This window comes from Nicrophorus vespilloides, unplaced genomic scaffold, assembly GCF_001412225.1.
Source record: "Nicrophorus vespilloides isolate i.1.1-1 unplaced genomic scaffold, Nicve_v1.0, whole genome shotgun sequence".
Lineage (NCBI taxonomy): Eukaryota > Metazoa > Arthropoda > Insecta > Coleoptera > Silphidae > Nicrophorus > Nicrophorus vespilloides.
Genome location: NW_017099976.1, coordinates 137,360 through 207,451, shown reverse-complemented (window position 1 = coordinate 207,451; position 70,092 = coordinate 137,360). Strand labels below are relative to the sequence as shown.

The following is a 70,092-nucleotide window of genomic DNA, read 5'->3' as shown; positions in this document are numbered from 1 at the left end:
TTGTTTTCGTAATAAGTATATATACTTAAACAAAAAACTGTTCTTCGTTCGAATGAACGTACATTGCTATTTCTTACCTTAAGATTTATACCCATACAAACAATTTTTTTTCATTCTTACGTACGTACGAAATATTCATACATTATTACAATTTAATTACGGTGGCAATCGCAAGCCCGACAACCGAAATACTGTCAGTCAAAATCCCGACGTTCGATCTTAAACTATTACACTATTGTCGATTTTCTTTTATAGATAGAAAATGTACGTTCGAATGAATATTGTGTACGTTCGTGCGGATGAATACTTTTTTCAATAGAAATAGAATAGAATTGAATAAAAAAACTGCTAAGCAAACCATTTATATTTAAATTAAATTGTTGATAAGAACAATAAATTCCATAAGGAATTGGGTTCTGCAGAAGTTGCGTAACCCGAAAGTTATCCGGGCCGATGAGCAATAATTGGAGTGATTTAAAGGTGGCAAGATTTATGGATCCGGATGGGCGCAGCACCAGAAGCGTTTATTTTTAAATCCGTTTGTGTGTGTATCCACGATCCACGGTTCCGGCGCCTCGCGCGCAACTTTCCATCGGGAGCGAAGAAACACCACGACACAAAAAAAAACTGACGAAGAAAAAAGGTAAAGAAAAACCAGGACCGAAACGAAGACGGGGGGAAAAAAATATACAGCACTCCGAAGAAATTGCTTCCTAATAAGGAAGGCCAGACTGGATGCGCTTCTTGCCCTCTTTTGTCTCACCATCTGATCCCTACCATATTAAGATTACACAAGACAATAATAAGTAATAAATTCATTTCGTCTTGTTGGCGCGGTCCGATTTATATGAAGAAGAAATAAATAATTGAACGTTCCCACGCTCGGGAAATTAAAAATTTATTTTATTTTTTTTGTTTGTTGCAAAATGAAACTGGGGAAAGCAAAAAAAGTTGCAAAAAGCAGAAACGTATATGGCAAAGTTGGAAATACCGCATCGAGAGGCTTGTGTCATTTCGCTTGTAGGCGATGTCTTCCTGTTAAATTAATGCTTAGAATCCGCCCTCGAGTGCGCAGCATTTGCATGCAAATTAGCACAAGCCTCCACAACTTCTCTCCTTCGCCAACAAACAAAAAAAATACGAAACGTAGGAGAATAATATTAAACAAAATTGCTCATCTCTATTAACTTGCTCATCTCTTATTATGGCTCATTAACTGATGCATGACTGACTATTTTTGTTACATGTAACGTCAACGTTCCTTCACATTCTGGCATCGTTACGTCAATAAGTACCAACTTAAAGTATACCCTTTCATCAATGTATCATAAATTAACAGTGTTATGTCAAAATATTATATAAGTAATTTTACTTCTTTGACACTTTTCAAGCAACATACACTTGCTATTTAAGGCTTAAATGAGTCAGGAGTAACGTCAAGTTTATATAAAGTCTACTTGTCATGTAAAATACATGTACTTAGATAATTGTGTGATGTGTACCATTAATGAAGTCACGGAAATTGAGTTAAAGTGAATTTTAGAAAGGCTTTTAGAAAGGTTGGTAATCACTGTTATAGACAGTAGAAAATAAATCGATTGTCGTCAATAAGTAACAAAAAACAAAAGTAAGCAGACTTTTAGCAAACGATTGATCCAATATTGGTAATATTCGTTACCACGATGCCATTAAGCGTCCGGCGTCCGGAATGAATCATGCAGCTCTCTTTCTTCGTGTTACAACTATATGCATTGCACTAAAAACACCATATAAGCAAGCGGCAAGTTATAAAGTGCAAAGCCTAAATCACCATTAAGGCACGTACTTTATGAGAGTTTATGTGTTTACGCAACGTCGAGCGTACTCGTGCAGCAGTCTCTTTTATATGCCAAAAACCATAACAGACGGTTATCATTTTCTTTGCAAACTTATGATTAATTCCGACGCTGAAAGCGGAAATGTGAGTGCAAACACATAGAGTACATGGAAATCAATCTTTATCGAGTTACGATAAATAAAAATGTGTTATGCCTTTATATGCTTAATTACAATGTTTGCTTAATAAAGATATTGGAAACTGGAAATTTATATTTACATAAATTAATAAGACTAGTAAAGAAATAAAATCTACATTAATAACTAAATACATCTAGCCAAATGGCCATAGACATTGATTTTTCTGTCTATATAATTTTTTAGTTATGATCATCTTTGACATCAATTTACGTTTCTCCAAGTTTTAAAATAAGAAAAATTATTTCTTATATTTAAAATATTTTTTTGAATTAATAACTAACAAGTTTTCTCCACAAACCTACTTGTTTCATGTAATGTCAATTATAGAATTAATCATTATAGCTATTTCTATTTCATGATACGTATTCAAATTATAGATATTTCTGTTACATATATAACCAGTTGCGCATTTCAATTAATAAAGTATATTTTTAGTAACTTTAGAATTACGGAATTTCTTTGTAGTCACTTTATAGTGACTATTTAGTATATTATTGCAAAAAATAACATAAAAAAAGGAAATGGAAGAATTTATCAGGTATATTTCAAATTTTATAAAATATAATGAAATTTTTGATAAAAATTGCAATTTGTATTCTCGTATAATTGAGATTTGCAATAATAGAAAATAATTAATTATTTTGGTCACACTTTTTAATTGTAATAATTTCAAACAATGAATTATGAAATATGTATTATACGCAATAATTAGAAAAAATATTGTTTTGCGACAGTTTCTACAGAACAATAGAGATTAGTCGAAACCATCCTGATAAGAAAGTTTAAATGTGAGGTTTGGTGATAAAGAAAATCTCAGAATTTCAAAGTAAATTTCGAAGAACGAATTTGCAAACAATATAAATAAATAGAAGATGAATCAAATTTTGTCTATTTTTTTTTTATTGCATCAATTATACAAGTACATAAATATTTATAGGCAATAGTTTTTCTTAATTAAAACTCATTATAGCTATATGTAATTTACTTTCCTCCTGAAATTTCATTACTATACATTTTGAAGAAAATTGTACTTTGCTAAGTATGTTCTTTTAGACCAGTGTTTCCCAATATGGGTCTCAACCCTCACAAAGGGGCAATTCCAAAATGGACAAAGGAGGCATAAGAATTTTAGAATGGCTTTAATGGGGCATGGCACAAAAAATGTTGAGGTACACTGAAAAATGTTGATTTGAAAATGGAATAACTTTTAGTTAATTCATAATTTATACAATAATTTTACTTGTATGCTACTGAAAAAACTGCCTCCAGCTCTATAACTTCAAATAATATTTAGCTATAGAATTCCAAAAGTTTGAATAGGTCATAGGTGCTCTAGTGTTCAAAATTGCAACAACTTGTTAGTTATTTCATAATTTATACAATTACTTGCACGGTTCTGCAAAAACTCTCTAAAGCTCTATAACTTCAAATACTATTTCAGTATCGAATTTCAAAAGTTAAACAACGAATACAGATGATTGTAAATAAATAGGTCATGGGTGCTCTAGTCTAGATTTTGGGGGACCACGAAAAATAGTTGAATTAGAATTTACTTACCCGGTCATAGTCTTTAAAGTTTCAAAATTGCAACAACTTATTAGTTACTTCATATTCTATAGAATTACTTCCATGATTCTGCAAAAATTCTCTCAAACTGTCTTCAAATACTATTTCGGTATAGAATTTCAAAAGTTAAGCAAAGTTTATAGATGGTTGTACATCGATAAATCATAGGTTTTCTAAGCATTTAAATTAAAAAATACATATTTTGTTGTTAGAAATTCGTCATCGCGATCTACTTAACTGGTGTCTAGGACCCACTACAACCTTAATGCATCCCTGTCTCTAGTAGAATGAATATGTTACATTTGTAACAAGCCTAAATACTGAGGATATGCACAGGTTAAAAGACCTAGTGTTCTAATAACTGCATGTACTAATTGAATTAATATAAACATAAAAATAATGCAAATCTGGTCATGTCCGTGATGACCTTTTCGGGTGGCCGTTACTCGTGCATTTTTCGCTTCGTGTTGTATTGTTGTCGAGGCCGACGATGCACTTAATTGTCGGTTTACCCGTTTTGTGATTTCATTAATTATCGTTCCTTCCTTTACGGAATTTACTGGGAAATTATGCGTCCTGCAATTACCCTGCCCCCAAAAAAATACGACGATCATCGATAATGTCCACCGATTTACACAAGAACAAAATCCTGTCTACCTCCAACCACATATTATTTATTTTTTCGTATATATTTTTTTTAAATTTCGAACGGTACATTTCGTACGCACGTAAACGCTTTGTTTATCATTATTATTTCGTTATGTTGATAATAATTTATGCCTTTGCCTCCGGTGAAATTTCGTTCTGTTTTTTTATAAATTCGTTTTGCTTCTGTTCACTTTTTTTTGAAATGATTCGATTGATTGGAAGCTGTAACTCCAACGATCACTTAATTGAAGTGTTATTAATTGTGTTTCTCGATTATTTTAATTAATGACTGTTATCGAAGTAACGGTGAGAGTATTTGTTATGTGCGCACGCGGTGAAATAAAAAAAATAAATGTGTCCATTAAATCACGCGTAAAACTTGTTTGCACGAATATGGTTAGTTAGTTCAATTTAATATGCGAAATCTACTCTTTTCTTGCTTGTATTTTTGTTTTATTGGTGGTTGTAATTTCTTTGATGGGTTTACTCGTGGTCACCAAGTTCAGCTCTTAAAACTAATGTAATTACAACGAAAGGAAAACATCCTGTCATTAGGGATTAACACTTAGAAGAAATTCGTTTTTTTATCGTTTCCATGTAGTAATTATTGTAATTAATTTATTTGAGGTACAAAAAATTACAAACGTAACATTTGCAAAATTGAATAAAGGCCCTAATTTCAATAAACAAATATGGATAATTAAATCTTAAATTTAAAATAATTTGATCAAAAACTTTAGATATTAATATAGATCAAAACATATTTTACATATGCTTTTCGTTAACTTTCATATAATTATTATTTTCGACTTCACTTGTCTTTTAAGTAATAGAAAATAAGTGTATACACTTATATATTTATGTTACTTGTAACATTTCCTTCATTTATGTTCAAGTTCTTGAGTTTTTTTTCTTTCTGTTTTGAAATATTCATGCTTTCATATTTATTCATTAATTTTATGTTTTCAGTCATTATGTTTTATTATATATTGATTTTTGAGATAAATTTATCTACAGAATAAACAAAACAAAATAAACAAAACAATATTAAGTAATTTAAAACTATAATTAAATTAAGAAAATACCCGTGTTTTCAAATATAGGAAAACATGTTTTGTGTTGAAATCCAATATAATTATTAAAATTTGAACTAGTATAGATATTTTTAGTAATTCAAATTTTGTTCTATTTATTTTTTTGCTTTATGTTCAATTATCTTCAACTAACACAAAGGGTTATTGACCATAGGTATTTCTGTCCGGGGAATATATTGTAGAAAAAAACATGGGAAAAAAATAAACCAAAATTATAACGGAATCCTTCAAATTGATAAAATGTGTTCACAAAGAGTAACCTCAATGACCTCAATGCACTCATACAGTAGCTCGTTGGTAGGATTATGTATTGGATTGTCCGGGTGTCTAAGCTTGGTGATTGTTCTGATGGCCACTCTTTTTCAAATAATTAATAGCATTTTATTCTATACGTAACACTTTTTTAAATTTGCTTTCTTACTTTTTACTTTTCGTTCATTTCAAAACATTTTTTTTTACAAAAGTAAATTAATTTAGGTCAATGTATAATAACAATTATGAACAAAACAGCTTAACAGATTTTCTAATATGATCTATATAAAAACAAACAAAATTTGAGTGGAACCTCTTTTGTGCGGTCCTTTTTTTATGCGGTAAATGAATTTCAACCAATTTCTATGGCGTTGGCACCATTGTAATGTTTTCTATCAGTGTACATATGTACAGCCTGCTCAAACGATTCTGTTAGTCGATTTTCAACCAATTCATCACAAGAAGATGCGCGTTTAGGAGTAACACGAATAGCTATGAATTATGTATGTGCATTTTGAACATTTCTCCATATGTACAATGAGAAATTAAATGCACTTTCTCGTGTATTTCGTAAATCGTAAATGCGATTTTTTTTTATCCCTATCCACCGCATAAAAAAGTTTCTGTAATACAAAGTTATTTGTTATATGTATGAATTTATAAAAATTTCGAATATTTTTTTTGTGCGATTTATTTTATACGGTCCCTCTCTACCGCACAAAAATAGGTTTTACTATATAAAGAAAAAGTCGATTTTATAAAATACTTAACAACAAAAGAAAATGTCCATTAGATTTATTGTTAAATTGAATATTAAATTCATGATGATTTTCTTATATGGTATAATAAATAAAGTTATAAACATTGTTTGAGATGACAATAATATTTACTGGATTTTCTATTCATATTATAACAAATATATTTATAAATAAAACAATATAAAAGAAACAATTATATTCTTAATTAATTAAAATTATTGTCTTTCTTCTTGGAGTTGTGATAATGATACAAAGAATTATCGCTCCTTCGACCGTCGAATGCATTTCATCAGGTTCCAATTTATGCACTCGAGCAGTCGTCCAAACATTTTTTTCCCTTCCTCTTCGACATCAGAGTGTGTATTCCGGGGTAGGCAATTAACAGATTGCTCGGTTGAAGTGCATGAGACCAATTAATGGAAGCAATTAAGGCGCACATTGCGCGCATCAATTGATTAATTTGCATCCTTCTGGCTCCCTGGCAAATTGACGTACGCGCCAATTAATCTGACAGCCGTCAAATTCAATAGAGTTTCGTCCGCATAGTGGCCGGAGAACGAGAGTCCTTTGAGGACGAAAGAAAACGGAAGAAAGAAATCGAAGTAAATCCCGAGTGAGAAATGGGCTACTCCTTCATACTGCCGAGCTTCGGAGTGCTGGAGGCGCTTCCTGATTACATGCGCTTCGCGCTCGCCTTCCTCCTTATAGCGAGTCTCCTCCTGAGGACCAACTGCTTCAGAAAGAGCCGCCAGGACGAACTCCTACGCCGCAGCATGCAGTGCGCCTACGGCGACAAGGATGAAGGGCAATGATCCAATGCAAAAAGAAGAAGGAGAGTCGAGTCCCGTTGTTGTTTGTTTGTTGTTGTAATCGATTGTGGTGTCACGGAACGAAATAAATTTGTTGTTGATTGAAATTGCGTGTGTCTTTGTGGTTGGGACACGCGATGGTCGTTCCTTTGGCATTGTTTCCAGAGAGTGGTGCTTCCTTTCTTGAGGCCTCTAGAACGGTTATACGTGCGTACCTCATGCTAATTAAGGCCTTTCGGGCGATGCCGCACGTATTCGCAACGATCCGCGTATGGTCCTCGACGAGTAATTAAAATCGGTAAAATTGAAGTCGTAACGAGAGGTGAGATGGACATGACCGTCGTGGTTCGAGGTCTTCATGATACTCTTGTCAGCGGAGTATCGATTCCGGTGTGGATTACCGCAATTGCGGTTTCGCTGTCGGCTACCAAAAGCGCGCATTGCAACATTTGCAAGGAATCTAACCTCTGACCCGGCAGACGGACGGGAATTCTCCGCAATTGTTAATGTTCTTAATGCATTCGACGCATTCCAACTAAATACCATCGATGTTAATTCGTTTGATCTGAGTATAGTTTTGTAAAAAACCAAAAATGACATAAGGCTTACTAGAACACATGTTTTATACAAAATACACAACCCACGATCATGTCTTCCCATCTTACTTTAAAATAATACTGAAAACTTGTAACTTAGTCTATAATACCAACAAATATATACACAATGTGTAAACATGGATAAACTAATGACTTTCATTATGGTCACCAAAGCCAGCTCAAAAAATTGAAAATCAAATATAATCTAGTCTTAATATAGTCTTATAATTTAACATATTTGTTTGAAGTTGTACTGCAACCTAATTATTTGTAAAATAAAATTTAATGAAAAACTGCAAAGAACAGCTGTTATTTTGAGCCTCATAGGTTGACACACGCACAAATACAATCAACATTGCAGGAAATACAATGAAAGTACTGGTCTTGTGTGATTTATGAATAATTTCAGAGGTTTTAGTAGGTAACAATCCCACAGTATGAGGACTTCACCCGTCCCTATGCAAAGTTTTACAAAAAAAAAAGTTTGTATCATAGGGTTATGTTTTAGCAACAACTTTTTGTGTAATGACACTTTTAACGTTGGTACCATTTCTCATATGTCCCAAGAAAAAAACAACAAATTGAATATCCTTTAGCATCATACAATAAACTCTAATAAATATATTTGTAATTCGAATAATTGATTAATCTTCGAACAAACTAAATTATTAACATGTTTGCAACAGATTAAAAGTTCTCTCTGTACGCGAGTCGAACAAATTAACAACCTTTCCGCAAACTAAATAGTGTAGAATCATTGACCGGACTGCCGCTGATTATACAAAGAAGATATTAGTAGCTTTGCTGTTTGCGTTTCGAATAGTTCTGATTGTATAAATCAAAGGCCTTTCGTTACAATGCATCATGATTTAATGCATTACGTGAGTATTGGTTATTTTACATAACGTAACACACGTATGTACATAATTTAGTTTAACGTTGATTCATTTGTTCGAACCTATTCATTTATATTCGCATTAGACTCATTGCATTTTCATATTGTTCCCATTATGAATTAATAATTACTACTTTACTTTGTAGTTACCGAAATTTTATTTTGAATATTTATATTATAACTTATATAACGTTAGATGCAAACTTACATTTTTTTAATAATAATTTGAAACAATGCAAATAATATAAATATTTAATATATTTTTTTTTTTATCTACTTTTGCACATTTCATGTTGCAATATATTTATAGAGAAAATATTAATTATAGTCAAGGAATTTGAAAATATATTTACAGTTATACCGAATAATTGGAGCACTTGTTAATTATCACTTAGTAGTAATAACAAGATTTACTTATTACTTTTTAATTAATACATCTATAAACTTTCCTTTTTCTTCACTTCAGAATTCAACAAAGTGCTTCGTTTAAACAAAACAAAAATAAAATAATATAGGTCATGTTTCATGTCAAGTTTTACTTCTTTTATTTTTTATTCAACAAATTACTATAACTATAATAAAACAACAACTTTTGGTCAATATTTGACTTGATTCATCAACATAGTTCTTCTTCAAGAGTGATACATTCATTTCAACGCTTCTCAAACATTTCGATAGCTTTCTTGTAGAACGATTTATCTTTGCCCTCAAAATACGTTTCAGTTTCGGCAATCACTTCTTCATTGGAGCAAAATCTCTTTACCTTGAACATTTTTTTTAGATCTGCAAATATGTAGTAGTTGCTGGGAGCCAGATCTGTAGAATAGAGTGGATGGGGAAGCAATTCAAAGTGCAATTCGTACATTTTTGCCATCGTTTTGATCGACTTGTGACACGGAACAAATGTTCGTGCAAAATGGTGAATACACTGCCTTCTGATATCTTTAGGGAGTTAGCTTTCCCATCAAAACACGAAATTCAGATTCATTGGTTTGAAAATTACAAAAGTAGCGTCACTAAAACCACTGTAACTTATGAACTAAACGTCAGATTACCATGCAATTTTGACAGGAGTCGTCTGAAGGTTGGTACTTCCTAAAACTCAAATATGAATTTGTCAATACACGCACCATCTATATGTCATCCTACGAACTTATTAAGCATAATGTCAAAGAAATAATAATACAATTTGCTTCCAGGTAAACTAGTTAAGATATTTGGTAATTCTGTCCGAAAAGTTGAGTGCAGCTCCCACTGAAAATTTAAATCCGTATTTAATATACAAAAAATATGAAATAAGTAAAATATAATTATTTTTGTATTGTTTCAATGGAGATTTTCATGTGTGTCTTTAACTGACTCAATTGTTAATAATATTTGATACAAGTTACTTTATTTTGTTTTATTAATAAGTTGACAATATATTATGTTATATAATTGTAGTACAAGTGGATATAAGTATTAAAAACATGTATTTTTGTTTCATTTTCAGTTGGATAATATCAACTTGTGCCTTGGCGTGCTGCAAGCTCAGCATGTCTCCGGCGTCGAAAGCGTGTCCGGACAGGACCTCCGGGATGGACGGCTGAAAGCCATCCTCGCCTTATTCTTCGCCCTATCCAGACATAAACAAGCGACGAAGCAAAGGGCCCAACAGCAACAAAACAACCAGCAGCAATCAGAGATGACTCCCAACAGGTATGCAACCAGACTATCCCGAGTTCAAACGCCGCGCCACCCCTAATCATTTCCATCGGGGAATCCCCCGGGGGCAGATAAATATTTTTGGAACAGCTTTCCGCGTCGCAAATTTATCGCCTGCCGCCTCCCCCTCACATACACCCGAAAAGTGACTGCTTTTATTACGTTCCGCACTCTCGCATGATTCGAAACACGTCGCGAATTTCTGAATTATGCTCTCCCCCACTACATTTTCCGCCTGCGACTTTTCGCACCGCGCATATTAATTCCAATTATGAAAATACAATGTTATGTACGACTGTTTGCGAAACAAAAATCCATATTTTCGAAGCGCTCGGGAATTGAAAAATACGACAACAACTTTTGTTTTTAAACCAAACACAAATTCACTGATCTAACTTTTTGTGTAGAATTATTATTTCCATTTTGTATAAGTAATAAACTTTTTCTTGTTCATGGTGCATTCACACTATTTACAATTTGAGTCATAAAACTGTCAGCTGTACCAAATTTCACTGTCATCGGATAACCAATAATAGTTGGTACATCTGACAAATATGTATGTCTCCCATAGTGTGGATACAACATAATATTTACAAATTAATTATAATCTGTTTAAATTTATTCAGAAATAATACAGTTTCATTTATCCATATAGTTCAGATATTAGAGCCATCAGCTTACTTTAAATCGCAACATTTATTAGTGGACAAAGTAAAAAATGTTGCGTCAACAGTACTTTTTTGTTATGTGATAAATATATGATTTCCAACTACTTTATAAGTTTGTATTGTATGATATATACACTAGTATACAATTTCATTATCTGCAAAATAACTACTTTATTGTTGGTACAACTGATAAATTTCCCATTTTTGTCATATTTCGTTTATGACGTACATGGTGACAGTAATGTCAAACATGAAGTAATTATTGACCAAGACAAAAATTACAAAACAATTACTATTATGAATTATATCATTTCATGGCTTATTGAATTCTTGTTAAAACTGTTTAGTACTTCAATATTATTTTCTTAACCTCTAAGCTTTATTTACTTTCCTTTCGACATTGGTGACCATGAATATGCGCTTCGTATTTCCTTGTATACGTCTTTACAACATTAACTCAATAGTAAAACGACAGTAGACTTTTAGAATAGGTAATCTTACTGTTATTATAGAATTTTCTTGTATTGGTATTATTTCCAAGAAGTTTTCCATACTTTAGCATCACATTATTTTGAATATTATACTTATTATTGAGTTTTCCTTGATTATTTATTTCTGACTATACTGAATGATACAAATTTTTCAATTAAATATTTAAACTGTAATAGTGATTTTAATACTGAAATAAATATGATTTTCTTAAGAAAAGTGCGATTTATAATGAATCATACACATTTTGAGATTTGTCACAATCTCAAAACGCGAAATGTTACCAAGACAAATGCGAAGCAGTCTGAAACAAAACGCTATCAAGTTTCATTGTTTTACTCATTAATTCAACTAGCGAATTGAAATGGCCAATTGAACGTTATAAATAGCCGAGCAAGCCAGTCCTGGTCGTTAACAAAGTGCATTAAAAACTACTTTCTTTGTTTTTATCTTGCCACTTTATGATCAAACTAAATTTACTTTAATTCTTGATATCCAGACGATCTCAAAAAGGAAAGGGGTTCTCCTTTCTCGATGAGCAGAAGAAAAGAACCGTTACATTGTATTGCAGCGCATCAATCATTTTCCTTTTTATCCGTGGTTCCTCGTCGCTCACAAAAAAAACAACATCTGTTTTCTTTTGTTTCTTATTGGAAATATTCAAATTAGAATGCAATACTTAATCGGTTCAGTCATAAATCATCAATCGAGTTTGGGGAGCGCTCCAATTTTTTTTATTATTCCTTTTTAGAAAAATGAGTTTTTCATTGATATGAATTACGCCCCCTTTTGCGTTCAATTAGGGAGATATTTCAAGGGTGAAATAACGGACGGGATAGAAAAGACGGGAAATTGCAGATATAAATTTTTCTTTATATTGAGGGAACATCTGGACCCGTGAAATATGGAGCGCATTGATTTAAGAACTCCAAGCGTCCGATTTCTCACGGTCCGGACACCGTTTGCAGTATTTCATCATAGGCAACCAAAGTCGCACGTCGCGTTACATGTACATAACTTAGTACAGATTTGAAAGTCGCACATAACGTTACATAACTTAGTGCAGATACCCCAGTCGCACGTCACGTTACATGCACATATCTTAGTACAGATTCCAAAGTCGCACATAACTTAATACAGATATCAAATTCGCAAGTCACATTACATGTACATAACTTAGTACAGATTCCAAAGTCGCACGTCACGTTACATTTACATAACGTAGTGCAGATTCCAAAGTTGCATGTCACATTACATAACTTAGTACAGATTCCAAAGTTGCATGTCACATTACATAACTTAGTACAGATTCCAAAGTTGCACGTCACATTACATTTACATAACGTAGTGAAAATTCCAAAGTTGCACATAACGTTACATAACTTAGTAGAGATTCCATAGTCGCACGTCACGTTACATGTACATAACTTAGTACAGATTCCAAATTCACACATAACGTTACATATACATAAATTTAAATTAAGTTTTGTTGCTTTTAATTGATTTTTAATCCATCTTTGTAATTAGCAACAAAGCAAAAGTTTTTTATGTTTAATATTTGATAATTAATTTTTATTAGAAACTTATTTGTAATATTTCGAATTCAAACGCGAAGTCTATTGTTTTCTTTAAGGTGTTTAAAAGACAAGGAAATTCATTTCATGTATTGTGATACAATCTAATATTTAAATAAAAAATACGACATAAATTAATACAAAATTTATTAATTAGTTCATATAAGACATAATTGGTGAAGATTGTTAATACTTTCAAATAACAAAATTTAATATAGACATAAAGTAGTAATAAGACAAAATAGAATTTTCGTTTCAGAATATACTCGAAAATACAAATAATCTATAATAAATACGATTTTTTAATCAAATTATCTTTGGTAAAGATAACTAATGTTGATATATGTTTTATATTATATGAATATAGAGGGCGCACTTGTTATCACATACATTTAGAAACGAAAATATAACGATTCTTAATAATTTTAACAAATAACACATTCACAAAAAATCAGTTATTTTTTGCTGGTTAAATATTTTTTGAGAATAGAATCATTCAGTAGTAAATGTTATATTCTTTATTTCTTTTAAGATCATTCAATTTACCTTGAAATGCTTATATGTGTTAAAAAAAAACCGCGGTATTTCCAAATACGCGTTATAAAAGACGCGTTACAACCAGCTTCTACTGCATATAAATATCATGTTAATATTTGGAGGTTTATACCAAATTCATCGTAGTTTTTATATGCACAAATATAGTTTATATTTTGTATATATTGTTATATATTTTGTAAACTACAATAATTCAACTCATATTAAAGAAATGAACATAACTAAATAACACAAGAAATTATAAAGCAAGTGTTATTAAGATTTTTGTTCGTGGTAGCTTTTATCAGCCGTAATACACTAAGCCTGTGTAATTAAGATAATCCTGAAAATCCTGAAGTTTACTTTTATGTAGGCAACACAAGCAACTCCAATTGATGTAATTAACGCGTTGTGCAGCAGGTGGCGCAATGTACGCCGATGCAAAGCTCGGTGATTCAATTTGGAATCGTTTGGAATTCAATTTATGACAACCGCATAGAAAATTATGCCAATTGTACAATAAAAGCACTATAAAGGGGATAAAGCGAGGCCGTTAATATTTATTCAGAATTGGCCTGGGGTGGAGCTGAGTGAATCTGAGCTAATAAATCAGAGATAGGAAATCGAATAGGCTTTAAAGTTCCAAAAGGGCTTAGATGATATTGCGGAAAGTTCCTCCAGGGACATGCGGTTATCACGATCCTCATCATCATTTTCTTCGGTTTCTGAATTAAATTGATGGAAGGCAATAATATCTCCGCTCATCTTTTCCCTAACGCACACATAAAAAAAAAACTTGGAAACCTTTCAAAGCCGGTTTTGCGATATGAACAATACGCTCTTGGAGCTCCCCCTTTCGAAGCTAATTAAAGTGCGAGAGGGTTGCAGCTAACGCACGTTTATCTCAATTATACCCGAAGCCTAATTGTACTTGCAACGTTGGGAATGGGTCTGAGTTTTGGACGAGGCTAGAAGGTTGATTGGTTCTTGTTGAGGGGACGATGAGGACAATGATTGTAACTTTGCACATTCTACGGAATTGGCAACAGTGAATGGTGTTATAACAAAGTTGAACGCAAACTAATTTCATTCTAACGCAGAGTAATGACGGAACTTCCGTCACGAAAGATATACACAATGAAGTTGCAATAAATATTTTGATGGTTTCCAAAAGTTTTAAAATAATTTGAATTGGCTTTGCAAAAGTTTGCGTATTTTGAAATTAGTATATGAATTCGGGCTATAACAGATTGTTTTGTTGTAGAATTCGGTTATAAAAGGTTCTGAAAATACGGTTGTCCGTAACAAATTTAGTACATCTGGCCACCCTAATTCTATTTTTATATACTAACTTTCAGTTTTTATTGACTTATTAGTAATACTCTATATGTTTCTAGTGGGTCTTAGTTTTATATAAAACAATTATTTTTGTTTTGCTTCCTTGGATACAATTACATAATCTCAAGTTTACTGTCAAATTGACAGTTTATAAATGTCAAATGTCAACATTACGTAATGATTACAAAGTAGTTTTTAAAGATACGTGTGGTATACACAACTCATGTTATAATAGTTTTCAAATGTTAAAATAAAAACAAATTGATGTGCTACAAAGGGCTATTGACCATAGGACGTTCTGCCCTTCAAATATTATACTTACCAAATAAGGAAACTTGTTCAAGTGACATAACTCTTATCCTAAATATTTTTTCTTTGTTCACATCTACTTTTTATTTACTAACAGTTTTAACGGCACTTAAAATATATAAAATAATAAATAAACTATCATGTTTTATGTCAATTTAGTAATTGATGGCACCGATTTATTTCCATGCGGGGCATCGGTTATTATGAAATGTATTTTTTTGTGTAATTAAATAAATAAGTGAACCGTTAAAGAAGTAAATTTAACTGTTAAAATATATTTCACTTATATTTTTTTTAGAACAGGTGTTTCGATTTTGTGAATTCAATTCTGTAGACTTACCGCTTTTATAATATTAATATTAGAACATATTAAGCTTAAGTACTTTCATGTTTTTATTAACTGTTTAATTAACTTATTTATGTTGTGTCAGAAAAAAAAGTTGTTATATAATATTCAATTAATTCTCAAGTCTGTAGTCAAAAAATAAGAGGAAAATCTACTAACAAATTCAAAATTCGTAAGTTATAAACTGAACAGTAAAAATTATTAGATTTATTTTTCTATGAAATATCAAACATATCTTTAAACTAAGACAAGCAAATAATGTATTCAATAAGACACAGCTACCCCTCCTACATGACAAACCCAAAATCCTTACCATAACTCTACAATAATCCTTTACATCCGAACCTATTTATATGTTAACCATCTAAAACCTAACAATTTAGATAAATCCCAAACAAAAATCTTGAATTTAAATAGTCCACTCAATCTTTCCTTCAAACGTTTAAACTAACAATTGTCAATTTATCTACCTTTTACTTCATATAGAATTAAAATAAATCTGTAAACTACCATAAAGTAATGAATATAAACGATTTGTTGTTGTTAATGAATATAGTATTATGGTCGATAGTCGAATATAATTGATAGCTTCTAAAACAGATACTACAGTATTCTAAAATAATTGTGTGCGAGATCAAGATAACACAATTTATGAAATTATCACAGAAATTAGTATTTATAATTTGTTTGACATAACAAGAAATCAATGTTTAATTTCATTCATACAGATTTCATAATTAATATAATTTACACTTTTTGATAAACTATTAAATTCCTCCATTCTATATTTATGAATGAATGTCTTGTTAAGATATTGCATACAAAAATCTAATCCTGCGGATATACTAAAGTACAGTCACCTTGAGCATACTTTATTATTAGTTTCTTCTTGTTCCAAGTAGTATCAGAATTACAAGATGCTTAACATTCTTAATTTATCAAAATTTATTAGTTTTAATGTTTTTCTAGTTACATTTGTTATCAATCTGTTTATTGATAACTGAAATCGTAATTTTTACTTTTTATACAATTCCTGTATATGTCTGTTATTAGATTAGTATGAGTCATGAATATAAGTCTTTAAAAAATATTATATATGAAGTTAATCTTTTTAATTGTATTTATTTGTAAACAAACGTTATGCAAAACATAAATTGATTTATTCTTGTTATTACTATTAATGTTTGTTGACTGTCATTACATTTGTACAAGTTGATATAAAATGCTGCAGATGGTCCTTTTTTTGTGTAGAAGAGTTTTAAGTGCTTAAGGTGGTTTAGCGGGGTTTAGGGAGTCAATCGAGCGCGGCTATCCATCATTGAAATCTCTTTGTGTTCACATGAAGAAGTCTTCGAAGAGGTGCATGCAATGTCATGTAATGACCGTTTGGTATGCAAATGAGGTGGGATCATGGGGGATGAATGTCTGGATGAAGCTACGGTTGCTATCGCATCGAAAGGGGGAGAGAGCGTGTGCATGGGTAGAAAGAGAGTGTGCAGAGGGGGACAGAGATGACGTTCACCCATTGTTGTTTGGGGTGTTTGGCGGTGGTGGCTGTATGCTGCTGTTGCTGCTACATGCAAGAGCAGAGTCGTGGCAGAGGAGGACAGACGGAAGGACGGGTCTGCGAAGAAGAGAAAGGGCGTTCGGGCGAGAGAAGAGTGCATGCAGTAGTGTAGTTAGCAGTTGGCCCCGGCGTGCGTGTGTGTGTATCTGTATATTTGGTTGGATGTGCCCAACTTCCAGCAGTGCGGCAAAGGATCCGCCATGGGTAACAGCGGCTCTTCGGCAACAAGGAAATCCCGATCCTTGCCCAACTCTCCGGACGTGCGAAGGTGTGTGTCTGTCTCTGCATCTATTTTGCAACAATTCTCTTCGCCTCCAACGATCCTCACCCACACATCCAAACAGCATCTCTTCTCTTGTCTTCGCTTTCCAATTCGCCTTTCGCGCTGTTAACAACAATCACCAGAAGCTCGGCAGCGGCGCGATACTCTGAAACTCTTCAAAGCCGCGTTCGGTGTATTTATTTAGTCGTGATTCGATTTGTAAACGGACCCTCCTGTTTCCCTACATCAAACGGCGCCGAGGGTTGCCCTCTGTTTGCACATACACAGGGTGTTTCAAAAATAGATTGCACAAACTTAGAATATTTCTGTTATTTTGTTGTTGTTGCTATAAGATTCCTGTCTTCCTTTACATTTGACTAAACAATATGAAATTGCGTGAACCAAACGCCTGCAAAATTCCTAAGAAAAACAAGTTTCGCCTTTAAGTACATAAAAGTGTCACATTTTTTAAAAACAATTTTATTCATTTAAACAAACAAAAAAACTTAAGATTTAAATCAATATCATTAACCGAAAATTAAATATTTGCTGTATATTTGCACTAAAAAAATGATTCAAATTAATATAAAATTGTATTTCTTAGTAAACTTTTGACATTAATAAAAAAAAATTAAATAATTAAAAATTTTAAAAAAATATTTCTATTGAAGGGATATTTATAAAATGGAAGAAATATTTGTTACACAATCATATTTTTTATATAATATTTGCAAGAAGCAAAAATTTATAAATAAAATAAAAAAACTCGATTATTTAGTTTCGTGCTATTAAAAAAAAAACGTGTTATTAGATCCATATACAAATGTACATTCGGTTCCAGATTTTTATTTTAAAATATGTTCCTAACTTTAGCTCAACGCTGAAAGGTAATGCTGTGAAAAAAAATATGCAAAGAATACATGCAATTGAAGTACCGTTTTTAACAAGAGTGTCGTGAAATTTTGACCGTGTTATACGAAGATCCGTTTTATTTTGTTTTACCGTGTTATTCGAGGTTTGTCGTGTTTATTAAATGAATAATATTTATTTATTAATTCAATCGATTTATAAACAATAAAACAAGTAAATACATGTGACATTCAAACTGCTAAACTTTTTTTTTCATTGCTTTCTTTAACAGTTTTCCTTTTATGATTTTTAGATTATGTCAATTTGCTATTTTATTGTTCATTATATTAAATTCTCTTTTATAAAAAATATATTGAATTTATGTTAGATTTGAGAAAGACTATTCCAATAATTCATTTTCTTTTTGTTAATAGTTAATTTTTGTAAATATTCTCATTTTTATTAAATAAATTTTATTATTAATATTTTGAATATGAGCAAGTTTCTATATACTATAGTTACAATTAAAATAAGTAAATTAATATTGAAACTTGATTTCCAATAAGCAGTAGATATTGGTTAAATCGATCATTATAGTATTTGATGAGAGATAATTCAATTGTACTACTATCATTACATTCTTGGAACAACAATCAATTTTAGTAAATAAAATATGAAGACATATTAACTAGAACTACAATTTCGGGAATTATTAATGATTTTCCAGTATTTTTATTTTTTAAAAGTTTAATATTTTCTGTTATAATAATGGTTTTTAATTGAATAAAACGCTCTATGAATGAATGCAAGCATTTGTGCAAAGTATCTTTTGTGCATTGGAGAATTTCCAATTGTGCATAGGAAAGAAGGGGGAGTTCTTGGACCCAGGAGAGTCACGCGCGCTTCAACTAAACGAAGGAAAATAATGGTGAAAGGCTTAATTCCATACTATTAAAAAGTCCGAGTGGACCCTATTCAATATTCCGACTAGGGTAAGACCCTCGTTTCCCCTCACCGCCTTTCACGTAATTCGATAGTCTAAAATCTGATCACACCGTTTGAAACTATACATTCATGCACATATTAAAAAAAAATCAACAATGAAAAACGATTCAATACAAATTTTATTTTTAGTACCACTGTTTAATTTCGATATTTATTTTCCACTCGACGAACAAACAAAAATCGTCATTTCAATGAAATCGAAATTGAATGCTTAATAAGTTTATGATGCATACGCAGCGGTCAAAACTTAAATGACCCGTTACAAAGGAAGTTCAATAGTGAGGAATGAATTAAAATGAAATTGCCTTTTGTTTGCCTTTTATAATTACGCACATAGTAATTAATTTTAACGTTCGAAAAGAAATGCACGAGGAGTGATTATTATATAAGCGTAAGTCTTGTATTAGTAATCTGGCTTGTCCAGCTTTTGGACGGGTGGCGATAAGACCACACCGATTCGTTCGAATGGTGAGCGATAAAGTGTTTAGTGATTAGTTAATTGAATTATCCACTCTTCCGGTTATCGCAGCGATAATTACCGAGAAACGTAACGCTGAGATGCTTGATGTGTGAGCTGTCTCGAAATGCCCTTTAGCTTCTTCGAAATGAAGTGATTCTCTGAAACGAACAGAGAAGGAATTCGGTTTATTGTGTGAATGGCGTCTAGTATCGAACCATATGAGTCATCAGCAGCGACGCAGACTAGTGACAGCCGTTGCTAAAGAATATTTGAACGCCCTCACGATCCTGTTCCCTTTCATATATTTTTTTTTTGGTAGACCCTTTCACTGTGTCAGCTTCAGCGTGCGATTTCCCCTAAAAAAAATATATACTGGGTATTTCCAGTTACATAAAGCGATTCCTAATGCTTCACTAGTGGACATGAAAATTAATTAACAAAATTGAAGTAATTAGAGTTCAAAGAATGATTGATTGTTAACATAAAAATAATTTATTTTAATTAAATATTTAATAAACTAACGCGAGATTATTTTCCACTAAATTTTGTAATAATTTATAGTAAAATAAATTCAATCTCGTAATATTGTTTTTCAGTCGATTTTCTATAAATTAAGGTTATTAAATTAAATTATCTAATGCATTCACAGATTTTATTTTTTTAATGGGTAATGAAATGACAGCTGTCACCTTGTGTGAGAAACTTTTGATATACTCTTAGGTGTACAACAACATAATGTGAAAATCGCCCTTTCAAATAATACAAATTGCTTAACTTTTATCAAATTTCAAATATGTAGAAATTGATTAGATCATATTATATACTTAATTAATCACTTATTATTGGTGATTAGAAATAGTGAAAGCAATTAGATTTTGATATAATAATAACAGAAACAATATTTATTGTAAACATTATATAATCAATAGTACTGAAAATATCTTTTGGAAAAAAAAAAATGTATGTAACTTTAACAAAAAATAGAAAATACATAAAATAAAGTATCATATAAAATTACATAACATATTCAGTGGTTCAGTCATGTAAAGGAACTTTTTTTTTAGAATTTCTTTCCCAAATGTTTACTTTACAAGCTGTCAGATCAGTTGAAAGCCGAATACAAATAAAATATTCCCCTCGTATTTATATGAATTTTTTAAAGACCCGACAGTGGTGAACTCTGTTCGAATATACGCGTGTATATTTACGTCTTGTTCGTAGTGGTTTTCTAGACCGCGGAATATAAAATTGGTGTTTGTAAACAGTGATGCTTATTCAGGGGTTACCATGAAACTGAGGGGAAGCGAACGACGTTCACTCGTTTGTGGCGATAAGTGGTTTTTCTTATCGCAACAAGTACAGTTTATTTTAAGGGGTGCGCAGGGTTGGCTATGAATTAAATTTCAGATAGAAATAATTTAAAATTTCATGTAATGTAAAGTGAATCAGATTAAATTTGATACTTGTATTATTTCAAATCAAGAGTCAAGAATTGAAGAAATTCGACGGAGATAATTTTTATATATGATTAGTAAAAGTTATTGCACAAATATACAAAAATACACTTTAAGTTAATGCAATTATATCCTGGATTCGGATCTGGGTAACATAAGTAGGTAAACACTACAACCACTGTTTGTTATCGTTTCAGATCAACTGCGATCCCGCATAAAGGGGGCACGAGCATACCATTGCCAGGTTCGGCCCTACCATCGAGGAGATGTGCCCCAGACAAGGTGAGACCGGTGGCCGGTTCGAGCAGGGCCTCCAGTCCGGCTTTATCCATGATTCCAAGAGCTCCACCGACGACAACTGTTACCGTCAGCAGTCCCTACCAGACGCCGCCACCGCAAAACAAGAACTCGATGTTGGACAAGCTGAAGCTCTTCAAATCCGGTGATAGCAATAGACAGCCTCAATCCGCGTCAACCACTGGCAAAAGGACGAGCAGCTCGAGCGGCGTGTCTTCTGCGAGGAGCGAACGGTCGGACAGCAGCATTAGCCTGGAGCCGAGTGCGGACATCAAGCCGGTGCGCAACAATAGCCGCATCAAGCAGCAGCGACCCACGAAGAACGCCCCCACCAAGAGCAGCCCCAGCGCCAACAAGAAGGAGGTCGGCAATCAGAAACCGACGAAGATCGAAGTCGAGAAGCACGCACACAAAGTGGCCAGTCTGTCTGCGTCGAAGCTGCAGGAGCCCAAAGTAAAAGTGTCGGCTGCGTCCAACAAAGACGTGGGCGCCAAGACCCAAGGACCTGCGATGCCCACTCTGCAGACGCCAAGTACGGGCATCCCCAAGCCCACTGCCGCCGTCAAAGGCACGACGAAACCGCCTCGCGAAGATAAATCCCCTGCAGCGATGAAGTCCCCGTCGACAGCTCCATCGAGGGAGAGTTCCCAAGCAAGCATGACTCCACCACTAACGAAACCTGCCATCGGTATTGTGTCGCCTATGAAGAACGATCTCCACAACCCTTTATCGGAGAGCAGCCACAGCGCTTCTACTGGACAGCACAGCAACTCCTCCGAGAGTTCCGTCATCTACAAACCATCCAGCGAGAGCGGATCGGAACACCACAACCTCATCCCCAACCGCAAGGACCCCTTGGAGTACATCACGGAAGCACCGAAGCCGGAAATCAAAATCTTGAACAGAGATCCCGCGCAACTCCCGGAAGAGGACACGTTAGGAGACGTAGAACCCATGAGGCCTCTCCTCAGAGGCTACTGCAGCACCCTAACTCTCCCAGCCCGATCCAGACACTACCCCAGAGTGCAACCTGATGGTGGAAACGCCGACTACTGCGAGATCTCCTCCCTAACCAACGGCTACCTATCGGACGGTGAAGTTCTCCGTAATCCATCGCAATGCCGGGGTGATATATGCGACGGCTACATGTCGGAGGGTGGAAACGCTCTGTACGCCCGGAGGCTTCAAACGATGCCGGCGCATTTACCCAACGGGTGAGTGAATAAATGTTTATCTCCGCAATATTATTTACCATTTATGCACGGAAATTCAGACGGCGCGTCTTTTGTTCCGATGACAAGTCTCTCTCTCTCGCTTTCACTGTCTACCCATAAACACAATGCCCTTTTATATTCGACGTCGAAGCGCGCGATACCAGATTTTATAAACTTTGTTGCCGCCGTGAAATGGTGACGGGAGCGAAAATGTAATGAACAACGTGAAAAATAAAATGGGTACGGGCTTCCGCCGACTCTATTCTCTCCTGCAACGTGAACACCTGCTATCCATTTGGGCTGCAATCTCGCTCAAGCTGAATCACTTTTCAACTATTTATTATATAAAAACCTGCTAAAAGTTTCATATTATTCCATTAATTCAAGCATAGAAACTAAGTATGATAGCGTACTATATTTAAATAATATTTTAGTCTTTCATTACGAAACTGATTCCAAATTCCATACTGAATTTATTAAAAAATAACAATTACAAAATTCAAAAAATAGGAACAACTTGAATATTTTAATAGATATACTAGGAACAATATTAACCAGTTTATGGGTATAATTAACGTTTTAATGTCAAAGTAATCAAAAAGGATATTAAATTTAATTTGAGAGCCTTGATACTAAAAAGACTCTTGGCGCAAAAGTTTAAAATCTGCTATCGTACATCACAAATTAAATAACGATAATTATTTAAGTGCATGCAGTACAGATTTCTGCAAGTTTTTTTTAAATATTTATAATGGTAAATAATCTCATTACTATTTTATAGTTTTAAATTATACATTGCAGTGTTTATAAGAATGTACTCAGTTTTATTAATGTAATCAACTTTTAAGTTGCAAAAGTAATCTCAAGAAGGATTTTAAATTAGTTTGATAACATCATGCACTTACATTGAAATTGTTATAAATTTATTTTTAGTAAAAACTTGAAGACAAACTGCTATTATTATATTTGCATCAAAAACATAATTGTAAATATTTTAGCATTTTCACTTCAAATTATCTCCCTGATTACTATGATTTTAATTTTTCATTGAAATTATATGAAGGAGAACAATTTATGAAACCCATCTTAAATGAAGTTATTCTCAAGTTTAATCTATCATTATTTTGGAGTTTTATACACGATAGCCTGCTTAGAACCAGTAAGTTGTCATTAAACCTGTCACAGATATGCATGAAGAAGTAATGTGACATTTAGTAAAATAAAAAAGAAAGAAGATAAAACTGAAATATGGGACAAGCTCTGGCATAAATCAAAATGTTCATACAAGTTTGTTTCATGATTGAACTGTAGATTCCAAGTTGCAACCTTTCACGAATCGCATGGAGCACGATATACCACGACCGATTTAATAAGTTGCCGTGTGCGTTTTTGAGAAGGTGGAAAAAGGAAAATGAAATGAAAAGAAGACGGAAATAATATACTACTGCCGATGAAGGAATATATATATACAAGGGGTCGATGAAGTTGGGCCGCGATTGAAAATGCGGAAGCAACAGATGCACATTCCCCCACACAGCAGCATTGTTTCCTCGATGTGAGAATTCTGCTTCACTAATTGCGGGGTGATTTTATCATCATCATTCTTGCTATTGGTGGCTATTCAATAATTGTTATTGCATTACATAAGCGTATTTCTCGAGATTGTTTTTATTGTTCTGATATAACCGCTGTTTCGTGCACGCAAAGCAGAAAAAACTTTTAATTGATTTTCACCTACATGGATTTACTCGAATTATACCCCAATTAATATATTATTGCAGTACAAATATGTTCATTATATTGTTTGAAATTAAGAAATCTTCGAACAATGCATTGCTCAATTTTTTCATGCTGATATTTCATCTTCCAGTTGCACAACAATCATGTTTCTTTACATTCGATTACATGATTATTTAAGTAATTCGTTAATATTGTTATTTTCTATATATTACATAATTAATTATCGTCCTTCCTCCTTATATAATACTTTGCGTTTACAATTTATTGATATTTTTACCAAATTTTTATTAAAAGTGATTTATACCTGCGTTTCTCAACCTTTTTGCCGCGTGACCAAACGTGACTTTTTTTTATTTCTTGTTATTTAGTACTACGACCCAATATAACATAAATTTTTGACGTTTTAAGACAAGGTGACAGCTGTAGAAAAGACCTAACCTCTGTTACATGTCACGCACGCAGCGGAAACTGGCGTAATTGTGCGCGGCACAGGCCAAGTTAGTAAAGTGGTGGAGAAAGAAGAAGCGGGATAGGAAACACTGATTTATACTTCTCCACATTTGAAGAGATCAAATCAATTGTTTTCTTCGAAATTTTGGATAATTTTGTAATGCATAAAATTTTAGTAGGTTTTCTTCAATACTTGCAGAGGAGGGTCATTTCCGGGATTTCCCGCCCGGGAATTTGCTTTATTCTTTATATAAATATTATTTCCCGGACAGATATTCAGGAACAATTTGTTAATTAAGCAAAATATTTATTTACTTTTTTCCTAAATTGATTATCTGTCGCGTGTTGCTTAACTTTCAAAGTTGTATAAAATCAGCACCATCTGGCGTTTGTTACAGAAAAAAAGTTAAAAATGTACTTCAGATGTAGTATTTCCAGAAAAGGGTTATCAACATGCAGACCAGTTTCACAAACGTAAATAACTTAATGCAGTTTCGAAAGTTTTGATCTGCATGTGTTGATCATGGCTTTGTCCTACCATCCGAGTATTTCTTGAACCAAACCCGACTACCACGAATTGTTTGAGCAATGAATTAATCACCGATTGATTTTCGTGTAAATATTGCCTCGTCCACTTCGAATCCCACTTGAATTGTGTAACATCGGGACGTGCAGCCGTCCAAATGGCGCGCGCCGGATGTTCACCCCGCTATAAAACATCCTCCATCCTGCAGGTCCAGCAGGATGATGATGACTCAGCGTCGGGTCACGTGTCGCGCCCAACAACCCCCCTCAGATTTTAAGAGTGAGGGAGGTTTCGGTCTCGCTCTCAAGAATGAGCAACAGCCCCGTCTACCCTCGTTCTGCCGCCCCCTTTGCAAAAATAAATAAAAAGAGGAGTAGAGGGTGGCTGAAAAACGAGAAAAACCAAACAACGGAGAGCCTCTTCCTTCCACTTTAATTTTAATTTTTTTTTCTCCTCCACTTGATCCGACCCGCCCCTAATTGATTCTCAGTATGGAATCCTGCATTCGCAGATCGATAAACCGTAATCTAATCCGGACGCGTAAACAAAAGGTCGCTAATTGGTTTTTCCGCGAATGCGGAATACCGTTTTCAATGCATTTTTGTTTCTTTTTCCTCTTTCAGTTTTATTGTCACGTACACAAATTACGGCCAACGAACGCACAAAAACATCACGCTACGCGTCACATGATCAGGATGTATTTTATGCAGGATGAACACAGAGCATGTCGTTCCATCAATCGCATCCTGTATCCGAAGTATTACAGTTTCAGTATGCTTCCTATTTTTTTTATTGTTACTAACTACAGTCTGCTGCACATTACAAGTATTGTAATATAGTGTGACTACAATTATTAAAAGCAACCTCAATTTTAATTCAGCAAAATAAACATATTTTTTAAGTCCTTGATTTGTCCGGTTTTAAACAGTCCAGGATATTGGCGAAACCGATTATCCGTACTATTCGAGGTATAACTGCACTGTATCTATTGGAGTATATAACTGTGTAAATAGAGTTAATTTGCATTGAATGAATTATGTTTTGCATAACAATACTTATCCGAATTCATACAGTAATTTACTTGTCGTGTACATGAAATATTCATTTAAGTTACTTAATTACTTAAGCAGATTACTTAAGTATTAACAAATGTTCGGCTTATTTGTTTAAGATTATTTTTATCAACGATTTTTTTTTGCAAATAACTTATTCCGTTTCGGTCTTATTGGATTTGTATATTGGATTTTGTATCATGTTGAATCCTCCAGCAGTTACTCTAATCCAAGCAACGTAAACCAACAAATCTCGTCGCCCTCTTTTACATCCTAAACAAATCCTTTCCTAAGTAACCAGCTTTAACCACAAGATTGATTTCCGCATAATTTAATTAGTTTTACTTATTCATCTATCACTGCAGACAGGTTTTTTCTACACCACAAATCATTACATTCGTTCCTTTATATAACACCGTGACTATAAACGAAACTCACTAAGAGACAAGTAGCAGACAGCGAGTTGCTGATTAAAAATTGAAAGGATTCATGTCCATATGAAAGCGCATAAAAAGCACGTTTCTTCTACTATTTTTCTTTTTCAACTCTTCCAACCATTGCATTTCTGTCTCTTTTTTCCCTTTCATATCATAATTATGACTCACTAAATGCAATGCGAGGTACGTGCGCTAATGTTTTTTTAATGATGCAAACGAACGCCACATAATTTCCTTTTCAAGTAGGTAGTAGAATGAAGACGGGGTGTCAAGAGCATCGCTATTCATAGCCTATGCACACAGTTTTTTTCTCTCTCCATTTTGTTGCTAGGTTCTAAACAAATGATCGTATAAATTTACAACGTGCAGTGCACTTAAACTCGTAGATAAACCACTGTTTATTTCGACGGTGCTACATAATTTTCCGCGACCCGTCGTAAAAAGTTCATCATTCACAGTTAACATCCTGTGTTTTTGCATATGTTGAGTATACATTATATAGCATACATTAAATCATTAGTTTGATATTAATGTTGGCTTTACTTACTAGTTTACTCATATTTAATGAACGAGGAAATGTATATAATTAATATGTTAGATAGTCAAATTAAATCAATACTTTACTTCCGTTAACTAAGCTAGACATTCATATTTCAATGATTCGTTTACTAAATCCAATTTTTTCTAATTTTTATTTTTCCATATTTCATTTCTACAATAATTTGTCTAACAGTTTTTTTATTTATTTATATAGAATTAAATATTGTATTAGAAGATTCAATTTAAAAAAGTAATTGAATTATATTTATTTTAGATTTAGTTGAAACTATGTTAGCTTTTAAAAGAATTTCTTAACTTTGAAACCTGCAAAATTCATTTAATTAAATTCCTAAAACCCTTGATTCTTCGCATCCGAGTTTATAGCAAAAACTTTCTTTGGTATTTTAAAAGTATTTTCTAATATTATGAGAAAAAAAGTTTGCAAACATTAGATAATTAAATTTCTAAAGAATCAAGTATGCTGTAATAATGTTGTGTGTATGTTATTATTGGAAAGCAAGTGAAATTAATAATAATTTTTAGAAATATGTTTGTTGCATTTAATTCATATTTATTATATTTCTCTTATTATTCGTATTCAAAAACTAAAAATTTGTCTTTAAAAGATTACAGTAATGGCGTACCTATGACACGTGTCAAGACATTGGAAGTAAAGCCTCCTTCTCGTCATCTATGTATCCAAATGACACAGTTAAGCTAACATAAGTGTTTTATTACAAAAAATATTTTCAAAAGTTTGTTAAAGTTAAGCATGAATGGGTGATTGCTTACCTTTACTCTTCAGTACTAACAAACATGATTAACTAAGAAACAATAAAAATACATGCATTCAAACAATCAATACAATCTAGTGATTCATAGCCAATTACAAGAGAAACCTTCTAATAAAAACAAGTATTAGACTATTAATGAAAATGAAAAATGATATTTTTTTTAATCGAATGCGTTGTAACACGATATTATAAAACGAAAGCTGTGCAAACTAATAACATCCCCTATTGATTTAGTTTTGATTTCATCGCATTTCCCAATCAAATATTACATCAACACAACGCATTGAAATATAAAACGTTCGAGTATGAATAATAAAAAAAGGTCTCTTTTTTTTAATCTACCCATATCACCATGGTAACTCTCTTGAAGTTTGTAGATCTAAAGTGCTGTGTGTGCAGCATTTGCTGATGAAGAAAGTAAACTCTTATGTGAGCATCACTCTTTATTAACACTTTAACGGTACTCTTAGGTGTAATAAAAGCTACCCTAAATGGTTTACACAATACCCTTCAATTTTGCTTCATCGTCTTTCTAAACACACTTGATTCATACATGTCTAGCAAATAATTGCAAACATTTTGTAATTATTTAGAAAATTACATTTATAATTATTAAATTTAAATACAGTAAACAAATACAGATAGGGACCGCATAAAAAAATCGCACTAAAAAAAACGAAATACATGAGAAAGTGCATCCAAATAAAATAAATAATTAAATTACAGATGGAAACATTTTAAAAACATTTAATTTTTCATTGTACATATGGAGAAATTTCCAAATGCACATATATAATTCATTGCTACTCGTGCTAATCCAAAACGTGCATCTTCTTGTGATAAATTGGTTCAAAATCGACTACCTAGAATCGTTTGAGCATATGCACACTGATAGAAAACATTACAATGGTGGCAACGCATAAAAAAAACAGCATAAAAAAGGACCGCACAAAAACAGGTTCTACTGTACTATAGTTTATATATTACAATTAGTGTTAATAATTTGTTGCAGTACAAGCAATATAATTTTCATTGAAAGAAATACATTATGGTGGACGTAGAATTCGTAAAAGGAGAACTTCCTGTATATATTTCTATTTTACCATATTTTACCTAATACTTCAATTAATTCAATTCTATTATACTTCAATGAACATAAACTTATTAAAGAATTAACTCAATACTATCATTTATTCGTAAAATGAAAATTCGTAAAGTGAGTACTCATACTCTGTATATGCTTATGCTCAAATGATATCATCATTTCATACTTCAATGTGCATCTACTTATATAAGAATTAATGTATTGCTATAACTGTTTCATAAAGTGAGAACTATTTGTATAATGTATATTTCAATATTATTACATTGTTTATTGTTATGTGAATTAATTGAAACGATTTATATAACTTGTATCAACGAGTTTATAATCCGAACACCAATTACCCAAACCTATTCTATACTGGAACGACGACTGGCGGCGGCGGCTGATTCAATTCATCTCCAATTAAATTACGCTAATAACTATTTCCGACTTTAATAGGCAATCTTCGTACGCACATGATTGCTACATGATTCGACGTTTCTTCTCTTTTTTTATTATTATTATTTACTCAAACTCGTACATACAAATACACACAGCACTCGAAATCCGGAAATAACATAGAGAAATCACTTTACAGTTACTGGCTTTCATTATAATAAATGGATAAGTCTGATACTAATTGTATATTTATTATATTAATAATAGCAATTGAATATTTATATAGTTTGTAAATGCCATACAATAATATAATTGAGTGTTTTTTATTGAGATTTGTTAACTGTTTATAATTAGCAGAGCACATTTTTTATTTGAAAATTTAATTTTGTATTTATATTATCGGCCGATCTGAAAGGTCTAAGGTTGAATTCGCCTTTATGTTTTTTTTTCTTATTGAAGGAATATGTGTGAAAGAAATCTAGTTTCAATTAAAAATTAAATAGTTGTTTCTAATTGGAGACTCAAAATTTATGTATAAACGCAAATATCTTAGTAATGAAAGCTTGACTATTAATATTAATGTATTAAATATTTTACCATTTTACTGAAATAATACTGTACACCAATATGTTTCAATAATCTTAAAGGAGAAAATCAAGCTTGCTTTTTTATGTTTGGTGGATTACTGTAATTACCAATTATATCATAACATGACAGATGTTATTTTTATATAAAGAAACGTATTCTTTCTTGTTTATTTTTACTATTGAAACTCTATTATTATACGATATATCTTTTCTATAGCAAGTTTATCGAAAACTGCAGAAAACTGTTATGTTTCTTAACCTTTAACTACTCGTGCCGGTGTAAAACGTATACCAATATTCTAAGAAATTATATCACATCTATATTCTCTTTCCCCCATCTATGACACTTAACGTAACTTATCCCCAAATTACTTACTAAACGCTGGTGCAATATTGTGTTGATTGCTGCACAGAAAACAGTTTTTGTGTAGGTTCGTTCTTGATCTGCAGTTTTGGTGTAATAGAAAACAATTCTGATACCACTACTGTTGATTACACAGAGGGCAATGACGATAATTATTCAGAAATTATTATATTAATGTACTACAAATAGTTATGAACCTAATAAAAAAGCATTAATTAACATGAAAAAGTTTTTTTCTTGTCGTAAGACAATAATGTATGCACTCCGTCTGACAGTAATACATGTGGTGTATAAAATACACCGCGCGAGTAGTACATACAAATTTCATGTCGCGAGTAGTTAAAGGTTAAGACTTTTATTCCATTGTAATATGATTATGAAACTTGTAAAAATCGTAATAGAGATTGTTTAACTTAGTGTTTCTCCATCTATGAGTTGCGTTAAATTTTAAATGGGTCGCGAAATGACAGCTGTCACCTTGTGTCAAAGCGAGGAACTGATGGAATACAAACAAATATGTTAGGTCGTGCGGCAAAAAATATTCTGAAACGCTGCTTTAACTTTTGTTAAAACTAGAGAATTGGAAATGTTTGTTTATTTTTTTATTACTTACAAACTGCGTTTCTAAATAACCTTAAGTAATTTATATCTTGACTGATTTCTATACATCTTGTAATATGTCTGTTGAAGATGTATACAATATAAAACAAAATTAAACATTAATCCTTTAATTACTTATAAATTTGTTGTAGACATGACGCTTTCAAATAATTTTTAATACAAATGCACAGTAGATATAAAATTTAACTTTGTATATTAAAATTAGATGACATAGTTTATGAAATATCAACGAATTTATATAACTGTGTCCCCTTTCTTTTAAGGTTATTAAAATGTTCTCCCCTATTCATTAATGATTATTAACACATGCTCGTGCTGCCAATAAATTTATGTTACTTAATTAATGGTTAAATTTTATATTGTCTAATTATCTTGATAATTAGATGCATCTAATTCATTAGCATTTCTGTCGCTAGGCAATACATTTAAATGAAAGCTTTTAGTACCAACACCATTTCATTTTTTCAATTAAGTAAAAGCTTATTAGATCAATTTAGGTTAAAAAAAAAACTAACATTACTTAGTCCACTTAATTATCACATTTTACACAATTTAATATACGATTATAAGATTTTTGTATTGAAATATCTAATTTACCAATTTATTTTAATATATTCACATTTTATTGATAATAATAATATTTATTTCAACAATAAATTATCAAAATATTAACTCAGTACAATAATACAATAACAATAATAAAATTAAACTGCTGCAAAGAGCTATTGTATTAATAATATTTGAATAATTTAGATTTTTTATGGTTTTCATAGTTTGAAAATTTGGTAATTTTTCATTAATATAATAAACTGTTCTCTAAACATTAAATGAAATGGGGATCATTTCTAAATTGTCTTTGTCTCTAAGTATTTGTACGACTTTCTAATTTGTTAGATTTATGGTATTTGGGATTTCTGGTGTGAATACTTAAATGTTTCTACTTGTTCATTGAAAATTCTATGAAATACCATGGAAAATGTTGGATTGTTGTTGTTGGTGTTGTGCAACAAAAGGTTTCAGTTTATTTGTTTGCTATTGGATCAATGACTTTTGGTGCGTATGGGGGGTGTGAATTAGCCGTAGGGGGCCGATCCGAAAGGTCTAAGGTTGAATTCGCCTTTATTCCATTTTATGTTTTTGTATACGCGGATGGCGGCCCTCGAGGGTGATACACGTTTTGTAGTGACCGTGGTGTAAATAATCGGGGATGACTGTGTGCGTACATGCACACATCTACGTATGCATCCGACCTTATTCGTGCGTGCGTGTGTGTGTATGTATGTGCGCACTTGGTGTACATGCGCCCCCTCATCGATTTTGCCGTTGCCTGTTGTAGTCAGAGGTTGTGCAGACGGCAGACAGACATGGTCAGTGGTGCTAAGAACGCGCCGCGACGCCGCCTCCTCCAGCCGCCGGCCATTTCAACATCGAAACCAAAACAAAAGCGTGTCCGTCGAGTAACAACCGCGCAGTGTTAGTTCCATTTCGAAGAACCAGACCCATACCACCGTCGGTGATGGTAGTAGTAGCTTCAAGGACCTTCGAACGCACCGTCACCGCCGTCGCGAAGGGCGCAACGCCCAGACACTTTGGTAATGCCACAGGGCTCACTTCCTGCTCAGCTAATTGACCTACCAATGCTAATTAACCCATGATGTATATACATAGTAACAAAATATGCCATTATCTCGTGATCATTTGCGTAGACGTTCTAAAGCTCCTTTTCGTTTGAGCTACTTTTTTTTTTAAATGTGACATTTAAAACTCGTTACGCGTCGGTAATGAACTTTTCCAACCATGTGTTTGTATTGTAAGGAGACGACGCTCCATGACCAAGTCCAATCGCGCTGATTAACGACGGTTTGCTCTTTCTTTTTGGCGGCTGATCGATCGCTCCGGGCATTTCGCTGTTTAACCCCCCTGGATCAACAAAGGAAACATCTCTTCCTTGGTTAATTACTCGTCGTAAAGTGCTTCTGGGCGTAACCCATCTTATGTAAGAAAATCATTTTGTGGAATTATACTCTGCTCCGGTTTTAAATACCCAACGGTCGACCAGTTTAAATTGTCCATTTAACTTGAACGACATCATCCGTGACGCACATTGTGTGTTTTCTATCGCGTTTAAGGAAGTTTAATAAACGTTACGACACCTGTCACAAATGTCCGTATTCTAGATACACTACACAGATGTATTTATTAATTATTTGATTATGTCATTCGAAATTTTATATAATAGAAAAACGCCGGTTAGTGTTGGATACTTGATGCTTCTTATCTTACAAAAGTTAAGCAACGTGAAGCGTAGCTGGGACAAATAGTACCCATATTATGACTAAGAATGGAACGATTTGCTAAAGTAACAAATGTTTACATATTCATGAATCTGAAGGAATACAATGTGGATACTCCAATTTAGATGGAAACCTTTTAATACATTTAGAATCCAATACCACTAAATGTATAAAATATTAATGAATATATTGGTCAAAAATACAGTTCAACTATATTTACTTTTTGATAGCTTTATTAAGATTTTGTAAGATTGTATTAAGACTTATTAGTTTAGTAAATCTTCTCATCTTAACTGTTTAAAATATAAAGTATATATATAAAGTCTTTGAACTTAAAAATTCAGATCTTTTGTATTTACAAAATATTTATCTTAAATTTTTCCGGATTATAAAACGCAAATTTTCTACCATTTGATTAATTTTTTTGTTATCTCAAAATTGTCGGGTGTGTTTCTTTATCATTTTATATTATCATACAAATTATCCAATTTCTTTGTCTTAAATTTATAATTTATTTTTCAATATTCATTATTCGTCATGGTTGATGTTTTATGTTAATCTTTTTTTATTCAAATCAATCCAATAGATATTGTTAATATTATTACTAATAGATTTTAATTCAATAATCACTTTATTCAATTTTAATCTTACAATTACTATAATTTATTTATATTGTAGATGTTTTTCTTTTATAATTTCTATTGAGATTATTTACAAATTTAGCTTTCGGTTCGAAAATAACTTGCTAACATTTGAGTTACATTGTGTAAAATCGATTACGAAATTTAATTAAATTCCTGAACCTTTCGTGAGTTTCTCTAAAAGCCATTCGAGATTAAAAGCATGCGAATTCGAGCCAAATACATCTTGTATTATATACTTATATAAGGTATATTTAGATTGGATTGAGTAAATTGCTTGCAGAATTAAATTGAACTAAAAATGTCAAAGAGTAATTTCGCGTTTTTCTGTAATACTAATTTGGGCTTTTGTGGCTATAATCAAGTATATCAAATATAATTGAATACAATTACTTTGAAACATTTCGAAAGTAAAAAAAAAGTTTGTTTCATCTCTATAATTAAATAATATTTGTGAATTATACATATATTATTATTATTTGAGAATATTATATAAAAATGTTGACCTTTTTCTATAATATTCTCTTTATATTTCAGTTGAATCAAAAATGTTTTCGCATAATATTGGACATACTTGTTAAAGAAATTATAGAATTATAATATAATGCAATAACATAATTTATTATTTTTAACAATTATAGTTTACATATATATTCATTTAAATTTATATTTCTATTTGATTTTGAGATACATTTGTAATTATTTGCTCTTTTCATCAAGAAAACGCAACATGTGTATGATATACATTAAACGTCTAAAGAAATCGTAAATACGTAAAAATTGTTATAGATGGGATATATTCAGTTTAGCATGATAGAAATTAGCATTAACTGGTGATTAGGTTAATGCAATTACGTAGAGTAAGTCATTAAAATAAGTGGATGAATATTTCTTGACTTTCTTAGAAGAAAGTCATTATTGATATAGTAAAATATTTCTGGTGTGTAGTTTAATATGGTTTAAGAATATATAGTGCAGAATGTTTAAAGAAATGTTTTAAATTTGTATCACATTGCGGATAAGAGTTAATGGATGAAGCGGAAATTCTCTGTATTCGGTATTTTCATTTTTGACATAGTTAAGTATAGATTTATGATAGATTTCCTAAAGTTTCTATGGATGTCAAGAATTCAGTCGAAAGTTCGCAACATTGAGTTAAAGTGAAGAGATTTAGAAATCGATATAGATGATATTAAAACTGCTATTATCCATTAGAGTATGTCAATTACAAGATTTTAGCATTAAAAGCCGGCAAATGGAGAGACTCGATCATTAAATTAAGTAGATGGTTGCTTCTCAAAGACTTTCGCAGAAGGAAAGGGATTATAAATAGAGTAAAATGTGTTGTGTTGTTGCAGAGCGCCACGGATCTCGCCAAGCCTCACGGTGTTGACGGAACAGAGCGGAAGGCGGGGGCGCGTGGAAGATCCGCCGCCGCCCCCGACTGGCCCCCGAGGACGGACAACGAGGAACGGGTCCGCCCAATTCCCTGATCCCAAGCAGCACGGCAACAGCGGTCAGCAATGGAAGAGGTACACGGATTCGCCGGGCGTTGGAAGCCCTCCACCACCGCCGCCTCCGGCACCGTCGAGTCCCACCAGCTCGAGGCGGGAGCGCCGCAGCAGCCCTCACGGAAAGGACAAATCCTCGAAGGTGCGCGGCGTCCCGCAGAGTTTTGGCTACGTGAAGAGGGGCAACAGCACAAACGGCACGAATGGAACGCACACGAATGGCAGCAGTTCACCCTCCACCCGTAAAATCAAAAAATACAACTTCCCAATAAATTGCATACTCATTTTTCATCTCTTCTTTCAGCTTTACCGAACTCCCAATCCGGAAAAACCGCCCAGGTGTCGGCGGTGCCGCGCACCAAAGTAAAGGTTTCCGGTGGTACCCAGACCTGTTCGAGCGACCTGCAACCACACAGTGAGTCACCCCTCAACCCTAAATCTATATACACCTCGTAAACTAATCATTTCTTCGTTTGTCTTCGCGCAGAGACACCGCAGTTTAAGAGTTACTCTTTGACCGGAAATGCGGCCAACCAACTGAGCCAGTCAGTTCGGGAGCGGCTGATGGGTTCGCAAAGTTTGCCCAAAGGTGCGGCCCAAGAGTACAGTCATATCCTGCGACAAGGTAGACCCAAAGCCAGCGATGGTTCCTTATCCGACACCCAAGCCATCGACGCCTCCAGCCCATACGCACCTTGGCTCAGACACAGGTAACTCGATCAGATATATACAGTTTGACCATAACACTTATTCAAATGTAGCCTTGGATAACATACTTATTTTCACAACTCGTTCGCAGTAAACATACTTACAAATAACTTTTTATTATACATATCATCGATAATGCCACATATTACTATCTAAATGAGTATATAAAATACCCAATTTATACACCGACTAGTTAATTCATTTATTCTGATTTTCATCACTTAATTATTTATTTGCAATATTTTTCAATTGATAACATTAGGAACGTTTAGATTTTATTTATTTCATAACAATATTACTAATTTATTATTGTTATATATCAATTATTAAATAATATAAAAAGCCGTTTATATTTAATAAGATCAATCAATTGACACAAAGTAATATTTCATAATTATCTGAAAATGTTCTTATCATTAATGACATTTTTTTCTTTGGATAAGAACCCATTTGTTATGAGAAGAAATGAAAATCTTCCCTTTTTTCCGTGGCGTCTACACAATGAAATGATTAATGAGTTCTCTTTATCCCGTACCAAAATACATGTAATTCATTAAAGGGAAATCGATTTTTCATTGCAGCATTCAAAGAGTTCCTTTATAACATCAGTACTTTGCAAATGTTATAAATTGCATCGAGTAATGAGTCCTGTTCCTTTTCATTAATTCAGAAAACATTTCAAAAGAATGTGTCTTGGGTATTTTATGCATACTACACCAATATAATTAATTTGTAAAAAAAAATAATTTCTCAAACTATTTAAACAAGATTTTTTTTAACATTTATAAAAATGTACAAACTACATAATAATGTACTATAATCAAATGTTTGCATTAATTTAAAGTCAATAATGTGTATACAAATTTGGATTTGAAACTATGAAAAAAAGGTTTTCTTAATGTGGAAAATTCATGATAAGTACTATACCATTAATGTATATTTATGTTCATGAATATTTATAAATATAAGTGTAACACACAATATGTCCTTGAAATTATTTCTTAAAATAATTATCCTTTGATGTGTACTACTTATATAGTTGAAAATCCATTAATTAAATTAATTTTCTTACTTCAGTAAAGCATAAATGTAAATACGAGGATTTTTATTTAATTTATTTATTTTTTTCGAATATTAATAGTGTTTAATTATCATTGATAATAATATTGAACAATCGTTAACTCTCATTATTTCTTGTCGTTAAGTTTATTGCTCTAACCGTATATATTTTTATGGCATTTAAAACAAAATATGCAGAAATCATGCAGATTTTGTTTTTAATTATTTTATCTTTTTAATTTAAATGAAATCCAAATGAAAACTAAGATCAATTAAATAGTTGATATTAATAAATGTACAAGCATATAATTAATTTTATAACATGTAAACTTATTCAATTATTTTATTTTGTTATTATAGTAATACTTATTCGGTTGCTCCGAGGCTTTCGGAAACGGACAGCATGGAAAGCTTAACAAGTCTTCCAGGACACAGAGGAAGCTTAACGCACGCCCGTCTTCTCCGGGATTCCCCTTCACGGCTGAGCAGAAGCAACAGCATCAGGTAATTGCAAAGATCCGAACCTCTTCCATACAGTTTCTATTGAAAACTCCTTTAATCTGTTTTCTCTTTGTTCGTCCTATGTTAGCTATCTAAGAGAACGGACATTCCCAAGGTACTTGGAACTAAACGAACCCAAAAAAAAAAATCAACAACGCGAAATTTGAAACATTTCGCATCTGCTTTTTTTATTTTCATTATCACACGAAAACAATATTTTCTGTTTTTACTTTGTGTTGTTTTTTCCTCCAAATTTTCTATCTTCACAAAGCTTCTACTCACAACCTACACACAGTGTGATCGTCCGCTTTCGATGTATTTTGAATATTTGACATATTTACTTTTAGTTTGTCCTCGACTTTTGCGTTTCCTCCCGGCCCGACTGTTCTTATTAGGGATGATGTTTGCAGGTCTACCAAATCGGAAAAACTGTACCCTTCAATGTTGCACAGGAACGCGGAACCGGAAACAGAACCGTACTATTGCCTGCCGATAGGAGCCTACAATCCTTGGTCTCAGCCCACCAGCCCAGCTCCAGGATCGGCTCGCACCTTTCCACTATCCCCTACACACTCTAATGCAAGGCACAGCATCCCCAAGAACGACGATGGTAAGCAAATGTTCAGTTCATGATCAGCAAGAAACTCATTGTTTGCATTATTCCAGTGCACGGCTCCTCCATCAGTTTAGTGTCAACAGCATCAAGCTTATACTCATCAGCAGAGGAAAAGCAGGCGCACGAAATCAGGAAGTTGAAGAGAGAGCTGATGGACGCACAGGAGAAGAACCAAACTCTATCGTCTCAACTCAGCACAAACGTGAGTTTCCACAAACTTTCCATTAGTTCTCTTAATTGCTCTTTGCGCATTAAATTCAGATTAGCGAACTTCTTGGGCAAGATCATTTCTTGCATAACGTCTACTGAATTATGCTGTAAACTTTCAACAAATATTTTATGAAATTATCCAAAGAGATATTAATTCGTCTGCACCCTATCCTTGTCCCAAATTACCACTGATTCATAAACTTAATAATGTCACTTTTTTAAGTCTGCATCTGATGAATGCTTCGACTGAATTATGAATGATTGGATTACGTGAGGCGTGGAGCGTGCCGATTACTGGCCAAACTGGTTTCCATAAATTACATTTCATTTTAACGTGATTAAAAGTTTTCCAATTACATTCACAAATTACCTATTAGCAATTCGGTGGGGTTTCGGTGCCATTTACCATTTGCAACCTGTATAAATCGCATTCAATTAAATCTAAAAATAAGTAATTCGTAACTCATTTGGTATATTATAAAATTTGAAAAAAAAAAAGTTACGCAATATATAGCCTTCTCTCCACACACTCGTGTTCAACGTGTTGAATAATTCAACAGTAAAAAAATGTATAATCGAATGAAGTGTTTGGTACTTATGATTCCACCATACTGATGCACCGTAATCAATTAATATTTATGAAACAATCAATATTTAATACTGCTTTTACCTGATTTGCAACAAGTTTTTAGTAAATTATTTATTTAAAGGTAATCCATCAAATACAATTTAACATTCATATATTTACATTATAATAAATTTATCATAACATTATAATTATGTGAAAAAAATTATTAATATATTAATTATATATTGTACAAAACGCAGAGTATTTTATCATTGATTTACCAGTGAGTTAAATAATACTAAGATTGTGTTTCAATCTTACGTTTAGGAAATTTATATTATGTAATTATATACATAATTAAAACTCAATAACTTAAAAAATGAACTGATTATGCGTATGTTTATATTCTTTATAAATTAAAACTTCTAGTTTCATTGAAAATAAAGATTAGCCATCAATTTAAGTGTCTTTTCATAATATAGAAATTTGCGATTTGATTTCTTTTTGATTTGCAAAGTGAACGTTGACTTTTATAAATACATTACATAAATAAACAATTTCTTATCGAAAATTTCAACAAGTGTACTAAATACGCAGCAGCACTTATCGCGTATGTAAATATGCAAAAACTGCGTATCCAAAATATTAAGATTTGGCAAAAGAATATAAGGTTAGGTTATTAAGATTAAAGACTTCCTGTTTAATTGTACTTTGTTATTTTAGAAATTATTTGATGTTTATGCAAATTTAAAGACTAAACAAAAGATAAATTGTCAAGATTTAACAAATTAATGTTATAATATGTTTGAAATAAATATTGTGTTTTGGTATTAGAATTGAGTAAACAATTATAAATATTAACAATAACAAATTCACACAAATAAGTCAAGTCATAAATGACATAGATATTAACTGAATGATCTTTATACAATCAAGTCTCTTTATGAAAAGTTTATTTTTTTTATTGTTTTTAAATTTCCTCGATTAGTCCGGTTTTAAAGAGTGCTGATACGATTACCCGTCTTATGCGAATTATTGCTGTATACGTAACTCCGGAAAGGAAATATATCATTAAAAAAAGGTATTTCATATTTGCCAAATGTGTGTTTAATTATACTTTGTTATTTTACAAATTATTTGATGTTTATGCAAATTTAAAGACTAATCAAAAGATAAATTATCAAGATTTAAAAAATTAATGTTATAAGTAATATTTTTAAAATAAATATTGTGTTTTGGTATTAGAATTGAGTAAACAATTATAGATATTAACAATAACAAATTCACACAAATAAGTCAAGTCATAATTGTCATAGATATTAACTGAATGATCTTTATACAATCAAATATCTTTATGAAAAGTTTATTTTTTTAAGTCCTCTATTAGTCCGGTTTTAAACAGTGCGGATACGATTACCCGTACTATGAGAGTTATTGCTGTGTACGTGACTCCGGAAAGGAAATGTACTATTAAAAAATGGATTTAATATTTGCCAAATGTGTGGAGATAAAGCACGAAACATCAATATATATAAGAGATTAAAATTGATATCATACTGATAATTCTACGTTACAAATAATTAATAGGAATAATTTCGTATTTACAAAACAGGTACGAATGAATCAATATTACTGAGAATAAATTTATGATGATTTTTCTAATAAATTGATGTACATTTCATGAAGTCTTCAGGCTACAAAATAAAGACGTGCTTTTTGATAAAAATCTTTCTATTGTGGTCACGATTTTTTTCACTTCACAACATACATCTTGTGATAAACTTACAAATATTGCCAAAATCTGTTTTTGTTTGTCTTTGTTTATAAGCTTTTATTTATACTTTGTTAATAACGCAAAGATCCTTGAACAACAAATCAAGATTGTACATTACAAGCAAAATAAATCAAATTGTAAAAGGAAATGATTATTTATAAAACTAATTGACAAGCAAAAATGAGAATGAACGAATACGGAAACGAAATTGTATGTACTTATGGTATTGAGACTGTCACTCTGTATATATATAGAAATATATATTATTGACTTTCACTACCGAAACAAAGGTTTTCAACATGATCTAAATTAAATAGATCCAAAACTTCGACATTTTAACATGACATGAAATATCTTTTGTTCAAAAATTATTTCTGACGGAAATTATACAAAAAAAAATGTATATTATTACTTTATCAAATAATTTAATATCTTTGAACCACTAAGTTAAAGTATAAAAGTATTTTTTAGTGTTTCATATGTGTTCTAAATAATCCATGAAAGAGCAAATTGTTGGCCTGAATAAAATGAAAAATGCTACCAAATTATTTTTACAGTTTCAGTAAAATATTATTTAAAAATTTCCTATCTAAGTCACTATAATTTGTAAAAAATGTTAATTATATTAGAAAATTATACTGAACAATAACATTGATTTATTTCCTGGTGAATGGTTAGTTTCTATATAAGAATAATGAAATGGATTATGTAACAATGGAAAATACAAATTAAACTTAAGATGTGAAACATTGAAGGAAGTGTTAAAGATCCATCAGCAATTGAACAAAACGAGTATAAAGTGTAGCCGTGAAGAGAAGAGACGAACAGTGGATGACCATAACTTATGCGTCGCGGTAATAATCCGAGACCAAGTGTCAAAAAGATATAAATTCATCAGTTTTCTCAAAAGAGATAGAGCGTGATTTACGGCGACGTCGGGTGCTTCGAAACGGACACATTGTATGATGAGAAATTGGGACATTAAGTGACTTGTCTTGGATCAAAAGAGAACAAATAAGTGGAGGAGATGTAACAAAAGGGATTTCTGTAATGTTTACGTCGGATATTCCCGTCTACGAGTTGGAAATGTTCATTGTCATTTTTATATTTGGTTATATTTTAAGCTAAAGCCTTTCTGAATTGTTTCCTTCTTATTAAGATGCAGTAATTTGATAAATGACTTTAAAAGAAGGAAACGTTTGGAGGCGTTGTTAAAGTAAATATAACTGTTTACATTATACAGAATTATGGGATCATTGAAATTTTTCCAGAAAGGCCTTTATAATAATTAAATCAATATTTTATTTATTTAATGTTTTCTGCTGAAATCACGTTTGTCCCATATGGGGATATGCATATTTGTGAAAAAATCTGTATGTGGAAAATTGGTTAAAATGTAAGGCAAATAAACAGAACCCTCTTAAGACAACTATCGAAAGTCTTGTGAAGTGGTGCATTGGCTAAAAGGCCAGAGGCATACGAAAATAGCAGATCACAAGTGTTCGAGGGTGTTTCTTCTTTGCAATGATTTACGATCCATCCATAAACACAACACAGATGTTTATTGATTTATTGCGGAAAATCCTTCTGTGCGCCGTTTGCGTTTATTTAGCCGACGCATTGTTCGTTCACGTATGTTTGGTACTCCCTCGACGGTTTGTTTGCTCTCTGCCGGAGATCCGGAACGGTTTTCTCGGACTCTTGTTGCGCAAACAATTTCCATCGGCGTTGCCGCTTCGCCATTTGGAGCGAAGTGGGTAGGGTCCTTTTTCTTCATCATCCTCATCCATTCCTGGGATAAACGTGTAAATATTCTTGCAAAACGGCGATCCGAGAAGCGCGCGTTCGTTAGACCACCGTTTTAGAAAATGTGATATTATATTCCGAGATCGCGGTTTCACTTGAAATTCTAGTGAGCGGCCCAAACGGCTCGGCACGAGAAGAAAAACTTTCCGCGTTTACAGTTAACCGATTGTTGTTCCCTTGCGTTCCTTTGCGTACCAATTATCTTTCTCTCGTGGTCCGCTTTTCTTCTGCTTTGCTTCTTGTTGTTGTTGGTATTTGGTATTCGTTCTTTCTTATTTTCCTTTTTTTTCCTTAACGCACGAACATTCTTAAACTAAATATTTCGCAAGAGATCCAGGTCTCGGTGGTTTCCAAATTAGTACTGCATCTCTTCATTTGTTCCGAGGTCAGGATCAGTCTCAACCATCGGTTTTTTTATATCCTCAACGTTCGTGACAAACGCAGATTGAATACCTAAGACGAACTGTTCATTTAAAGTATTAGAAAAAGAAACTTCTTTACTTATTTTAATCATTACTTCTATATTTCCTTTGATAGATACATTATATAAAATTTCTATTATTCCTTTTATTTAACGGATTTATGCAATAGTGATCGCATAGTGATTTTTTTAGTCATTAAATAAACTTTACTAGTTTTAAATAAATAACTATAATTTTTTATTATTTTATCCATAGTTTATTAAATATTTCAAATTATGTAAGGTATATTTTGTGCAAATGCAATAAATATATTGTTCAAAATAGTTTTTAATACTTTATTTCCATCTCACAATTTGTGGTGTTTTTCTATTTCCATTACTAAGATTTAAATTTTGTCTCTAATATTCTTGACACAGACGGCGTCACGTTTCTTGAGTTATTTGTTGAATTTCTCGACGATTACGGGCTGCTCAATTGTAGTTGGTATGTTTTCAAGGACCTTTCTATTTAAGTACCCTAAATCTGGACCCTTTCAGTCAAGAAGGCCATTTAGGTTCACCACATTTTTACGTAAATCGACCAGAAAGCATGTCTTTAAAAATTTCAATTATTCAAAGAATTGTGGGTTTACTAGGAGGTCCAAAAATGTTTTCACAATTATGAATAAAATTTTATAGTCCAAACTATAAGACTGACAATTTAAAATGGACATAACCTCAACATTTTGAAAATGACAACACAATAAATGAGTAACGCTTTTTTTTATGACAGTCTGCATTTATATGATTTATACGTAATTACTTCAATAATTAAATAATGTTAAATTTAATTCTCTACAGTTATCTTATAAATTAAAGAAAAAACTAAATTTAGAATTAGACTAACATCTGGCAAAGTTACCAATAATTGAATAACATATATGAATAATTTCAATGTTAATTTTGTAAATTCTTAATCTTTTTAAATACTCAATGTATAGTAATATAGGGGGTTGCTAGTTAATTATGAATATTTATGTTACCTAGAAACGAATTGTTTGTGTTTGTTCTATAACACAACTACAAATAAAGTAGGATGCCATAAACGTTCTTCACATGCATTATTTTCTTTGAATTTGACGATCATATTCAAATGAGATTTACAATAACATTCATGTTTCATTGAATTGAAAATGAAATAAACTCTTTAATTATAGTTCATATGCAGATTTTCTTATTCGGTGATTTAATTCGTATTTATTTAACAATATTTTTACTTATTGTTAACCATTTGTACAGTTCCTTTATCATAGAAAACTTACTTATTGAAATTGAGAACGTAAGCTATAAACAACTTACTGTATGTTTATTAAAAATAAAAACAGATACTCGAACAATGGATGGATGGAATATCCAGACGTAAAAAAAAGTATATGATGTTGCAAAGACAAAACAAGATTTATATTGAAAACAATTCAACTAAAGAAGTTGATGCCTTTATAAGAATAAGTATTGACAGCTACTATAAATTGTATAGAAAGAAAGAAATGTAAATACAAATAAATAAAATCTACTACTAAATTAATATCCTACATACAATAACAAATATTATATAACTGTATTTCTTTTATTTGTTGTTTTCTATAGGAATATTTACTATTTCGAAAGAGACCCACGACACTACCCTGTGGGACGTCTGATGAAATTATATAGTTTATTGTTTTATGAGTGTTGAAAGAAATTATGAATAATTTTTATTTTCATTTTGTTACTGCCATACCTTAGTAAAAGCTTAAATGAATATATTTTATGTAATATTATTATGAAATAATCGTTTAGGATCATTTTACACTACACTAAGAAAGTATTTAATCAATGATTTAATCGGTAACCAATTGACTATAAACATATACAAAATATGTAACACACTTACTCTTCTTTCAAATTCTTTAACGTAGCAATGCTGGTACGAATAACAGTTACTTTTTTTCGCATATTTAATCAACAACAGTAACGAGATTAGTCCTACATTAGTCCAATAAAGTAGCAATATTTTTAACGAAATGTATTACTTATTTTAAATTTAATCAAACTAATTAATGATATCAAGATTATAAAAGTTTGTGATTTAAATCATTTAATATTAATATAAATGATATTCGAACAATTGTAAAAGAAATCGTTTGTATTATAGAATTACAAAGTTTATTTTAAAGCATTATATGAATAGGATTAATTCCTTCGTTACATATTTATTGTATATTGTCCAAGTTTGGTGATTATCTACTTTTTTTACCTGTATGTCTATAGTTAAAAGCATGCATTTATCATATCGATTTACACAATGGCTCTATAAATCTAGCACTGAGCGTGAGTCGCTTTAAAATTCGAACACGTTGATGATGCGAGAAGAATACTTAAATCTGAAAACAGGAATTATCGATGTTCGAATATTATTATCTCCATTACGATCATAATTATACGCTTTATGCATACATAAATATCTGAATCTATATTGTCACTTTTAACTTATATCACATCAATAAATAATTTATTTGATAAACAAAATAATTATCTCAAAAATAATTTCTAACTACAAAATTCTTATAAAGGCTGTCCCAAAATTAACGCAAGATTTGAATTTGCCGCCATTTGTGCAGTAAACTGTTAGCAACCCCAAAAAAAATCACAATCTGAAGACTAAAAACTTGCAAAGTTAAACTTTTAAAGTTTACTTACATTTAAAGTATATTTATAATATTCTGTAAAAATATTTTCTTTATTTAAATATTTGGAATGTGGACCGAATGTTGTAACAATATTTTAAGTAGAAATATTAGTAAATAAAATATTTCTTTCTATTTTTTGAGATTGGAATAAAAACAATGAAATAGTTTTTAAAAATGTCTCTAAAATGTCAAATGTATATAAGCAGACTATGTATATTAAAAATATGTAGAAATTAAAGCAATAATCATTAAACTACAAAGAAAAATGTGTAGGAGAAGTTATGTAATAAAAGGATATTTACATAAATTAACAGAAAACAGGGCAAAGATTTGACCCCCGTGGTACACACCGACGTGATTCACGCCGACATTTCGATGAACATTCCATTGCAGCCGAGTCCGATTTAGTTACAATTGCCGTTTAGAAAGAAGTTGACAATGGAACAATGTAAATAAATGATCGGTCCTCCTAATGTCTGTCCGCGTGTCCTAATTGCTACGACAATTAGTCCTTGATTCGTGAACGTGCGCCGCGCCGCATGCATTAGAGATGAATTAACACTGATTTCGATCTGTTGGCAATTGAAAACGCAATTAATTTCGTCCGCTCAGACCTCTTCCTAATGGGTTCAACTCTTCGGTTTTAATTGATGAAATGTTACGATTTTAATTAAAACCGATGTAGGATGTAGTTACGGTCGGCACATTATAAATAACACTTCCCTCTTGGATGATTATTTTCCTTAGTAAATACAGTTCTATCATTTAAACCTTATCAAAGTGTAACATCAGTATTGCTGTATTTTTCGAATCATTAAAACTTACATTTTACCTAGAGCAATAGATTTAAAATAGAAATAGAAAAAAATCTAAAAATTACCTCATAAATTTTAGCTGCGTCCTATAGGCGAATATTTAACTTAATGCAATGCAAAGTTCATTAAAATTGACAAAATCTTACGAAGTACAACTTATTTATTTATTGTTATACAAGCGTAGTACGAGTAATCAGTTTCGTCAATATTCTGGACTAATCGAGAAATTAAATAGATAAAAATATGTATAAAAAATTAATTTTGTGTATTTGCTCAATTAAAATTTAGTTTGTTTTTCAAATAGTACTTTGAAATATATTGTTGCAACGTTTTAAATTAATTTTAGACTTACTTAAGAAAATTAATTTGTTTAGTTGGATAAATTAAATGCAAATTTATCAGTGAACTTTTTTGTTGTCAATTTAAAATTAAAGTTAATTTATTTGTTTGATTTTAGATTATATTACTTCAATCGATTTTCTTTACTTGAAATTGTTTGTGTCGGCTGTAGCTGACTGCAGTTCTTCAGAATACTAACAATTCGATGCTATTGCTTTGCTCGATGTGCCAGTGCACTATGAGATACTTCCGCTGGAATGTGGCATAATTTCTTCTTACCATTTACAACGACCAGCTTCTATATATGTGGCCACTTCCTTATATCACTAAAATTTCATCTTTTAATCGCTACCCATCTTTTTTTGGAAGTCGACAAACCTCATTGTATTATAATCATCGATGACCAATAATGGATTCCAATTAAAAATCAATATGTAATCCAATACCAAAATACTTGTGATCCCACCGACACATCATGCCCTTTTGGCGCGCTCAATTCATGAATGGATGTTGTAGCGTGCAGCTTGTTGGCTGGTGTTTCCGGCTGTTAATGAAGGCCGTTCCTTCTTTTTATCGTTCTCTTTCTCTCGACACATCTGAAGTCGTATATGTTTTATACCATTTAAAGAACTTCTTGGACTCTTCGAGGAGATATCTTTCTGGTGGCGCGCGCCACTACAGTTTGTCAGTAATGAGTCCGAAACAAACGCTTGCTCGCACACACATCATCATCATCATCCTACCATAATGACGTTCATAACTAGTGATTTGAACGTCGGGCAGAAGCGCACTTGACTCAGTTGACTCGTCGACAGCGTTTGGGATAGTTCGTGCTCCGCTAGTTTTCGTACGCGCGTGTTTTTCATTTGTGTTTTGTTTATGTTATTTCTCATTTTACTTCTTGGATTACTTCCTTCTTCTCTCGCACTTCGTACGTACACTCACCATTGAAATTTATAGCTGCGATTAATTGATTACCCATTTACGTTGACCGTCGAGGCTTCTTCCTTCGATTACTTCAATGTAAACCATACGAAATTTATGGAATACATTACCTAAGGATATTTAAATTGAATACATTCGGAAACGTTGACGCACTTTTTTTTTCTCTATCTTGAACTGACTCAAAATTTATTCCTCAAGGAATTTAATTGAAATTCTTATAACAGTAATCACAACATTTATTACTCAGTCATTTTATTTGCTTTTAAGTTATCTTGCTTCAAATATTATTTTTCTTTCCATTTTTTTTAATGAAATTTATATAATAAATTCTTGATGATGTTCAAAAACTAATATATGAAGTTTAACCTTCGATTTTTTAATAATTATAGAATTTATACGGAATAAATAAATTAGTTAATATATGGATATAAACTTCGAATTAAATTTATTCGCTTTTAATTGTTGATTTTAAATAATCATCACGAATAGTTTCGTATATATGAAAATCTTCAATAATAAAGAAAATCTTCGAAATCTAAGATTTACTTGTCTAAATCTAAATAATTCACATTTTCTTATAGTCATAAATTATATAGGAAACAAATTAATAACTTTTGTGTTTAATTAATTTATTTGATTGATCTTCCTTTTAAATTAATCAATAATTTTATAGTATTTACATAGAAATAAGTGTTGCATAACAGAAAGTAAGATCAGTATTTCCATTTGTTTATAAGGAATAATCCGAAGATTTTATTGTTTGTTTCATGTCTACACTTATATGTGCAAAACAAACATATTAGCTTAAAAATATGCGGAACAAAGATTGTTTTGTGTAATTCGATAGATCTAAAATACGAAAATTTTACTTCTTCTTTACTAATGAGGAAAGTAAATATTATCAATTGATTTACTATTAAATCTACAACTATCTAAATCTACATTATTGTTTTATATTTCAAAGTAAAAAATGATCAGTAATTTTACTTATTTATATTGATTTTACTTAGTTGTAATAGAAATGTGTTATGCAGATGTCAGTGAAAACTTTACCTTCATGTTTTCCAAAACCCAATGGTTTTATAATTTTCATTTTTTACCAATTTATGAAGAACATTTTCAATCCAAAACATAATTTGTATCTTTATACTTGAATAGTTGAATCAATTTCATGTAGACTGTTAAACATTGCAGATCGATAAAATTATTTTGTAAAATGTAATTACGAACTTAATTTTTAATGATTTGATTCACAAATGAGCTCTTAACAATGTTAAATAAAAATCTAGTAAATTACTGAATGAAATTATGATAGAAGTAGAGCGAGTTGAGATAACATGTTAAAAAATCGAAATTAATTATTTGCTAATGCACTGCAATTGCTCATAATTAATTCAAACAATTTGTCTCATAAATTATATCAAATGGCGTTATTTGTTTAACAACTCATTAACTTTCTTCATCTCGTACTAGAGACATAATGAGGTTATCGGTCTTTTTGATTCATTATTCAATTTCCTCCGTGCACATTTATTAATAGTCATACAATTTTTTTTTATTACTTCAATTTCGTCACATTCTTCGTATTCATAATTGCAAAACGTATTGAACCATGCAACCCAAATGACTTATAATCGAAGTATTTCGAGCTTCCATTAAAATTTTAGTAACGCAAAGATTATTCAATTGATCTTAGTTTGCTACTATATAGAATGCTGTGGTTATTATCAATTTCTACTTTCATTGAGCTCATTTTTTTTCTTCTTGTTGTTACAAAACTTTATCCACTCATTTTCACATTCAATATTTTTATAATTAGATCAATATTTTAAATATTATTGTAATAAATTGAATTGCTTTTGAATTAAGATTGATTAAACCAAATCTGTACAGAAAATCTATCCAAGTTCATTAAATAACGTTTTCTTTGAATTGACTGTATTTTAATAATAGTTTAAGATAAATATTGTGAATATGAGTTGTTTATCTTTTTGGGACGTTTCGAGGAAGAGTGTAGAGTTGGAATAAGGTCGGTGGTGGAGGAGGAAGACAATAAATTATTCCGTACTTTATTTTACAACTTATCTTAATCTGGATGAGAGATAAGTCGTATGCACATAAACAGAGAAATACACACTCACATTCTGGACTGGCACAGCTAGTGCTGACATATGGAACTGATTAAAGCCAATTAAAATGGCACTTGAAACAATTTCCTCCACGGACCAGATACTAGGCTATAAGTTCAAAAAACCAGAATACCCCAACTGACGAATGTTTCCATTGAAACGCAAGAATTTCCGGAATACCTCAATCGATTTTATCGTAATCAATAAATTCAAAGAACTTGACATTTAACATACAAATACAGCATAATTCCTGATATTTTTTTGATATTATAAAAAAAACATACTTTATATGTAACGTAACGCAACCTGACAATTAAATTATTTTATGATTACTGCTGCAAATACAATTGTATGTGGAAAATGTGAGACTAAGTCAATAGTTTCGTGTAGAAAAATATATGTTTAGCATTAATCCGCAAAGTAGGAAAAGTAAGCTTATTTCCACATCAAAAGAGCTAATAATTGAATTAGATCGACTATGTCGACGTGATTCTAGTCATATGATATTATGCGTTATCCCAATTGTTCTTATAAATATAAAAATCAATACGACCATATAACGTGATCTCTTTTAAGTTTGAATAATAAATTCAAGAAGATATTCGTGTATAATTACAATGAAAGTTTAATATTATTTCATTTTTTATTGTAAAATGTTATGTAACGAATAATATTGCAAATGTAATTGAAATTATGAATTAAAAATCGACAAAGTTGAGAATGATCAATGTTCTACAATGTATATAAAAAATGTTTAAATATAAATAATTTAACCATACCATAGTAAATAAATTTGATTTTATAAAGATTAATAAGTTAATTTCAATATTTTCATGTAAATAAGGTAATGTAAATTATTTTTTGCAATAAATATGCAAAGCGCTTGCATTTTTTTTTTCAAGAGATCGTACAGTAATTTACACATGAGAAATTTTAACTGCAGCTTCTTGGTGCGTCCCTTATTAACGTAAAGGAAAATGCAGAGAAACTGTAATTAATTGTCTGGAATTTGAAAAATAAAAATACAAAAGTCTTCTTCTCGCAATTACCGGAAAAGCAATTAAACACGTTCTAGGAATACGTCGGAAATATTGCAATAATACTAACTTGAAATTAAAAAAAAAATGACTTGTGCAAATACTTAATCATATTTCCACTTCAGATCTTTAGCGACATTTATTAATTATTTATAATTATAACTTGGATTAACGGATTTAACGGACTTATTTTGCTTTAATATTATTCAAGTTTTTCTTTTATGATTTGAGAATATTTGTTTTGAGTAAAACAAGTATTACAGATACACAACATGATATAGAAATTATTTAACAATTTTTATTTGCCAAAGTCTACGGTTGCCCTAAATTTATATTTTTTAATATTTTCATTTTATAATTATACAAACTGATATAATTTACAACTAAGTAAAATGTAACCATTACATTAAAACATGTGTACAGGTAAACGTCGTTTTGCGCCGGTTCGATTTACGCCGATTCACAATAACGCCGCTGCGAAATAACGCTTATTAATTGCTGATTTTACACTAAACACTAAACCCTATAGTTACCTCACTGTAAATAATGGTTCATTTTACGCCGATTCGATTTGTAGGAACGGAACTGCGGTGTAAAACGACGGCTACCTGTATTTTAATCCTTGGAAAAGATATCAAAATATATATGCTAACTAAAAAAACATAATATTTATATTTAGAAAAGTAATATAATATTTAGAAAAGTCTACTACAGGAGTGTTTTAAATCATTGTTACGATGAATTAATCTGAGATTATTGCCAATTTACACGATGAAATAAGTATTTTTTATTAAAGCTAATGTATTTTTTTTTGTGAGTGAATTTTGCCTGGGTATAAAATTACTTAATGCATTATTTTCGTTTGGTCGTTAACTGTCACAGCATAAAAAAATGCATTTGTTGCACGCAATAATCGGGGGTGGCGTGTCAAATGAAAAGGGGCGTTCGGACTTCCGCTGCACCTGTTCCCAACATTACCCACTGTTTCTGTATTTATCTCTCATTTATTATATTTTTCTGTTACATTCTTCGTTAGTATCGGCAATTACAGTTAATTATCTGCGTTCCCCTTACCAATCCTGGGGTGGTTCTCCGACAATGAAAACTCGTCTCTTTTTTTTACCATTAGCGTTGGTCGTCGCTCGTTCCATTCCTCTGTCCGATGTTATTGAACTTGTGGCCAAGTGCAGCCGAGGGTGAAATCCAAGCGTGCATATGTACGCCAATTTGTCGTGGAAACATTCGCCTCTAAACACGGTTTTATTCTTAGCATAATCGATGGCGCGTAGTTATTTCGGCATTAATCTTGGAATAGCCATTCGCCATTAACTCTTGCTAGAGTAATACTCGTAATCGATAAGCACGCCCTGTGATTTACGACACGACGATGGAGTTCTGACACCAATTGATTAGTCTATTTGAGCTAAAAGGAAACTTTGTTTTTTTCAATAATAATTACCCAAAATTTGATTTTAGAATCTGCAATTAATATGTATTTAATTAATAATTTTTATATTTTGACAATTGTCAACCAAATTTATATATTTATTTATAGAATGTTTTTTGACAACTTTGATAACATATATCATTTTGACAACTTAAATGACAGATAATATTAATGAAGTTTGACAGTTTTTGAAAATGGGACAACGTAAAGGTTATTATTTTGACAATTTCATTTATTGTATTGAATACATAATGTTTTTAGTATTTTTACAATTTGGTTGACAGATAATATTTATTTATAGAATACTTTTTTGACAACATCGATAACATATATCATTTTGACTACTTAAATGACAGAAATTATTAATAAAGTTTGACAGTTTTTGAAAACGGGACAACGTAAAGGTTATTATTGTGACTTAATTTATTGTATTTCACTGTATTGAATACATGATGTTTTTAATATTTTGACAATTTGGTTGACAGATAATATTTATTTATAGAATTGTTTTTGACAACTTCGATAACGTATATAATTTTGACAACTTAAATGATAGATAATATTAATGAAGTTTCACTGTATTAAATACATGATGTTTTTAATATTTTGACAACTTGGTTGACAGATAATATTTATTTATAGAATGCTTTTTTGACAACTTTGATAACAATAATATATGTTGACAACTTAAATGACAAATAATATTAATAAGGTTTGACAGTTTTTGAAAATGGAAAAACGTAAAAGTTATTATTTTGACAACTTTATTTATTGTATTTCACTGTATTGATTACATGATGTTTTTAATATTTTAACAATTTGGTTGACAGATAATATTAATTTATAGACTATTATTTTTTTAACAACGTCGATAACATATATCATTTTGACAACTTAAATCATAGATAATATTAATGAAGTGAAGATACAACTTTACCTCGTATTTTCACAACTTTAATGACAAGTAGTATCTGGTAGGTAAATGTAAATGACATTTGACACTTTTTAAAAAATCAACGATATTCATTCACAAAAAATGATTTAATGATGCTGTTAAAAGTAAAAAAAAACTCGTGGTCAATGGCTATTTGCAATACAAAATTTCTCAACAAAAGTGGACGACTATAACTTATTTGTATTTAGAAATCCGTCTGAACTTGGTCAATGTTAAGCGCACAGATAAACAGTGAAAAGCGTAGTGGTCGCTTACATAACGCGCGACCTCGAAGGTTGTAAAACTAAACAAAATACAATTTGAAATAATAATAATAATAATGAAAAAAAACAAGTTTTGGTCAAAATAACTTGAAATTCGCATGTTACATTTGATAAAATTGCTTATGCAAATGACGTATTCCTCGACTGGATTTGCGTCAGTTTCGCCGATAAATTCTAGTGTACCGCATGCAAACAACAAATTATTTTATTGGTCTAACATCCATCCAGTAATTACTGATAATGGACGCTAATTAATCGTAATTACACGCTCGTCCGACATCGGGTTCTGTCTTCGTATCACGAGCTCTTCTTAACAGAAAACGCGATTAACGCGAATTACATTATCAGATGATAACGAGGAACTTCAGTTACATTTGCCTCTTGCTTAACACGAATTGAATTATATTTAGTCATGGATGATGAAAGTCCCTCCATAATTCACCATTAATCTTAACTTGTTGTTAATGTCTGTTGTTTTCTTCTCATGATATTTTTATGTTTCAATTACAATTGCATTTGAACTTGCGCGTTTTCTCCAATTCAGATCAAGGCTGGTTTTTCCGAAATAGGTCAATAGTTCGGTCTCTTTATAAATAAAAGTTTTAATTTTTTTTCTTCGTGGCGGCGCCTTTTTTTATACTATAATCAAATATTCATTAGTTTCAATTTTTCTAATTAATGTACATAGTTTGTATTTATTTTACAAGCACCATCTCTGTTGCTATCACCTAAAAATTAAAATTTTCTGAAATTATGTTCTGCTCAACTGAATGGTTTTTGGTATAGTTTTTATTGGTTACTGATTTAGCAGATGAAATTTTTGGAGAACATTCTTGTAAACATTACCAGTTTTGTACGATTTGTCTTTAATTATATGCAAAATAAATGGAGATCTGATGCAATTCGACAAATAATTTTACTTTGATTTTAAATACGATTATGAAAGAAAGTATCAGAAAGAATCAGAAAGTAACAAATTATAAATTTATAATAAAGATTAAATAGATTTTAAATAAAAGTATATGACCAAATATGTGTGTACGGATACAAAAAGTCCATTTTTTTAAATTCGTATTTCATCGAAGTACCTACAATCAGATAAAACGATCAAAGTTACAAATTTAGAAATTGTTGGGCTACTTGTAAAACAATGATTTTATACGTGTATCCAGTGCGATAAATCATTGATAAACTATTACTATTTGTACAATAGATTTTATCTTTTCACATTATCAGTTTGCAAATAATTACAGTATATTATATTTAAAACATTTATACATCAGATCTCAATTGATAATAGAAATACGTACTTAATACATCGTGATATGAGTCAGGTTATTCACTTACCTAACATTTTTTTAATTATATTAATTTGCTTTCAGAAGTATTCAATAATTTCAATATTAAATGTTTGCAACAATTAAATAAAATAATATAGATCATTTTTTATAATAATTTATAACTTCCAATTTCTTAACTTTCCAATTATTTCATTGCTACTAACTATACGAATAACAATAAATATATATGTGAATTGGTTTGATCCCAATTGAAAGCAAACGTATTCGTATTCCTCGAATTCACTTGAAAATGCTATAAAACCTATTATTCTCTTCCTTATTTGCATCAATTCAATAATTGACTTTCTCTTTTGAAAATCTAAGTTATATTATAATACGGTATAAATCAGTTTTGTATTTAATTCGCGTATAAGGTTTAACCTTTATTTTTGACATTAATAACGTTACATACGATCTGTTACCTGTAATTTACAGGTAATTACCGGTCAGGTATTAAATAAACGTTTAATTACCCATTAATTATTTCAAATAACCAAATTAGGAAACAACTAGAATATAAAAAAAATTAAATAATTTATTGCCATATTTTAATTCCGTTTTATTCCAATTAATTTCATTTTTAATATATAATTTATGACCATTAATTCATTAGAATTATATTTACTCAAATTAAATCTTTGTTCGTATTAAATCCATTAAAATTAGAACTTTAGGAGTTAAATAATTCCTTAAAAGATTTACTTTAACATTTATGTAGAACGAAGACGATTTACTGATTAATTATTAAATGCTATACAATAAATTAATATAAATAATATATTGTTATTATCCATTGTTATTCTCTTATTTTTTAGAAATAATTAAAATTGCAATTATCGTTTCTAATTCATTTGCGGCTCTAATGAACTTTACAATTATTTAGCACAATTGTTGGAAAAAAACAACAGTTGCAGTAATCAAAAACGATTATATTATTCTCGGTTCATTTTAATGCGTTTTCTACTAACATATATTTTGTGTATTCTAGTTTCTTTTCATGTGCATATTAGTATTTGGTTGAACTTTTAGACCAGTTTTTTTATCAGGAAATTTATTGAATCTAGTTATTTGAACTACATTTATTATTAGTTTTTTTTTTGTTATTAGACCAAAACTATTTAAATTAAAACCATCAAGTAATAATATTGAAGAAATTCACAATCTTTATTTTATAAAAAAAAAATGTAATAACTTCTTGATAAATTTTGTTAACGGATTTATATTGCATTCGATTATGTTCTTATATTGGCTAGTCATCATCTTAATGCTCGTTCTTGCTCAAAGTAGGAGATACCGTTCAAGTTTCTCAATGCTGATTGAAATGAAACGATGCTTTAATTAGACCATATTATCCATTTCCTCAATAAAAGAAAACCGTTTCGTGACGCAGATTTTCATGGCGAGAAAATGGCGCGGCGCAACCTTCGCAAATGAGAAATATTTCAATCTACGTTCTACTAATTAAATTTCTCATCTTTGATATTCTCATCTTGTATTTAAATTTGATTACAATAAGTTTAACTTTGTTTTGAACAACTTACTTAATCGTTTCTAACTTGATATTAACAACAACTAAATAATCAATAATTCCACTTTTCGCATATTACATTTCTCACCTTCGTCGGTATTTTCATCTTGTATTTAAATTTGATTACAATAAGTTTAACATTGGTTTTGAACAACTTACATAATCGTTTCTAACTTGAAATTGACAAGAATTAAATAATCAATAATTCTACTTTTCACATATTCAATTTCTCACCTTGGGTATTTTCATCTTGTAGTTAAATTTGATTACAATAAGTTTAACCTTGGTTTTGTATAACTCGTTTCTAACTTGAAATTGATAGCAACTAAATAATTCCACTTTTCACATATTACATTTCTCACCTTCAGTATTCTCATCTTGTAGTTAAATTTGATTACAATAAGTTTAACTTTGTTTTATACAACTTACTTAATCGTTTCTAACTTGAAATTTACATCAATTAAATAATCAATAATTCCACTTTTCGCATATTAAATTTCTCACCTTTGGTATTCTCATCTTGTAGTTAAATTTGATTACAAAAAGTTTAACTTCTTTTTGTATAACTTACTTAATAGTTTGTAACTTGAAATTGATAACAATGAAATAATCAATAATTCCACTTTTGCATATTAAATTTCTGACCTTCGATATTCTCATCTTGTAGTTAAATTTAATTACGTTACATTACTTAATCGTTTCTACAAAAATTAAAGTTAATCTTCATAAATCTGTGTAATTTTAAGATTCATTTCTCTAATATTTTGTCTCTGTTTTTTTGATCTATTATCTCGACTTGGCAATTCATCAAGTTTCAATTTCTTCATATATCTTTAATACAATCTGCTTTCGAGCGTTTTTGTAAATTTATACGTTGAAGGAAACATATACATCCATCATTTACACAATTTATACATTACGTAAGGTGATTTAAATTATTTATTTTTTTGGAGTGCTCAAGTGTCAACACTTTCACCAAATTCTCACGAATTCGTTTCCTCAATTAAAAAGTACATACATTTTTATGCATAAATATACGATTTTCTAAAAAATAATTAATAATAATTAAGAATTAAAGTTTATCATTATTTACGTATTCAATATAAAATTTAACATTCAAGTAAAACTAATTTACAAGATTCATTGAATAATAATTCAATCATATTAGCAAGTAACTATCAGCACAAAAACTATTATAACTACCATAAGTTAGTATATAAACATCATGTAATAATATTTCAATCAACTCTATTTGTGGTTAATCTTCTATAAATTATGCATGAAGTTTGATTTTCTAAACCTGATTTCCATTAGGTGTTAACAGAATGTCCCAATACCTTGTTTTTATCTTTCTAATTAATACTTGCACTGAACAAACTATAATTAAAATAAAAGGAAAACGGAAATTACTAGGTGGATTTTCTATTACGAGGCAATGATCTATTTTCACATCGTAAAATCAATTTAAATTTATATTAAATTTTCCTAATAGCAAAAATCTATATAAATTAATTAAAATTGTAATTTAATAGTGAAATTACTTCAAATAATGATGTATAATTTCAGTAAAATTTAAAACTACATAATACAAGCATGAATTTGTAATAAAAACAAAAATACGTAAGTTGTCTATAAACAAATGAGATTGCTCTATTTAAACGCAAGAGAGGATATGTGTACTACATGAGTAATCTTTCACTCTACTTGATTAGTGGTTAGTCAGTCATCTGTAAATTTTGATATACCGTTTGATTTTCTAAATTAAATAGCCATGGGTATCAAAAGACTGTCCTCATTTCTCAATTTGTTTGTTTTTTTTTTAAATATATATATTCTTGATAAATACACTGAGCAAACTATAATTAAAAAAAAAGAGATCGAAAATTACAGTGAAGGTAATCACAATGTTTCGAATCTTTCTTTGAGAGGCCAGAAATTCCTAAATTTCTAGGCAACTGAATCAAACTACGTCAACTGAATCAACATCGTATGGTATGGACTGTTAAGATTCATCCTTTGACATACCAATAAAATAAAAGGATACTTTGTCTTTCCTGGACATTTCCTAAAAAAATATAATAATGTCCCACTTGGCATGTTCAAAAGGTGTTGCATTGCCTCTCAAAGATTTAAACAAGATGAAGATGTTGTTTTTCGTTTTAAAGTCTTTTTAAAGTGCGATAAGCGAATTCTTGTCACTTCCTTAATGAAGTTGAATTTACTTGTTACTGAGCAATTTGGATTTCAGTTGTGTTCGAAGCGGTTGTTAAGAGTTTAGCACTTAAAGAGCGCAATTAAAGGTAGATTGAATGGCGGCGATAACGACCGAAACGACAGGATGGAATTAAAACCTAATTCCAACTTAAGCAACCGTTTGCATTCGATTTAAGAAACATGGTCGAAGCGAAAACAGGAATAATGATGAAAATGATGCAACGTAACGTAAATGGGTTTCAATTAATTCGCATTCTACATCTTTCTTTAATTCTTCTTCCTCGTTCTGCTTTTAACCATTAGTATTTTAGGATGAGTCTAAAATAAGTGATCAAGTGTTTCGCGTCTCGAGTGGGGCTCTAATCCACTTGTACCAGCAGAGTTCTATTTTCCAACAAGTGGATACGTTTCTGCGTTTGCTTCCGATGGGTCTGCGGTGGTGAGAGATGCCCTGCTCGACGGTGCACGATGGTTTCGCCACGATTCGAAGGCCCAGGGTCGGTCATCCAAGACCGCCGCCACGGCCACCGTCTTTGGCCTGTGTGCCGGAGGATCCTAGGATCGGAAACGAGATCCTGAGGACCAACAAACCGGCAATACCGTGGTGGGAATTGGCCACGAGGAGGAGCAGATACCGGTCCTGTCCTACTCTAGAATTGCAATTCGGTGTAAGTTTGATGATGATCTGAAAAAAAGACACATCCATAAGGATTCCACAGATGGAATAACTTTTACATTGAAAGATTTATCAAAAATGAAAAAAAAATCAAACTACTCTACTTTTGAAGATTCAAAACTATTCACTATCATTTCAGTAAAAAAAATACTAACCGAAAACTCAAAATGGTTATTTCCAACTACGATAATTTCATTGTTTATTATAAATTTCTTTACACCTTCAGAAACTTTGAAAACTGAAAAACTCAAGCATGAAATATCAACTTTCTTGCACAATAATTTTTCATACCGTACTTTAGTGAATCCGCACTTTTGTAAGCCGCTCTATGCGAATTATTACTGTTTAAGGAATTTGAAAAATCATTTTGTATTATTTTTTTCTTGTCCTTTTTATCTTTTTAATTTATTTTAATCGAATACTCAAAGATACGCCGGACTTTATTCTCTCAATATGAGAGAAATTCCATTATGCGATGCATAAATTTAAATAATCAATCATCGCAGCAGTCTTTTCTCAACTCTTGCATGATATAATCACCTAAAATAGAAGATTTTGTAATATACTTTTTTATCAGCAACTTCTTTTTAAGCGTTGGCCAACCATAATACTTAAATCTAAACAGTTTATAAATAAGAAGCAAATAAATGTCTCTAATTAAATAGTAATTAACTTCAAGTTATTTCTACAGAAATTTTTTATTAACGTATTTTGGAAATAGTAATTATTAACTACTAATTTAAAATTATTGTATAAAAATTTGATGAGATTCAATTACTTTATGATCTAAGAAATGTTTTAATATTTATTGTTTTATATTATTATGATTACTTTGAACATTGTTCTAAGTCTTATTATAAGGAACATTCAAGATTATAGGCAATAATTTCACCTTTTCTTACAATAAAATACGTTTATTAAGATAGGTCATACGGTGCAAAATATTACCTAATTGCACAACACCTACTATCTAACAAAGGGCACATCATATAATCTAAACCATCGTACACTATAATTAATATTATTATACAACATCGATTGTTAATTTTACACACTATAATCAATTATTGTTTTGAAATACGAAAGTATATTTGAATCAATGTTTGCAACAACTGTTTTGATCGTCGAATTATTTAGTATTTAAGAATATTGGAAAATAGTAAAATTGATTCGCCCATGGAATGTGGTTTTACATTAAACGAAGGACAATTTTTTTTTCAACAATACTGTTTAAAATTCAATTTACATGTATAATTTAATCTGTGAATTATGGTAATTTTTGATATGAAAAAAAAATATACACTACGATTCGAAAATTCTAATTTCATTCATAATCATTTTAATATTCAACCAATGAATAAAAAATAAAGTATCCAAATTCTTGGAACGTATTAAGATTGCAACATTTTTGTTAAATATCAATTAGTCTAATTTATTTCTAATAATTCATGACATATATAAAAAATATACATATATAAATATTTTTATTGGGACAAATCCAATCTCTTTTTTATTTAATTTTCAAAAAGTGCAGTATTCGCCTACTTTGGGAATTTGTAAGAGTCTCTTTTATATTATTTTTTTATTATGATGATGATAACTTATTACTTATCAAAATTCGTAAATTGTATTTAAAGTAAATTATTATATTTCAAGATTTGTATTATAAAATATGTATATTTTAACCAAAGTCATTCTGATTTGAGTCGTTGATTCTTTAAGAAACTAAGTTTTAAAAGTAGCAAACTTAAATTTCTTTGCATTTAGTTATTTTACAGAAAGTAATGTAAATGCAAAAAATAAGTAATGAATTGTCATTAAATTGACAAACTTACGGGCTTTAAATCTTTCCTATTGTTCAAAATTTAGCGATATATCATGAAAATATCATTTTACCGTTTGCAGATAATACTACAGGTTAACTTGCAAATGATGTGTGCAAACAATCCGGGTTTGTCACAAAGCCACTAATCGATGAGGAAAAGTGAAATCCTCATGATGTTCTAGTGCAAAGATCTCATATTCCTTTTGTCGCCTTTTCTATTATTGTTGTTGCTTTCGATGTTGATGTTGTTGTTGTTGTTGTTTCTGCTGCACAAGAGATGTTTATCTGCGAATGGTAAACGTGACACCAAAACGAATCTCGTGGGATTCATAAATTATTCCGCGTTCATCTAATTTCTTTCTTCTTCGACTCTGTCGTTGCCGTTCGATTTGGTAACCCGTAATTAAATCGTTATTTGGAACATCGGAGCGTTTCTATTAGGATTCAGCGCGAGTGTCTCTTTGGGGAGGAGATCGCCGTAAGAATCGAAGTCGTGACTCCTAGCCCATCGAGCTGGGCGAAATGGATTTCCTGTGAATTGTTCCATTATTAAAATGGTTTTATAGGCAAGGTTCCGATTTTCCACGGACTTCGTCCCACGCATCGATTAATATCCGATCGACGATTTCCATTCAATACTCTCCTCACTAATGAGGCAATAAATCTGCGCGAAACTCTCCACCATCCGACGTCGTTGGACCGCTTTTATTACACGTGCCATTCCCATATGCATCACCAACCAAAAATTTTGTGCAGAAACGTCGCAACCTTGTGACCTTCACGTATCGTATTGCCGACGGTAATGATGTCCATCCACTTCCTGCATTTGGAAGCTCGCTCTTCGGCTAACGGTTCGACAGCTCCTCGTAATTTGATCGTAATTAATTTCATCTTTATTTTCCACATGCTCTGACACAATTTCAACGTTTCAATGGAAACTGGACGTTGCGCAATCCAGAAGTGTCGCGGCGCACGGTATATACGGGTAGAAACTAATAGGTCCTCTTTTTTCATCTTTTCAAATTAATTAAACGTGAATAGACTGGAGAGGACACCGGAATAAAAATAAACGACACGAAGGCACGGAGTAATTGATATAAAAAAAAGTGAAACACGTACTCTCGGATATCTTCGATGGGAATCTTCTCTAATCAGCGGGATTCTTTTGAATCTTCGTTGTCGGAAATATTTGACATTTCTTAAGGGAAAAGAATTTTATAAAAAGCACTCTAATTGTCTTAAATTTTAATTTAAGTACTACTTTTAAACTTCTTTTCATGAAACTATTTTCAAAATTATATTAACTTCTCGAATTAATACAAAACCATTCGTACTCATGACAAAAATAAATACATTTTTTATTTTGTGTAACTTTAGTGCATTTGTAAAAGAAAAAGTAATAATTTGAAAATCAGCATAATCTTTTTATTATTCTCTTTAGGATTCGAAATTTTAATTGTATATTAGCATATATTTATTATTCTGAAATTACTGAACACGAAATAATAGGAATTAATAATTATTTCCTATGAATATTTAGTACCTCACCACAAACCTATATGTTTTATTATAAAAATAATATAATCATCAAATATGAAAAACGACAAGTTAAATATTTCTGAAGAGAATAATAATTTGAAAACTTAAATTTATTACTTTTTTAAAATCATAAATTTAACTTGAATAGATGAATAAAAAGACCTAAGTCTTTCCGCCAATTCATGCTAAAGATTTTGTTAAAAAAGCGATTTATTTCAAAATTTTATTAAGATTTCTTTTATGTATCAATTTCTAATTATATTAATTATGAAAGATAAATATAATATATTTAAATAACTGTTTGAAATGATCAGGGAAAAAAATGTTACGTAAATTTATTATCCGACATTGAAACAAGTAACACGATATTTCAATGCTATCCGAATGATTTATAAATATTAATATTTCATTTTCGTAATTGAATAATCGTGCTCGAATGGATTCGGGATCGAAATGTGACGCAGACGATCTGGAAATGGATAGTCTTATGCAATGCACGAGGAAAAAACAAACATTACCTCGATAACTATGCAATATTTAAAACTCTACATAATTTCAATGTCTCGTTTTTAATAGATTCGCTATTACGCGGCAAGTTTACATCTTCGTTTTTGTCGATGCACCTTCTCAAAGTGCGTATCGAGATTTGCGCTTCAATGATATTGCATTCCATCTAATCGGCGATGATGCAACGCGCACGTGCTTCGTTTTTTTGTTGTTGTTGTTGTCTTTGGAAATAGAATTCTGGAGATTTACGGTTGCTGGATGTGAATGGGCTTACATCGCGAACTCCACAATCTGGTGGAAATATTGTTGGTAATCCAAACCGTATGTCTTAGAGTCGAGTTACGGGGCCGCCGTTGTAGGCGTGCTGCACATTACATCCTATTTGGCGGTTTATTAACTTTACGTTGAGGAAACCCGATGACATTAAAGATTAGTGCTGGAAGGAATAACGCCATATGTTTGAGCATCGCATTCGCAGTTTGAAGTAGCTTTTAAGGAATCGTAACTGATGATAAGATCAACAAAATGATACTTTTAAATATAATTAATGGATTTAAAGAAACTTTCATAAAATATAACAGTCAAATTATTGTTTATGTTAATGGACCAAATTCTTAAGTTTCAATAAGTAATCATTAATTATATACGTCTAATAAATTGTATTACGTTTATTTATAATATGTTAAAGTAATATTCAAATATGAGTATAGTAGTATAGTAAATATCTAATATGTATTTTCAATTGTAATCTCATCATTGGATCGAATGCACTTAAGAAACGTAAAAGTAGTTATTGGGAACAAATTATGTTGCTATTTGAAACTCTAGACTTGATGCATGTTATGGATCAGTTAGTTCGCAAATACATGCGTGTTCATTCGCGAAGAACATTATACATCATATATAAAAGAAAATATCACGTATTTAAAATTTTAATCCAAATATAGTTCATATGTCTTAAATGCTGAATTATATATGATATATTCCAGTTGGTGCACGATGTTAGTATTATTTATTTCTTAGTGGCAAGTATACTCACAATATGTTTAACACAAAGGTTTTCATATTTTGCAACTGCACTGATAGATGTACCAAATGCATATTACGATATCTAGTCTTTAACTAACAGCTTGGTTATATAATCTATGATAGTATTGTGCATTTATTAACAAATGTGATCAATACAACACATGGTCGGTTAATTTAATAACCGCAGCTTTGACAGTAAATAATATTTCCTACTCTAGTGCCAATTTGTCATTCTTTAATATGATTTTTTAAATAGGTAATCTTAGCATGACACATTTGGGGAATAAAGTTGTGGGTGTCAGGTTTATTGCTCTATTACAAAAGATTCGTACTTAATCAGTTTATCAGCTATTTCATTATCCCTTCTTTATGTTTTGCGCAACGGGAAATTAACAATTGACAATACTCGGAACTAGTTCCACCTATTTGAAGATTAGTTTGGATGTGTTAAAGCAATGTTTTTACATGATGGTAAATTATAAGGATGCACCGAGTGGTTGTTCTAATCGTATTTCGTTCCCGTTTCTGTAGTCAAATATAGTACGACCACTTAAAAAGGCAGTTGAAGACACTTAAGCTGGATCTGCCGGAGCTTAATTGGTACAAATTTACATCGATTCTAAAAGGTCAACGTTGCGGGCCGCATTATCTTGTTGAGCCCACGCACTCCCCCGACGTGCATCATTTGTTTTGGCTGCAGTCTCCTCCTTCTTGCATCCAGAAGCGATCCTAATTCACTTTTAATTGATTGCCTGTCACTGCCCTCATCATAAAACAAATCCACTTCGAATTACCATCAAATTGATGCACATGCTAAATGATATATTTCTTTCCTCTTGTTTCAGGCGCACGTCGTTTCCGCCTTCGAGCAGAGCCTGTCTTCTATGACCCAGAGGCTTCAGCACTTAACGGCGACCACGGAGAAGAAGGTAGCTATAATTTTGTGCGAGAGCACCAGATGAAGAACGAGAGTTCTCTCTGTTGGATCATTAGTTTTAACGATGAACTTCTTTGCAGGACTCGGAATTGTCGGAGTTAAGGCAGGCGGTGGAGGCGCTGCGGGCGCAGAGTATACAAGCAGGAATCGGAAGCGGCTTGGCCAGGCAGCCCTCCTCCGACAGCGTGTCCAGCTTGTCTTCTGCCTGCAGCTTGGACAAGCAGGACAAGAAGAAGAAGAAAGGATGGGTTCGTTCTTTGAATGATCATCGGCAGCCAGGATCGAATAACCTATTTAAATTGCAGTTGCGCAGTTCTTTCACGAAAGCCTTCTCGCGTAACGCCAAAGTGACGAAAGTGCAGTGCCAAAATGAGGGCGTCGCGGACGGCGGCGATCGCCAGCAGCCGAGTCCGCCGCCCCCGGCGCCCACGGACAGCGGCCTCGAGGTGGTCGAACTCCAGAAGCAGCTGCGCGAGAAGGATCTCGTCCTGACGGACATCCGGCTGGAGGCGCTCAGTTCCGCCCATCAATTGGAGAGTCTCAAGGATACAGTCATGAAAATGAGGGTAAGCATCATCGCCTAATACAAACAGCACATGCTACTCAAAAACAGGCTACTCGCTACGCGACATTTACCAAGTAAAATTTGGATATAAATCCAAGTACTTACGAAATAATAATAATATTTCTTAAAGAATTAAATAGTCATAGAAACTGTTGATCATTTTAAGCATTGCAAATAATATATTTAATAGTAAAAAAATAGATTTATCTGATTTGTAGCAAAATTCTTAAGGAATGGCCGATATTTCTCTAGTAGAAGTCTCTATTCCGTTATTTCATATTGTGTACATTTTTTATTGTTACACATTGATCCAGCGTTTCCTTTTTGTTCTTGCAAATGTGACCACCTGCGTTTACTGCTTCCTTCATTATTCACTTCCCGAACTGCGATGGCTGTTATTAAAGTGCGTCTTTTATTTGCAGAGCGAGATGTTGAGCTTGAAGCAGAACAATGAACGGCTTCAACGGATGGTCACCGGTGGACCGACGCCTTCTAATGGGGCTCAAGCACCGCAACCGGCTGTCCAAGAGACCATTACGAATAGCAACAGTATGGATCCTCTGAACGATTTGATTCCCACCGAAGAGCCCATGCAGGAAGCGGAGCCTGACGGCAAGCGCATCACCATCTCAGTGTACCTGGGACAACCGCAAGGCTATAGGAAGTACTACGAAGAGCATTACGAAAACGACGGAGACGGTGTGAATGCCACAACGGAGATTGCAATTGCATATACTAGCGTCGGCGCCGCCACCTCCTGGGGTCAGCTTGATAATGCAGTGCGAAGAGCTTTCAAGCAGCACGTGGCGAGATTGGATCCGGGAGGTGGTTTGGGTCTGGGAAGCGATTCCGTGGCTATGTACAAGTTGGGAGACGCTGAAAGGGCTAGCGAATCGCATCCTCCTGATCTGCTACCCGTGGGCTACGTCGTAGGACATGTGAATACTCTGCATATAGTGTTACAGCCAGTGGCGGCCCTCGCATTTGAAGCCCTGATACCTAAGGGTGTCGCGCAACGTCTCGTTTCACTTTTATCAGAACATCGGAGATTAGTTCTTTGCGGAGCACCGGGAACGGGGAAGAGCCATTTGGCTACACGATTGGCCGAATTCCATGCGCAGAGCTTGGGCAGAGATCCCGCTGAGGCTGTAGCCACCTTCAACGTGGACAACAAATCCGGAAAGGAGTTGAGACAGTATTTAGCGCATCTTAGTGAACAAGCCGCAGCTGGTGATAACAGCGTCTTACCCTGCGTCGTAGTGTTAGATAACCTGCACAAAGCTGGTCCTTTGGCGGATGCTTTAGGATCTCTACCGAGGAATCTACCATGTCTACTAGGTAAAGCACAAACATCATCATGTTGCTCAAACAGTTTATTAACGTATTATTTCTGATGCTTAGGTACTATGGCTCAATCCACGTGTTCTGCAACCAGTTTGCAACTGCAGCACGGTTTCAGATGGGTGCTGGTCACTCCACACATGGAACCTGCCCGAGGTTTGTTGGGCAGAGTGTTGAGAAGGAGATTAGCAACTTTGGAGCTTGAGCAAGGACCGCAACCCGAGCTGGCCGCAATTTTAGGATGGCTTCCCAGAGTCTGGCAGCATCTAAATGCCTTCCTGGAAACTCACAGTTCCGGGGATGTTGCTATTGGACCCAGGCTATTTTTAAGTAAGTGTTATACACATTAATACATTTTCAAAGAAGAAAAAACAGTCTGTCTGTCCGTTTTTTATTTCAAGAAATAATATCACTTTCAATATGTTCGTGTTATTATTTTATCATTCATGTTCAAAATTCAAGAAAAAATATTATAATTATGGTACTTTTTAAACATTCTAGTCGAGTGACCACCACAAAATATAGTTTGGTGGGTTCGGCTTTCGAGTTTGTTTTTGTACCCTGGAAAGTTATTTCAACTTCTGACCTGCAAACACAAATGAATGCTTCTTATGCCTGATTATAACAATTCCTTTCTTCGTCCTTTCTATAGAATGTGCCCCTTCGAATTCCGATGAAACATACATTGTGTTAGAATTACAATAATAATACAAATAGTAATAGCAATTATTCTATTAGAATATTCGACAACCATTATTTTTTCAACAATATGAGATCACAATTAGTTTCTTGATATAGTTAAATTTTAATCTATTTTTTTTATTATTATTCGGTATTCTGGTATTCATCTCCGTAAAACTTAAGTTATTACTATAGTGTACTAATTTTGGATTACTATTCTTTCCAGGTTGTCCTTTGGAGTTGGACGCGGCTAGAGCTTGGTTCGCGGACGTGTGGAACTACTCTTTGGCTCCATACTTGAGGGAAGCAGCGCGCGAAGAACTGCAACTGTACGGTCGAAGAGCAGCCTGGACGGATCCCTGCCAATTTATCCTGGACACCTACCCATGGCCAGGAGCGCCACCCCAAGGCCTAACAAGCATCCCCGCTAAAGACGTAGGCTTGGAGACAGGACAAGCAACTCAGGCCGAATCGGATGGAGATCCTCTGCTGAACATGCTGATGCGTCTGCAAGAAGCGGCCAACTACTCGAGCCCCCATTCGAACGATTCAGATTGCAACAGCCTAGAATCCAATCTCACGCACAACAGCAACTTAGGAACAGAAAGCGTCTCCTAAGACACCCATCCAACAGCGTGCTGATATTTGTGATCGTATTTAATTTATCTTATTTATTTCGCCTCTTCGGTCTTATTGTTTAACTGTCCCGTGTAAATTAACCATGAACTAACCCACGAAATTTCTCTCAATCTCGAACGACCGCCTCATCCTGCAGGTGCAGCAGCATTCATTGTTTTTATTAAATTAAAAAACGTATGAGTTTTATTTCTCGATTTCTTAGCAAGTAAGTTCACTGCCAGTTAATTTTAAACTCGAGATTAGCAGAGCAAACGAAGGAGGAAAACCTTCCATTATCTAAATCCAACAGTTAACAGCTACAAATTTACTTTTCATCGCGTAAATCTGAAGGTTTTCCGTTAAAACGACTCTATAGCGTTGAGCATCAGTGTTTTTGCAATTTTGCGCGAATTGCAAATTACACTCGGAAATCAAATCAAAATGATAATTAATTTGTAAATATATGAACAAACAAAAAAAAAGTATATAAAAGAGCGAATCGTATCCTAACAAATAACCAATAAGTGTATAATTGTAAATTGTATAAATGCAGCCTCCAAGTGTAGTGCGATGTATATATTATAAATAATAATGGCATATTTCTACTATGTAATTTTGCTTAACTCAATTACGAATATGTACAAACGCGAAGAAACTCTTTAAGTTTTATTGTAATATCATTAAACAAACAAAAAAAAAACAAACAAACATCAACTTACAAAATTTGTACTGAATTTTATATTCTATATATAAATATATATTATATGCGAAATTATCATTTGTTATCTTGTATGAAAGAATATCATTATCAAAATATATATATATACATATTTTAAATTTTCATTCAACACTCAAGTGTATATCTGGTCAAGAAGATTTTTTTTTGTATTTTAAATTAATATATTAAACTTGTATGTTTTCTTTTTTGTTCCAAATTACATTATATATATATATTTAATAAATTAATATTTTTCGTTTGAGTTTTATATGAATATACATATTATTAATACGTGGAAAAGAAGCGACAGATGAAACATGATTTTGCATACAACTTTTATACCAAAATGTAATAAACTGCCATAGATTTATTATATTGTAAGTACAACAAATAAAATGAATGTTTTATTAATTATTTATCTACAATTTATTTAAACCCAATCATATATAATTTTTATTTTTATTTTAACTTAGAGATTCAATTTTGTTTCCAAATCGTCATAATTTAATATTCCTCATCTTTAAAGTCA

At 31.8% G+C, this 70,092-nt stretch overlaps 1 protein-coding gene across 1 annotated transcript; it reads left to right on the top strand.

Annotated features, from left to right (window-relative positions):
* Positions 1-10,235: 10,235 nt before the first annotated feature.
* Positions 10,236-69,558, top strand: LOC108566461 (protein sickie-like). The gene is made up of 14 exons (XM_017926349.1): positions 10,236-10,332; positions 21,391-22,704; positions 35,592-35,986; positions 36,049-36,159; positions 36,232-36,454; positions 37,872-38,015; positions 38,423-38,622; positions 38,679-38,830; positions 65,549-65,632; positions 65,721-65,888; positions 65,946-66,206; positions 66,628-67,543; positions 67,607-67,876; positions 68,454-69,558. Exons 1-14 carry the CDS (start codon positions 10,319-10,321, stop codon positions 68,843-68,845), a joined length of 4,644 nt encoding a protein of 1,547 aa, XP_017781838.1. The 5' UTR covers positions 10,236-10,318; the 3' UTR covers positions 68,846-69,558.
* Positions 69,559-70,092: the final 534 nt, after the last annotated feature.

Excerpts from the sequence above, each read along its gene's own strand:
- LOC108566461 (XM_017926349.1), top strand. Across the intron at positions 36,455-37,871 it reads GCACCTTGGCTCAGACACAG|TAATACTTATTCGGTTGCTC; the intron begins GTAACTCGATCA and ends TTGTTATTATAG. Across the intron at positions 38,016-38,422 it reads AGCAGAAGCAACAGCATCAG|GTCTACCAAATCGGAAAAAC; the intron begins GTAATTGCAAAG and ends TGATGTTTGCAG.